Source organism: Tiliqua scincoides, chromosome 5 (assembly GCF_035046505.1).
Source record: "Tiliqua scincoides isolate rTilSci1 chromosome 5, rTilSci1.hap2, whole genome shotgun sequence".
In the NCBI taxonomy this organism is placed as follows: domain Eukaryota; kingdom Metazoa; phylum Chordata; class Lepidosauria; order Squamata; family Scincidae; genus Tiliqua; species Tiliqua scincoides.
The window spans coordinates 45381435-45453523 of record NC_089825.1 but is presented as its reverse complement, the minus strand read 5'-3'; the positions used below and the strand labels follow the sequence as shown (position 1 = coordinate 45453523).

The window sequence follows — 72089 nt, the reverse complement described above, 5'->3', positions numbered from 1 at the left end:
GACTCTGGCATTCTTCTTAAGTGTAGTGTCAAAAGTTTATTGCATTTTTATAACACAATCAAGGTGTATTATTGAATGACTAATGATTAGTTGATCCAATACATTAAAACAATGTGCATGATCCAGCTAAAGGTAAGCTGTAAAATAATGTTGCCTTCAACAGAAGAGTTTAATGTACTTGCCCAAAGATTAGATTTTAAATAGTGGGTTTGTTACATCTCCAGGTTGATGCCTTCTGGGATAAATGTGCTGCACTTCAAAACAAAGCAAGGAAGTGTAGATTATCTTAATTACAGAACAAACAAGAGATTGTATTTTACATTTTATCTATCTTTCATAGATATACTATGCAGGAAATTGCAATATTTAATTATGAAGAATTTCTTCATTTGTAATTCAGTGTTGATCTTGCAGGATAGTTGGAATGCAGAAAAAAAATTAAATTAAAAAAAATAAAGCTAAAAGAAATGAAGATTAGTTTTGAAAACCTGCATGTTAACTCAATGTTTTGTACTTGCCCAGTGGTCACAGGATCTGGTGTTGTGCCTTCTTAGAACAAGCTACTGACTTCTCAGGGTGGAGGATTTTGACTGTATATAACTGATCTCGACTTGTGTGTTCACCACAATAAAAATAAAATGAACACCTGACATTTTGGCCATCTCTGTATCGAGAGCCAAGTTAGCTGTGCTTGTTTTAAGATTCAGGAATCTGGATTTTATTGACTGACAAGCTAAAGGGACAATGTCCTGACTGTGTTCCTTCTTCATACTAGACAAAAGAGAGCAATGAATCCCTGAAATTGTTGAATGAGCAGTTGCAGTCTAAAGAAGTGGAGCTCCTACAGCTAAGAACTGAAGCAGAAACTCAGCAAGGTGCACATTATTTGTCAACAAAGTGTGTAAATGCATACACCTGATTACAGAGCTTCATTAAAGAGTGCAAAATTCTGTGGCCAACTGTGTGCTTTCTGCTAAAGCATTCTATTTGCATAACAGGATATTGTTGCAATACATGATACAGAAGCAAAACAAAGTGTCTTTCCATTTGCTGGTGACATTTTCAATATGATCAGCATCTTTTGTGCAAATTCTTCAGAGCTTGATACTATATTTGGAGGAGGAAAATAGTTTTTCATTTGTTTCCAGTTCAACAAGATAAGGAGGAAGCTATATTGTGAATGTAGATTCTACATTTGTTGGTCTGGGGTGGGAATTATCACAGGATCATTCAGTGTCCCTTTTCTCTAGAAGTGACTTCCCTAAATCACTGGATTGCTTGGCATACCAAGAGTTTTCAAACATGCTCAGGTGTTCTTCCAAACCAGTTGTCATGCCCCTTCCCTGACATGAGTAGTGACTGGTGTCAGAGCAGGATGATCCAGTAGCCCCAAAGCAAATTCTGCTTAAGCAGATTGTGGAGTTGCACATGGGGCAAATAAGAAAAATAAAACGTGTTCAAGAGCCTCAAGTCTGAGATGACTCATATTTTAGAAAGGATAGTCTCAATATTGTATACTGTTTTTAGTTATAAATTGGTAATAAGAATGTAGAAACCAACACCTCCCCATGAAAAGTTTCAGGTGTAATAGGAAGAATTACTTATGTATGTGCTGATGTATGCACAGTCACGCACAAAAATGCATCTTTAAGAGAATTAAAATATCTATGTGTGGTAATAGTAGAAGCCGTCAATCTAAGGTGGATGAGTTGTGGCACAATCCTGTGCTTGCTTCAGAAGTAGGTTCCATTGTGTTATCTACAAGTGTGATTACTAACTGATACTGAAACATATGTTCTGAAAGAGTGAATGAGATAGTTCTCCCTTGATACAGAGAGATGTCCCAGATGTGGTAGGTCCTTTTTGTATGTCAAGGACAAAAACTGGTGACCAAAGTAGAGGATAGAATAAAAGTGGTGACTTCCATTATTCAGATGGAATAAAAGTGGTGATGGTAATGTAATGGCTGAATGTAATGTAATGGAAAGATCCATTACAACATGAGAGAGAAAATCTTTTGGAATAGTAGGTGTGTTGTTTTGTTGGGGAACTGATGCCTTTGAAGAATTAACATGGAATTCATTCCCACAAGATGGTAATATATGCTTGCTGTAGGTCTATAGTTCCGTGTAAGTCTATGATACTTAATGCTGGAATATATTATGATTGAATAATCAGGCAATTCTTATCCCTTTGCAGTGATGAAGACTCTGAATTGTAACCCGTCTAGTTGGGAAATCGAGCGATTGAATAATGCCCTAAAGGTGCATAGTTTGGAGCAGGATTTAGAGAACCTGAGGGAAGAATGTAGTGATCTGAGGGGAGAACTACAAAAATGTATGCAAAAGGTATTGCTTCGTTACAGATTCTCATAGGGAGATTGGGTGGGATGCTGCATTACATTGTAACATTAAACCATTTATGCACAAGATTGCATATATGGAATGGTTGGCAACCTTCAGTCTGGAAAGACTATGGTGTAAGCCTACAGCACCCGGTATTCTGAGGCGGTCTCCCATCCAAGTACTAACCAGGCCTGACCCTGCTTAGCTTCCAAGATTAGATGAGATCGGGCATGTGCAGGGGAACAGTGTGATGCAGGGGAACAGTGTGGTGCAGGGGAACAGTGTGATGAACAGCAGTTCATGGCTGAACACAGTCACGTTCTGGCAACTCCTGCGATGCCGCTGGAACCAACTGTACTGGCTTCTGCCTTTCCATTGGACCATTTCAGCGACGTGGAGAGGGGGGATTTGCTGCATGGGAAACAGTCTATCCTCCATATCTACCTTACCCAGGGTTCGTGCACTGGAGAGGACACTGTTATGGAACCACTATACAGAGTGCGATACTATAGTCTTCCGGAACTGAAGGATGCCAACTGACTGTATGTATGGAACAGGGACCAAATATATACACCTGTGCACTGGGCAGAAATGGGTTAAACAGACTTGAGGAATGTTTGTGTGCTTCATACAGGTTGAGCCTCGTTATTTGAGTGGGTTCCTTTCCAAGCACTCAAAAACTGGTGACAAATTGGATGGCAAAAAACTGGATGGCAAAAAACTCACTATAGCAAATCAATTTAAAAAACAGTTTCTTTGCTCTGGTGATTTAAAAACAGCTTTGCTGACCTTTGTGATGCAAGATAAGAGTCATTAAGAAGACAATCCATCAATCAGTCCTCCTCCAAAAGCTTAGAAAGGCACTTCACTCAGCCCCACCCTTCACCAATGCAAAGTGATTACCTTTCTTTCACGTGCTCAGGGGGAAGGGAGGGATCGCCTGGAGAGAGAAGGATTGGTGGATTGTCAGCCAGCTGCCCCCCCTCTCATTAAGAAGCTATTGTTAAAGGACTGCTCAGTTTTTAAAACTGATTTTAAAGGGATGCATTTTTCCCCTTCTCCAGGGATCAGCACATTCCTTCTCATTTGCAGGGGCCATTTGTGTTGAGTCAAATGCGTGTATAAAAAAAATCCGTGTATAAATAGGCTGGTCCTGTATTCTAATAATATCACTTTGTTTCTGGGATGTTATTCAAATAATATTGGCAAGGATCCAAAGAGCTACTTTAAGCATACTTAAGACTCTGTCACTCTCAGTGAGTTGTTTGACTGCTTTGAACAGCAGACTTTTGTAATAAACTACTCCTGAATGTTCTTTTTCATGTGACATGTCAAGCAACTTCAATTTACTTTGACCAACCAGTAGTATTTTGCATGAGGAGGATTCAGTGGATTTTGTTTTTCCCCCGACTGTTTGAGCCTGATCCTCATAAAATTTTCATAATTGGATTACTGTACATTTTGGAAGGTGTGTGTTTAAGCTGGATTTAAAACAGTTCCACGTCATGGCTTCCTTACAAGGAAGCAGCTTGAACCATTCACTAATGAGGCTACGCTGCATCTCTGAAACTAGACATAATAGAACAAAACATGCTATTTTTGGAATCCGTACCCCAAATTCATATAAAACATCTTAAATTTTGAGGAAAAAATTCTGACCCTGTTTTGCAGGCCTGTGTAATTGGAATGGGTCAGGTTTGTGTTCCTCAGTATTGCAAAGTCTTGGCCATTCAAGATAGTTGAATTGCTTCTCTTAGGAAAAGCAACCTGCATTGGCAATATTTAATGCTACTTTCAACTAATTTGTAAATGAAAGCTTTCTGAAGCTTTAGATCATTTTGTTGCTCTAGGTAGGCCAAACTTCTGATTGCCATCATCGGTTGTTTGGTGTGTTAAATAGACATCGCTTGGTTTGTTTTCAGTTTCTTAGGCAGCAGAAAATAGATGGATTGATTTTGTCCTAGTATGAAGATTTGGATAAGTTCCACTAGGTGGTGCTGAGTGCAAGATGTTGGCTTGATTGGATGTTAGTCCTTTTCCCTGCAAGGAGAGCTGGCATTTTGTCAATCTGCAGCTTAAAATTTGCTGAACAGAGCATATAATTCATAACACTTATTGTGTTGTCCTCTTGATTTCAGTAGGACTACTGACGAATAAGTCTTCTAGTTTTTTTCTCTATAGGAGCATAGAGCATATGGTAAAGCATCATTTCATTACTTCATTCTTTTTGCTCATGCTATTTCATATTGGGAAACTCCCATCTGCAAAATGTGATATGACTTGGGTTAATATATTTAGAATAACTGTGTTTGAGTTTATATTAAGGTTAAGATTTAAATTCTTTGGGCTAGAATACCTGACTTCTAGGAAGTTAAAAAATTCTTACTTAGAAGTTAGAAAAGTCTTAACTCTCTTACAACTAACACATAAAATTTTAAATTGTAGTAGCAAACGATAAATGTTTTTCCTGTTCTGTGAAATGTGGGGTTTACTTTAGACTGTGAATAGCTTTTGTGTATATGTGGAGTGGCAGACCAATCATCATTTATATAGTAGTTCTAAGACACTTAACATGTACAAAGACGTATCAATATATGGGGTAGACCTAAAGAGTCAAGCAGATGTTGTGAGCAATACTAGCCTCACCAAGCTTCTTGCCTGGCGAGATTTGCGCGTCTTGTTTGAACTTATAGGATGTTGTCTGGCTGTGCTTCTTGCAGTCAGTACAAATTGGTTGATTTGCTTAGGTCAATTGGGAATCTTTTTTTGTAGGCTTTTTTTCCCCTGCCCTTGTTAATTTTAAAACATTGGTCCCGTATGATACATCTTTCAGCTTTTCCACATTATTTTATAATGCCTAGTACTGGGATCAGAGAATAGTCAAGGTTTTTTAAATCTTTGATTCATTTGTAATCTTGAAAAACCTTAACTAACTTTGTCTGAGGGGCAACTGGATTTTTCAAAAACCAATAGTAAAATGTTCACAATGTTAAATTATATCTTTTCAGGCTGAGTCCAATAAAGGAACTTTAATAAATGGAGAGCTTGTCCAACATCACAACATTCATAGGTATGGATGAATTTATTTTCACTATGGAATTAATACCCATAAAGAATTAATCCTTATGGATTAATAGGTATGGATACCTTAATAGGTATGGATGAATTTATTTTAACTTCACTATGGAATTAATACCCATAAGGAATTAATCCTTATGACTAATAAGATACCTGCAAGGGTCATTCATGTCCTTGTGGCATCCATATTGGAGCTGCCTTTGGAGGGTGCTTGGAGGCTCCTGAATGTGATTGCCAGGGTGCTGTCATGACAGACTGTGCAGAACATATACTGCAGCTTCACTGGCTTCCATTAGGTTTTTAAGCCCAACTGAAAATGCTGTTTTGCTTCTACATTAGGACTGGTTCAGTGTTCTTAGGGTGATCTATAGAGGCTCTGTTCTGTGTCCCCTGCTGTCAGAGATGTGGTGGATGATCTGATACAGCTTCTTGCTGTGGCAGCTGCAATGCTCCATCTTCAGTGGCAGTTCCAAGGCTAGAGAACTCCTTAGGGAGACCTGTCTTCCTGGTGCTTATAGTCAGTGAAGGAAAACAGTTTTTGTACCTGAAATCTTTAGGAATAAATTGATTTATGGTACTTACTCCTAGGCATTTGGCTTATTTCTCTGCTGTTTGTGTTGGTTTTTCTTTTTTTGCTGCTTCTTCTGCCCAGTGTATGTGAATGTTTCTTTATTGCTTATTACATATTATATTGCGTGGTGTTTCTTTGTTTGTGTCTTGTGAATCCCATGTGGACCGAAAGGCAGAGTAGAACTAACTGTATTGTCTGAATGACAAATTAACTATAGAATGCCATATATGAAATGTTTTCCATGAATTATGGAATTCTGTATGTTCTGTTTTCTGTCCTCAAATATGTCTTTTCCTTGTTTTCCACTTGAGGGAGAAGTAGGACTTGGTTATAAGTGGAGTGGTCATTTGTATTTTTTTTGCTGATGTTACAGAAAGGGAAGGAAGCAGTATAGGAAGCAATACATAAGACATTATTAATAGTCTTAAGAATATTGCAAGGATTACTTTAATTGGCTCTTTTAATTGATTAAATGTACTGAAAAATATTTTTGTGACTTGTCTGTAACATATTTGGATAGCTGTTTGGCAAGTGAATTTATTGTTCCCTCATTCTTAGATAAGGATTATTTTTTTAAAAAGCTGTTCTCTGGTAATCAACTTTTATGTAAATTGGCACATAGAAGTCTGTGTATTGTAAAACACACTATTTTATGGAATTCGCATTGACTGTGAAAAGAAGTCTGCAGCTCTTTTCGCAGCTAGGGAAGATTTTTTTAAATGTATGTTCCAGCAAGTGCTCTTTGGTTCAATATGAATGTCAATATTCACTTACCTAATGCATTTGTGAAATATTTTGCACATGTTCATTGTCACAAGAGATTCTTTGATCAAATATGAATAGTTACTTAACTAAGCTTTCCTGTGGATAGTGTTGTGCAGTTCTGTTGGTAAAAGGAATGTTTCCTGACGATTTCACAAAATAAATGGCAGTGGTTTCATTGGATTTCATCTGTATGAAAGATCAAATCTTTCATACAGCAATAAGTCGCTAAGACAAAGCAGCATTTATACTCCTTTTTTATAGTGAACAACTAAAATACAGCTTCTGAAGAGAGAAAATGTTGATAATAATGGAAAGCAGACTATTCAAAGAAAATACCAATAGATACAACTTTCATGTGTTCACAGCTACAGGTAGTGGCAATCCTGGGCGCTGCTCTGCCCCGCCCCAGAGCAAGCCTGGAAATACCGCCCTACCCATCGCATGACCTCCTGAAGGCCTTAAAATGTAACTTCTGAAAAACCAGAAGTGATGTTTTAAGGGCCTTGGAATGCCTCTGGATGGGGAGGCAGTGGGTGTGGGTAGCTCTTGGGGCAGCACAGCTTGGAGGGGCGCCCAGAAGCACTTGTTTTTGTTGACCCCCCCCCCCAAGGTATGCCAGTGACTACAGAAAAACGTTGTATCTCATCTTGAAACTTCTTTCTAGGTTTAAAGTTCTGTAGATCCTTCAAAATTGTCTTCAAGTCTAAAGACTTTGCTATGCCTTGTTTATAGAAAGAATCTGAGTTTAGTATAGATCTAAAAACAAAATTCTGCTTCTTGGGAAACCAAACTTGTGTGCCTGACAGGCAGAACCAACAATACCAGTTTTGCACATGAAATTTGACTTCAGATGAAATCAGTAAAGCTATCCAATTCTTTTTTGTACTTAAAAAAAATTAACCTAAAATGCAGGCTAAATTCAGCATCAGGAAAAATGATTTGTTCAGGCTTCTGCCACCTGAGGAAATAACTGTCATTGCTAGTGATGGTTTTCTGTTCAAACTGTGTGCAGTAGTTTAGGCAAGAGACTTGTGTGATATGGGCAGATAATAGGTAAGGTTGCAGTAGTATGGGCTGAAATCCAAGGGAGACCTGAATCAACTTCTCAGTCCTCACTCTGTGTGACAGCCCTTTTAAAGAGCTTACATCATCATGTGGCCATGAAGCCAGAAATTGTTCTGTCTATAAATCTGGGATTATCTCAAAGCTGTTGGATGCACTGAATACCACACCTGTAACCAAACGCTGCCACTGAAGATATACTTGCAACTTGGCTATAAAGTAGGGTCCCAGCCTGTTGCCTGATATTTCTTTCTCTGTACTTCCATGGAAGGACAGGGTGGAGGACACCTTTCAGTACCTGAAGCAATGTTTTCAAAAGACTCCAATTTGTAATGAGCTTGAAGTTTTCTTATTTTCTGGTGACTGATAAAGGGAATATTCCTTGGGAGAAAACCTTTCTCATAAAAATTGTGAGAGCGCCTCTGTAAAATGCAGCGCCCAGTGTTGTGTTGGCTGCGTATCTTCAAATATGTGACTGTATAGAAACACATTTGTTTCCTATAATATGTGAAGTGGCGCTGAGTTATTACATAGGGACTGATTTTACATAAGAACATAAGAACAGCCCCACTGGATCAGGCCATAGGCCCATCTAGTCCAGCTTCCTGTATCTCACAGCGGCCCACCAAATGCCCCAGGGAGCACACCAGATAACAAGAGACCTCATCCTGGTGCCCTCCCCTACATCTGGCATTCTGACTTAACCCATTTCTAAAATCAGGAGGTTGCGCATACACATCATGGCTTGTACCCCATAATGGATTTTTCCTCCAGAAACTTGTCCAATCCCCTTTTAAAGGCGTCTAGGCTAGACGCCAGCACCACATCCTGTGGCAAGGAGTTCCACAGACCGACCACACGCCGAGTAAAGAAATATTTTCTTTTGTCTGTCCTAACCCGCCCAACACTCAATTTTAGTGGATGTCCCCTGGTTCTGGTATTATGTGAGAGTGTAAAGAGCATCTCCCTATCCACTCTGTCCATTCCCTGCATAATTTTGTATGTCTCAATCATGTCCCCCCTCAGGCGTCTCTTTTCTAGGCTGAAGAGGCCCAAACGCCGTAGCCTTTCCTCATAAGGAAGGTGCTCCAGCCCCGTAATCATCTTAGTCGCTCTCTTTTGCACCTTTTCCATTTCCACTATGTCTTTTTTGAGTTGCGGCGACCAGAACTGGACACAATACTCCAGGTGTGGCCTTACCATAGATTTGTACAACGGCATTATAATACTAGCTGTTTTGTTCTCAATACCCTTGATATTTTAATCACTCAATTTAATTTCTCAATTTTAATCACTTGAAATTCCCTACTCTGAGTTGTGTTGAAGGCTGTTGGTTAGTATAGCTTTTTTAAAAGCTGAGACAAATATGTGGAGGCCTATCAGTGCTGACTTGGTGGTTAGAGACTCCATGTACAGAAAAACTGTACTTTTGAAAGCTAGATTCTAGGAGCAGGTGGCAGGGGATGGTCACCATCCTGCCCTGTTTGAGACCCTAAAGGTTGGCTGCTGTTGAAAATTGACTACTGGCCTTGGTGGACCTTTGATTTATTAAGGCAGTTAGGATTTCCCAGCTGTCACCAACATCAGCTGTTGATAAAAGTGCTTTATACACATTGCACTGTGTATTCTTTTACTTTAAAAAAAATGCTAAGTGCTTGGAGGGGGCAAAGCTAATGATCTCCTAGCCTAATGCTCTTAATATTTTATATGTAGCAATGTTGGGGATGTTTTTTTTGTGGTGAGCTACAGTAGTAGTAAGCTTTTACTAGCTGTCTAAACTAATTAAGGATAGCAGCAATAGAAATTGAAAAAAAATATAAGGCATCTGAAATTTAACTTTAAAATGTGTTTCAGTGAAAACCTTCAGCAAGCATACTGGGAACTGAGGAGGGAGATGTCTAATTTGCATCTAGTGACTGAGGTGCAAGCCGAAGTGCTAAGGAAACTGAAACTGATTCCATCTGCAACCAAGAAAGGTAAGTTAGGGTTTGCAAGATGAAGCCTTCAGAACATAGAGCATTTGGGAGTGTAGGTGGCTATTGTATCTTTATCAAAACCTCATCAATTGAAGCTGAAAAACCCAATTGGTATTATACAAACCCCATTTTTCTCTCTGAACTTCTATTGCACACTGGTCAGCTTCACATGTCAAGGTGTTGCTGATGGGGGTTTTCATGCTGTATTCTCTTGTGGCTTTTTTCTTCAGTCAAGTGTTGCTTATTTGTACGAGGCTGAGGTGTTAGGTTTACTTGTATTTGACCTTTTACCACAACTAGAAAAAGTACCAGAAGACATGTTGTTTTTCAAATGCATTCTTCTGAGTAGTGTTTTTGTTTTTTACAAAAGTGCACTTAACTACATTTTTCTTAGTCTTGTAATGGGATAAATTTTTTTAGCCTAAGAGCCTCTTCATACCCAATGAAATGCCTACACAGAAGGCATTTCTTTCTGGAATATAATGGATAGGTAATACCTATGTGGAAATAGTGGGGGGAGGTGTGCTTGACTGTGAGTTTCCAGCACATGTACACCAGGTGCACACCCAATGCAGTACATGCCTCTGAAACCCTCAAATATGACTGCCCATCAGGGAGGACAGTTGCATGTAGTGAAGTAGAGGCAATACGTAGATGTATTTTGTTTCCTGTTAGTAAGATAGGATTGTAGCCTAAGTTTTACTGAACACAATGGGTTTGCTTCTCAGTTAAATAACACAATTTTCAAGTACCTCTAGTGATAAACCCTATCAGATCAGCTATGAGAAATAGGCCACCAGGTTCAGATGACATCTGCCTGAGAGTTCTTAAAGAATTCACATTTGAAATTGCTGAGCTTCTACCAAAACTATGCGATTTGACTCTGAAATTGGCACCTGTGCCAAAGGACTTGAAAATGTACCATTGAGATGCCAAGCAATGTCCTGAATGCACAATTTTCTCACCATAAGTTTCCTTGTTCTACTCGTGGTTCTCCTCCTGGCTTCTGGTATTCCCTACCTGCTCCACATCCCATGCCACTGTTCTGTCCCACACACATCCTGCTCCACTGTCCCCTGACCCTCAACAGCAGCTTTTTAGAGGCCAGGAAGGTGGCTTCCATGTATAGTATGTAAGCTAATGGCCATTGCTACATCTGCTTGCAGTCAGTTCTGTAAATTAGTTATGCATTATAGGATGGAAGTGACATTAAGTTAACTGGCCTGTAGTTTTCTGGATACCCCCACAGATCCATTTTTTATACTCTGTGTTATGCTGGCTATTCTATCACATGAATGCGATTTCAGAGGAAGGAAAAGGCTGCCCCAACCTCTAAGCATCAGATGCCCTTATTGTCTTATTTTAAAATGTCCTTCTCGTCAAGCAGTGCCCAGTGTCCTTCTGACTTTTCAATAGCCAGCCTTCACAATGGAGAGGCTGTAGAACAGTGATTTTTCAGCTTTTTTCATCGCATGGCACACTGAGGAGCTAGAATTGTCAAGGCACATCATCGGTTTTTTGAGAATTGACAAGGCCCATTGTACTGCTGGCCAGGGGCTCACATCCCCCAATGACCTGCTAATATATGATCCTCCCACAGACTCCCATGGCACACCTGCAGACCATTCACAGCACACCAGTATGCTGCAGCACAGTGGTTGAAAAGCCTGTTTTCATGCTGTGATTTTTGGAAGAAGTATAAAAACTTGACAATAAGAGATTATTGCTCTTCCCTTTTTTTCCAGAAATCCCAAATCCCTTGTAGGGGAAAGATTGGCTATGTACCTTCTTCTGTAAGTGTGCTCAGGTTCTTGAAAATGAATTGTCACTGAAGCTAAATGAATCACCAGAAGCACAGGCTTTCACTTAGTAATCTGTTCTGCATGTTGTAATATTAAAAGTACATCAGAGTTTTGAACACGTTTTATGTTTAATGTTAACCTGCTGTGCTTTCTGCAGTATCATCCTGTGCACCTATTCAATGTATTGAAGACCTTGAAAGAGACTTCACAAACGAACATCTCACAGCTTCTGGAACAGTGTGCAAAAAGAGGCTGTGTGCACCAAGTGATCAAGTTTTCGGCAACGCTGTGTCTTCCCAGTCGTGTTCTGATGAGAGACTCCCAGTTTGTGACTTGCCATTTCAGGAACACAACTCCTATGGAAAGAGCTCTTTGGAAGATAATTCCTGGGTCTTCCCTAGCCCTCCCAAACCTAGTGAGACAGAGTTTTGGGAAATGAAAAATAAAGTGACTCATTTGGTATTTCCTGAAAATTTGGATCAGTGTAACCAAAACTGCCTGCATAAGAGCTAAGGAATTATAGGAAGCATTTGATATGCCAGCACCTATTCAGAGCTATGTGTAAAAGGACAATAGCTAATGAGAAGGAAGATGAGTGTTGTAACTCAAGCTGGACCTTAAACTGTCTCTGCATTATAAATGTGAAAGCACTCCACTGAAATCAAAAAGGGTGGCATGTGACGGAAGGTGGGTGTACATGAGTCCAAATCTGTCCTCAGTCTCCTGTTGTACACCTGCAAATTACTAGTGTATTAAACCTCACAGTAAAACAAAAGCTGGCTATTGCAGCTAATTGTGTGAATAACTCTGCTTTAAGGTACAGTATCTTCAGATGTTTCTACAAGCTGTAAGAATGGCCTTGTTTGGTATTTTCTTTTTGCTCTTTCCTTCTTGAGCTTCTCAGGTAAAGAACACAATTAGAATGTGATTTAGGTTTTTTGCCTGCTGTTTTGAAGCAGATTGTCATAATGTATGATGTGTGCTGGAAAGAAGGCAAACAAATGAAACAATTGTGTCTGTTTATAATAAGCCAAATTACTAGTTTCCCTTGTCTTGACTGCATGCTCTTGTTTTCCTTATCAAAGATTTTGAGATGGTAGAATGAGGATCTCTTAGATATAATGGCAAAAGCTGTGATCACTATGAATTCAGTACAGACTGCGGCCTGTTCTAGGACTACCCTAACCAAATGCAGTGACCGTTTGGGTGCCTTTCTGCCAGTTACCAAAATCTTTGCTTTATGATTTCTAAATCCACTAACTTTGCTGTGATGTAGCAAATTCCGGGCGCCTTAATATAAGCAGTTAGAATTATAACATTGTAAATGAACTTAAACATTCTTTGACAATGCATAAGTAATATCTTGTGCTCATGGGATGTAAGTATCAAGTGTTTGAAATATTATGTAACAAGGGTAACAAAATACTCTGGGTAACTCAACATGTAAACAGTTAATCTCCTGGCTCCTTAGACTCTACTGCTGATTGGTTAGTGTGTTTTCAAAATTTAGTAGTAAAATTTATTAATCCCTATTAACCTACTTTAAACAGAAGAGTGGATGTCTCTAACAACTTAAATGAACAGATTTCCACCATTACTTCTACTAATTTGGGCCTCTTAAGTTCAGGGAGAAAATAGCAATGATTGTAAATGTTTAAAAAAAAATTCAATGAGACAACACAATCATTCCAGGATTACATATTCATGCCTTCTCTCACTTTCTCCTTGCTTCCCAACTGTACTTTGGGGACATGAATAGGGGAAAATAATATCTGTATCTGGTCTAATAGATGTTTAAATGATATCTTAAAAAAACTAAATTAGAATAAAGGCCTACCATGGTGCTGTGTAAATGGGTTCCTGAGCAGCGCATCCATATCAGTGGTGTACTGTGAAAGGGAAAGAAATCCCATCTTTGCTTCCTTGCATTGCAGTTTAAATCTTTCAGTGCTGACTGCTTTATACGTTTTCAGATACTGGAGAGAATTTTATCTGTGGAGGAGGAAGAAAGGATGCCTACGACTGTATTAGGGAATGGCATACATAATGTACACACCATTCACCAAATATTGTCTTATAACTCTTATCTTGCTCACGCATCCTGACTTGTCCGTGATTAATGGAAATGGTGTCAGATGCTGGAATTTATTCTGACCACTGAACATAGCTGACTCAAGGGAGTACAATCTCCTGCAGAGTAATAGAAGAAAACCCAATATGCATAAAATAAATCCAAGTCACTAGACTACAGTTGATAGAACCAACTACCTGTGTAATAACAAAGCAGGAGGAAGCATTTCTCAGTGTGGCTGCACAGCTCTGATGTGTTTCTCAGGGCTGCTTCTTTAGTTACAGTCTCAGATAAGTGACGCTGTCCCGCATACAGATCCACTTAACGTTTTGAAGAATATACTGGAGAAATTTGTCATATTTTAATAAATTATTTTTGTTTGAAAAAAGGCTTTCTGTACATTAGTGCAAATAAGTGTTTTGTGATTTCCACTTACGCGGTACATATTCCTAGTGAAGACTTTCTGCAGTTGCACCTTGTAAGCCAGGTACTGCTGGCATAAAGCTGCATCCTAGAAATCAAAGCATTTTTTTTTTAAATTTTAACCTCCTGGTGCGAAAACTTTAGAAAGCAGAGGGTGGAGCTGCATGTTCATTGTGCACAGCAGCATAATTATGCAAAAGAAGAGAAGAAGTTGCATAACTTTGTAACGTGAGAGGAGGGTTAACTGCAGATTGTACATTGCCTCTATTAATCTTACACTTTAAAATGGAAATTTTTATTACGCTTATACATCTAAATAAAACTACTGCCATTTCTGACAAGGACAAGAATTTTAACTTTTACAAGTAGTTGTTTTGTACTATAACATTTCTAATTTGGTCAGCCCCTTGAGATGAATTATTGTTTAGTTCAGACAATCTTTTGAGATGGTTATTTCTCTTCCACCTTGCTCTTCCAAACATTTAATCTTGTCTAGGTCAGGGGTATCCAAACTTTTTGGCAGGAGGGTCACATCATCTCTCTGACACTGTGTCAGGGGCAAGGAAAACAAAGAATTTACATTTCAAATTTGAAGAAATTATGTAAATTTACATGAATGAATATATTAGAGATGGAACTTGTATGAATGAATGAAGGTCTTGCAATAGCTCAAGGCCTATAAAAAGCCTTCCACAAAACAAGGCTGGCCTTTCCTTCACTGCCACTGCTGCATCACAGATGTGAAACAACAAGCAGGGAAGGGAGCCCTTGTCCCACAGCTCCCATGAGAGGTTAAACCGTTGCCCTCATGCTGAGAGCAGTTGCATCGGGCCAGTGTGGGCTCCAGCAAGTCTCAGGAGGGCCAAAGGTTCTTTGGAGACCGGGAGCTCCCTGCAGGCCAGATTGGACGTCCCCGAGGGCTGCAAATGGCCCCTGGGCTGGGATTTGGGCACCCCTGGTCTAGGTGATCGGCCGAAGGTGACATATACAGATTTCCAAAATGGCAGTGAAATGACCAATGGAGAAGAGCTAGTGGTTTTAGTTAGGGAAAGAAGTAACATTGCTAATGCAATTCCTTACTGGACTTCTTTTGTGCTTTAAGAAAAAATGAGCCAAATTACTCATTATGTGATGCTAGAGTTCAGATCTACTTCTATAGCAGCCACACAGGGCCATGATGCTGAAGCTGAGGGGATATTTTCAGACCTTTTCTGTCTGAAAACTGCCCCGAAGTAGCTGGTTAACTCCTAAAGTGCCCTTAGCAGTCTTGAATTTTAAATCATTTGAAAAGTGGTGTGTTCATTAAGCAGTCATGAATTTATGAAACTAACTTTAGACTAAATGAGAGAAACATGCCTTTTTTCTGGCCAGATGGCTTCCATTTTTAAAATCAAAGGCTTGCTCTGACTCTTGACTCATGATGCACCATAAAAAGAATGATATCCTGTATACAAAAAGCAAATCCAGCCAGTTTTGATCAATATGAAAGTATGTGTGAAAGCTGGAAATTCCCAGAAGAGCAAAGAGCGATTCTTCTGCAAATGGGGAAGTTGCAATAGTGGAAGAAAGAAAAAAAGACTTTTCAAAGTTTCAGACTAAATTTCATTTGGCTAACGTTGGCTTAGTTGCATGTCAAATATTTACTGTTAGCAGACTGAGCTGAAACTGTTCTGTCAGTTAGGTATACATGGGGCAAGATTTTCATAAATTGCTAAATATTTTTAGTGTTCACCTCTTAATAGTTCCTGGATCAAATGAGCACAACTGGTGTCACATATCTTGTAGGTTAAGAAAGCTACATTGCTGCCCTAACTACAAGGCAGAGAGAGTGTTTGTTACAGCTTTTAACCCTGTCTGTGTTCCGCATCCTCCATGGTAGGTTACTCTAAATCCCTTCACTGTTCTTCCTTATCTCTAGGGATATCTTCTCTCTGTGCAACCAAGCCTGCAATCTAGTCTTATCCTTCCCCTGCAACTCTATAAATCTATTCTCCTCCCTCTCCCCACTTTTTTGTCCTTTAGCACCTTAACCCTTAATGTACTCCTTGCTAGCACACAAGGCTTTCACTCTCCTGGTAACTCATACGGGGAAGTTTCAGATGTAGTTGGCATAGAGGCTGGCTGGCAGGCAATGGAAATATGTCAACTTCACTATGTGCCTTTTGAGCTCCGGAGAGGAAGCAGAAGTGATACAGGCATTCTCCTGTCCCTGGCCTTGTGTGACTTGGGAGCACTTAAGAAGCTCTTATAATAGTGTGAGAAATGACCAGGGGTCTTCTGTTAGGTCAGTGTATAGTAGATAAAGGCCTTTGAATTGCTTATTGTCTTATGTAACAGTTCAACATCCTTCTTGAAGTTTTAGGAAGAGATTGCTTTGAAAAACATGCTACTCTACAACTACCAGCTAGGTTAGAGCAGGGGCTATAGTAAGCCAAGTTATAGTTTATCTTCTGCATACCTCTTTGAAAAACAGGTAAGAGCTATGTTAACAGCTAGTTCAGGAGTGGCCAACTTTTCAGCTTTAGGGTTCCTGGACCTTTGTGTAGAAAAAGCTGAAAAGTTGGTCATTCCTGGGATAATTTTTACTAAAGCTGCTAAATAGAAGACCTAATGAAGTTCCAACACCTATCAGGAAGGAGATTAGGCTAGTACTCCTCTCTGGCACTTTTCTATTTCTTTCCAATGGAAGAATAGTCAGACAATCAAGTAAGCCTTTATGTGAAATGATAGCCCTCTTTACCTCCCCAGTAAACACAATGCTTATGGGATAGGCCCTGTTAAAGGATTGAAAACAATTCTTTGAGCAATACTCTTCAAAGGTAGCACTTGCCAATCAGGATCAAGGTAAGAAAGACGCATTCAGTAATAATGGAGCAGGAGAGTCAAGCCACTCTTATGGACAAGTGGCACTAAATATTTCATTGTAATAAGTACCTTGCTGGACCAATCCAGAATCTTGTACATTGTGGCCTCTTTTGTTTGCATCTTGCTGGGCACTGAAATTTTCTGCCCCCTCGTCTCCAAATGTCCTTCCATTTTTGGCTGCCATGTAATTATTGCTTCCCCTCTGAGCTTTGGTTGAGAACAGGTGGTAGAGAGAAAGTGTAAACTGCCAATTTTTGATGCAAGTAGTGTCAGCATTTAGACTAGAGGTGATGAGAGACAGTGGTAGACTTTAAAATCCTATCCCTGTCAAGGCTTCCTTATAAGTGAAGACAGTTACTGAAGTATACCCTTTTGAGCGGGTCAGGTCATTCAGATTTTATGCAGTATGACACCAGCCATTCCATCTGATACTAGTTAGGGAATCTCCCCACTTGGCCTATGCAGTCACAGTTAACACAAGTCAATTCATTTCTCTTAGAACACTGACTACAGCTGTCACTCCTAACCTGCTATTAAGCTTCATAGCAGGTTTCTCTTAAAGCAACATCTTATTAAAGTAAGTCTCTAAAAGATGCATAAATTGCTAAATTGAGACTGTTCCTGGTAGAGAACTCCTTCAAATTTAGTGCTGCAAATTATACAGCACATCATTACAAGAGAGACCTGGCTGTATTGGGTTGTATCCAGAAAAAGTAAATAATGACCAAGCACCATTAATTTCAACAGAGCTCTGTCAGGATTCACTGTCCTTGGATACAACTAACTGGTTGCACAAATAAGCTATTTTGCAACACACTTCAAGGAAGACATATGTCAACTTTTTAAATGTACATTATCCTGAAAAATTAATCCAAAGCAGCATTGGCTGAGAAAAGTGTTAGATGTTATAATGATGAGCTATTTTTTCTGTACAAATTTCATAACTAATTCAGATGAGACTCCCTTGCTGTCGTCATCGCTGCTTCTGGTGACTCGTTATATAACAATTGTATCTAAATATGAAAAACTACAATGCTTTCAGTGGGTGTAGATTGGAAAAAAACTGCTACAGAATATTTTATTTAATTACACCATCATTTGAAGGGCTATGTAGGTCATGTAAAAAATGTCAGCTTTGTATAACTTGACTACATGCTAGTAGGAAGCCTCTGCTGTTTCTGACTCTGACGAGTGCCTGTTGCTCTGTACTCTTCCCTTTGCTTCAAATATTCAGCCTTGCATTCTTCATAAAATGTTGGATCTGTATAGCTGGAAGACAACCAAAATGTGATCATTACATTACACCCATTGCTAGACAGACCTGGTGATAAATGGGTACAACAGTCCTTGTTCTATGGCACACATTCCATGCAAGCACACAATCTTGTCTGATTTTCCGTTTGGCTAACAGAATTTTATTTCCACTTTAAAGAAGCTTGCTGTTGAAGAGAAGTTTGGAACCAGTGATGAGTGACATTTCAAAAGCCAGTTTTCTGGGCTCAAGCTTCAGTATCTGCACTCCTCCCTCCCACTGAGATTAAGGTACAACAAATATAACAGACATGTACATCTTTGTACTAGCGCCTGCAATTTCATGCAATTCCTCAAATGATGTGCATTTGAATATATTCCTCAAGTCAGAGGAAGTACAAAAGAAAAAATACATAATTTATTTCCAAAATTCTGAAATAGGTGCAAATCAAGCAATAAAACGACGCATTTCACAAAATCTGCACTGGAGAAGAATCAACATACTCTTATTAACAGGTCCATTAATTATTTTAATTCTATCTTTTTGTGCTTTGTTCACAATATTCACACATTAAGTGTACACATGATTGCTGACCTGAACTCTTGTACAATTATTCAAGTCAGTCAACACCTGTTACGTGCAGTGCTATACATAAGCTGCATTTGAGGAGTCCTGTTCCATGTTAACTTAGGAAAAGGAGGTATGACAGTAAGTCACATGAAACCAATATAAGCAGACAACTGTAATTATATGAAAAACCCTAATATTTGAAATCATTAGATACTTTTCAACCTCAGATGTTTATTTTCAGTCTATAATGTTAAGTCTGGAATGGGTTTTATGCATTAGATGCTGAAGGCAAAACCAGCCATCCCGGCCCCTTCAGAGACATCTTGTTGACCCTGTTCAAAATAATCGAAGCTGTACAGTGGCTCCTACTATCCAACATCTTGGTGTGGACTTACAACCAAATCTTGAGCCATCTGGAGCATTGGGCTGCCACAGCGGCGAAAACGGCTGCCACGGCATCCAACACATCCTAGGCAGCTGGACTCCTCAGGAGAAAGGGACATTTGTCCTCTGCCCCCAAGTAAAGGAAGTAGCTCTGCAATAGGGCTACTCGGTTCCACGGCAGCTCTGGTGCTTCCACAGAATTGGAGAGCTCTGTGTCACGCTGTGAGGCTCAACAGAGCTCAGGGTTCAATGGAGATGAGCTCCACCCTCCTCCCGTCCCATTCCCTCCCCCTGGCACACCACCTACTGCCCCAGAACACCTTCCTCCCACGGCCCCACCTACCTCTCCACCACCTTGTGGTTTGGGTGACTGCTGAGTGGCAGAGTGTGGGCTTTCCACCAGTGCTAGCCCAACGCTGGCCAGCACTGGGCTAGCTCTGGCACTGGGCCAGCGCCGAGAACTTGCAAACACGCTTTACAGCACTTTACTACAGTGCACACTGGCAGTGAGCCAGCGTGCACTGTTTAGGATTGGGCTCTTTTCCCCACACGATACTTACTAGCCAGTGAGACATTCTTTCAGTGCTGCATTTTCCTCTCGACATTTGACCACCATCAGAAGGCCTGTATCTTGACAACATTTTGTAAAGGCTGGAACAGAAATTGATAAGATCATTATACAAAAGAAAAGAAAGAAAAGACATTAAGATAATTTGTGGCATTCCCCCCCCCCCCGCTTGTTTGCAGCAAAGAATCTTGTCTAAGCCACTTTGAATGCAGTAGAAGCCTCATCATAATTGTACCACCTCAAAATACCAGGGGAATGTCACTTGTTTTAAATCTCTACGTGGTTTCTGATTTAAGTCATGTACCCGAGTACTGTGCCAGATGTTGAGAACAAACAAAAGGGAATGACAGTTGCGAATAGACTTGCCATAAATTGTTGCTTATTCTTTCAGACTGTACCAAATAGGCGAATATTGACTTTTTATCTTATGCTAGCATCTGCTAGGCTAGGTATGAAAGAATAGAAACATAAGATCCAGTGCAGTGTAACAGAAGTCAAATGCTGACTGAAGAGATCCTATTCAAGTCATTAAACTCACTGGGTGATCCTGGGCTAGTCATGCCCAGCTTAACCCAGCTCAAGTGGTTGTGGTTGTGATAAAGATTAAGTGGAAGTGGCACAAACCATGTGTGCTCCCTCAGAGGAAGGGTGGGATGCAGAGTGTAATGAGAGAAAAAATCCAGACAAAGAATAGTCCTTTGCCAGGGTTAGTTCTGAACATTTTAATTCCAGAGCTGGCTGAGTGAAGCAGCCCCTTCATTCATCTCCCACCCATCCCTTACAACCTCTCAAGTTATCATTTGATCTTCTAGGGTAAGTCCCAGAGAATCCTAATTGATATTCCCTTGACTTTTACTCAGAAAGAAGAAGGTGGTGTTTTGTTTTGTTTTGCTTGCTTGTTTTGTTTTTTTCTGTGCAAAAGAAGGTAGGATAATCTCCCTTGCTATTTTCATACTATTGCTGAGGTAGAAAAGCCATAAAATTGTGCCGAGGGCACACCTTGGTAACCGCATACGATACCCTAATAAAGAAATTCTGACCCTGCACTACTCAAAAGATTGCATACTCAAAAGACTCTCACACTGGTCCAATGAAAAAACACATCACTGTACTTGTTTGTGTGTATCAAGTCTCTTAACACACTACCCTCCAATGACAGCAAAATATTCCAGTTGTAATGCATTAGGAAGCTGTTCAAGTTGCCAGTAATGCATGATTGTATTAGTAGATAATAAAACAACTCTTTCATAGAGAAGTATTTTCTCACTCAGTGACCCAGTCTGATCTTCAAGCTTAGCCCTTCCTGGTCTGCTGCCTCCAGCTGTTTGTAAGGTCTTTCTCACTTGTTTAGCAACAAGGTTGTAATTAGGACTTTTCCTTCACACTGTGTAACAAATTAACACCCCTCATACTTGGAGTTATCTTCAATACTACTAAACTATTTATGAAACTGTATTTATTCTGTAACAAATCCAGAGGTGAAACTCTCCTTTTCATGCTGCTTTTCAGCAAGTTAGAGCCAGCACGAGAACACAGCACATTTTCGATTAACATTCTGTATTGCTGATGCCCAAGGACTGATTCACACAACTATTTTCCTTTGATGTATGAATGCCAAGTGTCACAAGTGCAGTAAATGAGGTCTCAAGCAGCTCTCTCTTGGCTACCACAGAAGATAATTTCCTCTACACCATGAAAGCTGGTCTGGCATACTAAGAGACAAAATTGCAAATTGCAATTTAAACTTCCCCAATTCAAATTTTGTCTCTGTCATGTACTTACTGGTCTTAGGCAGGCCACTTAGTTTCAGCTCCACTGGCTGAAACATGGTGATATTTACTTTGCAGGGTTGTAGGAAGGCGACGTACATTAAGCACTCTGCATGCTCAGGAAGCACTATTTAAGAGTATTATTTATGCCCATTGTGTTCCACATTGTCATACTGCAAGAATCAGATGAAACCCTTCAGGTGGCAGGAGTATTTTGTGAATGGAGGAGCACTGCCCTTTCAGTATAACATTTGTTACTATTCAATAAGCTGAATACAAGCACGTTAACCCTAGAATAAATCTTTAAACTTAAATCAGTGCAGTCTACCAGATACATTGAGTTCAAGGAAGCTTTTTTATGTAGAAAAGGCGAGAGAGAGAAATTGCTCTTCCAGAATTAATACAGTGCTGGGAGTAGAAAATGCAGGAAAACTTGTGTTTCTGTTTCAGTCTCTGAACACAGAGAGTGGGAGCAGGGAGGATTTGACTGACAAACTTTAAAGTTTAAGGACAGTCTTTACTGTTGTGATGACTTATGTCTGTTACAAGTTAATAAAATTTTTAATATCAATTTAGGAGACTCAGGGCCCAATCCTATCCAACTTTCTAGCACCGGTGCAGCCGCAATGCCGTCCCAAGGTAAGAGAACAAATGTTCCCTGCCTCCCCAACACAGGAAGCAGTGCATATACCCCATTGGCACAGCAGCACCGGCACTGGAAAACTGGATAGGATTGGGCCCTCAGTGATCTGGAAATGCGAAGGTGGTTTAGTTTTTTTAAAAATGCATAATATATTTTATACATGAAAAGTACTACTAATATTTTTGCATGTGATTAATATTTCTAAGGAACTGCCGCTTGCTTGACACATATAACCAGCAAAGCTGTCCACTAAGCCATGTTCTGCAACATGTTCTAAAATGAATAAAAATCAAGTTACACAAAGCAGTTATACAAAGCAAGGAAAAAAAACAACACAATTATACAAAGCAGTCCCTGAAATAAATTCTATAAATAACACTTTAGTTGTACATTCACGGGCTTAGTGGTCTATCAGTACCAGTGTTTAGGAAAATAAGCCAAACATAAGAATGGGAAGTTTGATTTAAATCAGCCTATTCTTCTCACTTTCCTTCTTTAAATAAATAAAAAAAATCATTGAATTTTACTACCCTGAATCCTAAGCACCTAATTTCTCAGGTCTTGCTTTCCTTGTTATAATTTTGGTTACCAGAGCAGAAAGCTGGCATTTTCCTTCCCCCAAGTGCAGAGCAACATACAACGTTGTCCTTTTGCATTTTAAAATTGCCTCATTTTAAGTCAAGCCATTTGGTTAGGAGCTTTCAAGCTGTATACATCAAATCTCAATCTTGCTCTTTAATAAACCTAAGATGGTGACCAGCCCACTTAGAGCAACGCAAAAACTGAATTAAAATAGCAAAATACAGTCAGTATTTTTACTTAGTGTATCGTACAGGAACAACATATTTTCCCATTTCATAGAAGCATGATGGCTACAATTAGCTGAAAACAAAATGTGGATGGGGTTTGCAGACTTGGTTCGGAGGGAGCAATTTGATTTCTGCTTCCCACTGACAGACGACTCAGTGCAGCAGTGCTGTACTGCAGAGTCTCCCCCCCTTTTGTAATAATTCCTCCTGAAAACTGTGAAGTAAAACACACACACAAAAATAAAATAAAAGCTGAAGACAACAGGAGGTCCCTCTCACTTGTTAGCTCACCAGCTTCAGTTGGTTAAAGGTGTGATGTCCTAGTGAATGAAGACTGAACATGCTATGGTAAGCCTGCCCCAGCTTTCAACAGGCCATGCCTAAACTATATACAGCCCTGGCCATCCACGGAGGAAGCATCATTATAAAGTGATAAAACTGCTTCCAGCTATAGAGCTTTAATGTTGTTAATGCTAACTAAAAAGGAAAAGGGGAAAAAGGGAAGGGGAGCAAGCTCGAGAATATAAGATCCCCCCACATGAATGTATAACACTGCATAAATTCTCCTGGCTTCTTTTATCTCCAGTCTTTTTAAATCCCTCTGATGCTAGGGAGAAGAGACGAATTCGGACACTCTTCTATTACAAACATTGACTAGAGACTCTCAATCAGCTGGAAAATGCCACACTTCTCATTTTCGCTACACAATTCATGAGATCTCTTTGGTACTTTCACATGGAACATTAAATAACTCCATTATGAAAAAAAAAAATCCACTTTGAAAACAGACTTGCACTGCTTACCTGGAACCAATTCCAATGATTTTCTGATGCCAGATGAAGACCTTTTTATTTGCCCACGTGAAACAGTAGCTGCTTTTAATTGATGGTTATATTGGTTCTACTGGATTAGTTCTACTGTTGTGTTTTTGTTGCAGTTATTTCATTTAATAATAACTGAATCAAGATTTTCAATGTTCTTTCTCTTTACTGGGTTTTTTTTTCTAAAGAGCCCTGGAAGTTTTTTAAGCTGAAGAGCAGTTTAAAACTATTTTAACTAAAAATTAAAATGCCATGGAAGGGATAACAAACATTAAACTGAGTTTTTAACTACTTAATTCATCCCAGTTTCCTGTTTTACTTATTTCTGTATTGTAGACAGCTATGGTAAAGATGGGTAACGAGTTCTGCAAAAGAGAGTAAATACATGGGGGCCAAAAAAGGTGAACAATTCTTCCATTGTTTTCATATTATTTTCCACAAGCTACAAATTGAGATTATAACTGCAGGGCACTACCTTTCCACAATCAGACTGTAGTCTGCTGACATATACTGCGTGCTGAGCGAGGCACAGTTGCCCTTTCTAGTCTCACACTGCAAGGAGAGGCAGGACAATGCCATCCAAGAATCCATAACCCTTGTCATTTTATTTGAGCCTCCTAAAAGGAAATAAAAAAATTAAAAAGGAATCACAAAGCTTGTAGTGAAATTATAAAACTGGTTTCCTGTGGGTAGGAAAAGGGGTGTAAAAAAAAGGTTGCCGTATTGCAGATGTGAAAAAAAACATGCATTTCGTATGGCTGCTCTGTTGTGTGGCTTAAGACCACAGCATAGGAGCTTGAGAAAGTCTGTTTACTTTATGTTTTGAAAATGGCATACCTAACCTTGATAGCCGCAGAAGCAGGCTCATGGTTTTTGTTTTTTGTTTTAAACCATGCAGGGATAGAAAAAACAAAACCTTATTTCCCCTTATGAACCAGTTCATGCAGAACATATCCTTCCAGTTTGGCCAGTTCATACATTATATTTGAAACTCAAGGATGATCATGACTTAGAGATGCAAGGACCCAGAAACTTCTCTGGGGGAAAAAAAGGTTTCTTTCACTGTGTGTGGTGCCACCCCTACCTCAGACATATTTTTTCTCCATTTTTTCCAGTGGCATCTTTGAACATTATGGAAAAGACTGGGAAAAAAATTATAAAATATTTTCTCTTTCAGAAAAATTAGCGAAATTATTTTAAAGGTAAGGTTTCAAACTACTATCATATCTGTTTTTTATTCCTTTCCTGTACAAGACCTGTATAAGACCATCTACACTGTTGCATACTGCAGGCAAGTACAACTCTCAAATCCTCTTGCCTGCTTCAGATTCCTCCATCTTCTGCAGCATGTGAAAGAAACTGGCCTATGTTTCGAAATGTACATTTGGCCCTTAATATCAAGATTTACCAGTAGTCTTCAACACTAAACTCTGCTTAATAGATAATAGGCTCCCCTGTCCCCGAGAGAGCTGGAAGCTGTTTGAAAGAGTCTGTTTCTGTGGTGTGTACACCAGTGGCGTCACTAGGGTTTATGGTGTGGGAGGCCAATGTGACATCCCCCCCCATGATGGACCTCCTCCCATGCAGTGAGTGAGGCAATGCCCCGAGTGGTGGACATGGTGATGCACCATTGACATGATCCACTGGGGGTTTTTTGGCTATAACTGTTGAGAGAATTAAGATACTTCAACATGGTTTGTTTCATTGCATTCTAGATGAAATTACACATTGAATGATATATAACATGATGGTATTTTTTGAAAATATCAAGATTTAAAATTTTTTGGCCAGTAGTGGTGTCACCCCCCTCCATGCATGTCACCCAGTGTAGCCTGCACCCTCCTAGCAATGCCACTGGTGTACACTCATCCCACACTTGCCCTGGTAAATAGGTGTTTTACATAGTTTCTGGATAATGCTCCTACTAACCAGGATGAAGAGACAGGACTCTTTTTAAGAGGGTAAAGCAAAAATGCCTTTTGTTTATCATGATGTTAATGGTTTCTATTTTCAGTTATTTTTTCCTCTTGTTTTACAATGGGCAAATGTTGTGATGTTCAGGCAACTTCAAATGCAGCAGCTTGCTGCTCTGTGTTTAATACTGGCTTACAGCCCAATCCTATGCATGTCTACTCAGAAGTAAGTCCCATTGAGTTCAATGGGGCTTACTCCCAGGAAAGTGTGGATAGGATTGGGCTGTAAATCTGTAACAATGGTCTGAATAAAACTAAGGTATGGATACTTCCCAATTTCAGAAACACATCAATCAGAACAATTTTATGTGCTAGTCAAGTTATACATAATGCACGCTGTGTTTTTAAAGTAGTAATGCAAGTTTAGATTCTATTATACTGTACATATTTCAATTTCCCCCCAAATTTCTATTCCTCCCCCAAGAACCCAATTTTTTCTCCTACACCTTCAAAATTTCTGGAAATTTAACATCTCTTATTGTGAATGCAGTCAGGAGCAAATTCTGCTAGCCATCTGCAGTAATAAGAATAACTTCCAGCTGCATTTGTGATCACCCACGAAACACAATAAACAGACTACACCAGTGCTTTCCAAACTTTTTAGCATCAGAACCCACTTTTTAAAACAACAATCTATTGCGATCCACTAGACAAAAAAAGGAGATCTAGACAGAAATATTTTATTTATTAACAGTAAATAAATAAATTATTAAGAATAATTCGGGTCCTGTATTTCTGAAGCTACTAGAGACCTTATATATAACATGTGTGTGTAGACATTTGATAGACTCTCCCTAGAAGAGAGCAAGATATGCAGTTAGGGATTTCCAGGGTAGACAAAAGGCTGAAACTGGGTTCATACATGATCTAGAGCACTCTAGAGAAGATAAGAAAATGTGACATTTTTATTTGAGGGTCTGAAGATAAACACCCCTCCCTGCCCTTCCCCTCACCCCTGCGCAGCACGGACCAGCTCTTACCTGCTCTGGCAGCTGTAGCTCGAGATTCAGTGCCTGCAGGATGGCACCCTGGCACAGTTTACTCTCCAGGTATTGGGGTTTGTGGAGCTTTTTGGCACTTTTACAACATCTATGTTGGCGCAGCTGCTGCTGCACTGACACCACAAATGAATAGGACTGCGCCATTAGTAACTTTCCTGCTCCTTGAAATGATTCTCTTGCTGCACTTTATGACTTCCTGGAACTGCCTCCCTGAACACTTTGATCCACTTCTCGTACAGTGTCCAATCACAGCGATACTCAAAATCCATGGCTCATACACAAAGGGATTGATTTATGTAAACGCGCTGTTTTAAAGTACCTTAACCATAGATGGCTTTGGAAAGTGCTAGAACAGGAAATGTATTTGAATAAGGACATAGCAGCAAGAGGTTCTTGATACAGGAAAATGTTCAATTTACAAATCTTTCTCGTTATGGTCATATTAGCAACTTCTAAATTAACTCATGTTAACAAAATGCTAATGGTGTGAATGTGGGTGTCTAGCATTTTGACTGTATACAGTATATTTAAAAAATCCTCTGAAGAACTAGCTGAATTACCCATTATTTGAGTTAACGTGGGCCATTATGACTGCTGGCCATTCATTCATTTATTGTAAATTTGAATGTCCAGTCTTCTGTTTTTCCTCAGAAGAACTCTATATAAGATAGGGGGGGAAACTAGAAAATAGGGAACCCCTTAAGCATGTGCTGTTCAGCTGCATGCTTTTATTTTTTTAATTAGCACATGGGGGGATGGAAATCCAGACTGAGACTACAGAGGAAGTGAATTTTAGCACTTTGTCCCACTGTGGCCTCAGACCACTCCCCCCCAACCCCAACGCCCCAGGAATCTGATGAGGGAAGAAAGCTCCCACAGGTGCCAACAGGAACTTTCATTCCTAGTCAAATAGCAGCTGCATGGAACAGGTGAGTTTAAAAATCCAGATCAAGTCTGTAGTGGATGCAAAGAACACCCCCCCCCCATGGTTGTGATCAGATTGCCTCCCACACTTAAAGAAAAAAGCACACCATTGAGTAGCAGGTACTTACAGTAACAACTTGTTTGACCCTAAAACTGCACTTTACAAGTGATAAGCTAAGAGAAGTGGCTTGCCCAAATATCACATGAATAGCTAGGATCTATTAAAAATATGTATCACTTTTTCAAAGGACGAGAAAAGATGGTTCCTTGGTTCAAAGGAGTAACAATCTAAAAAGAAACACAATGAAGACACCAGCAACCAGAAACTATCCTGGGATGAATGAGGACAGTTCCTTTTGCCTAAGAGAGCCACCAAAGAGTCAAAAGGAGATTCTTGGTTCAGTTGCAGTATCCTACCTACATCTCAGCTCACAGACCTCTCAGGGACTGTTACAGATTATTTTGTGCAGCACACTTGTCAAAAGCAGGTTTAGGTACACTATGAAAACATAAGACACTGCATTTTGAAATTTAATTTATAATTTCATGTTACAAAAAAAGAAAAGATTCACAGACCAGGACTATAAGGACTATAATGCCCTTTGAAATTCATCAATGGACTTCAGTAATTGTTTTTTAAGACACAGCTATTCCTATACTGAATATTTTAATAAGTTGTTCACACCTTAAAGAATGAATGGTAGTTGCAGGAAATTGTTTCTGAAACCAAGGAAAGCAAAATATTTGTCTTGCTTCTAATTAACTGACACCATCTAGTACAGTGGATTCTAATGCTTCAAATATATTACCCCCATAACCCTGTGGGTTTCAAACTCTCTGGGAGAGTTTGAAACCCGCAGTAAGTCTTTGCGGGGGCGGGGGGAGGCAGCAGGGGCAGGGGGAAGGCAGCAACGTGATCCCCAGGTTCGCGTTGCTCAGGGGGCTGCAGGGACAGGGATGTGCTCACCAGTCCCTGCAGCAGCCACCCCTGTGTGCGGGGAGGCCTGCGTGAGCACCTGCAGGGCACCCCAGGTCAGGGAAAGGGAGAGTGGAGCAATCAGCTCTGCCTCCGCAAAAGCGGAAGCGGAGTGCGATCGCCCCATTCTCCCTGTCCCTGACCTGGGGAGCCCTGCAGGTGCTCACGCAGGGCTCCCCGCACACAGGGACAGCTGCTGCAGGGACTAGAGGGTGCACCCCAGTCCCTGCAGCCCCATCAGAAGGGGAAGCGGAGCGATCGTGCTCCACTTCCGGTTTTGCAGAGCAGGACGCGATCGCTCCGCGTTCACTTTTCCTGACCTGGGGAGCCCTGCCGAAGGTTGCGCAGGGCTCCCCGCACCCCTGGGTGGCTGCAGGAGGCTTGGGCAAGTGCACCCAAGACCCTGCAGCCCCCCTGAGCGGCGCGATCCACGCTGCCTTCCCCCTGTCTCCTGGCTGCCCCCGCCCCTTAAGGGGGCAGAGGCCAGTTACCACAGGCTGGGGCGTCGCGACACTCCAGTTTGAATACCACTGCTATAACACACGCAATGGCTCTGCAGTGTTGTCAGGAAAATTATATCCAAACTTCTAAAAATGTAGAAAAGCTGAGTGGGGCTTCTAAGTTTTAACCACATAAAATTTGGTGGAAGAACATAGAGCACAATCCTATGCATGTCTACGCAGACATAAGTCACTGGGGCTTACTCCCAGGAAAGTGTATATAGGATTGCAGCCTAAATCTGTCCATTGAATACATTCATTTTCTCGATTTATATCTCAGAATCAAAACCACTCAAAGTAACTGAAATCCATCATAGTGTTGTGTCCCAAGAAAGTGAACCCTGACTAAGCACCACTGAGATCAATGAGATGAGTTAATCTTGATTTCTAACTTTTCAAGTGTCATTCATTTAAAATGGGACTTATGACTCACTTTCTTAGAACACAACCCATAAAATGCTAAGAACCAATTACAAAATGACAAAAGCCTTAAGAACTAGAAACATGCAATGACAACATAAAAAACATTACTCTGCGCTGTTAAAAGCAGTTGGAAATGAAACAAACACACATTTGCAACTTCTGCTTAGAAATTGGAAAAGACAGAGTAAGGGTGATCTGCCTGGGGAGACAGTTCCAAAAGCTGAGGTGCAATCACCAAAATAACCTTGGTCCAGAGATTCACAAATGGAGAATACTATCAAGTAATTTGTCAATAAGTTTTAAATTAGCTTTCACACACACACACAAATAAACAAAAACCTACCACATGTTGAATGGTTCAAAATATGAAACACAGGTTCCTCATATATCACTATTTAATTATATTTTCTTCCTATACACTCAATAAATTCAGCATTGCCCATTACCAGCGTAATACTGATGGTCTTAGGACTGGCTCTGTAGTTTATAGAAAGGGGTGACAATTTTACTACTTAAGCGCTGGTCCTAGGGAGGTGTTATCTCACCATTTATATTTTCCTCAACACTTATGATATTGCTATCACACTCTTAAAATAAGGAAACATCGACCAAGAACCAGAACAAGCTTAAAGCATATCCTTCTTTTGGACCAAAAAAAAAAGAATATATATTCTCCCAAGGTTTATATTATTGTACAAGTCAACAGAGAAAAAAGTGATTAGGAATACAGAGTAATGGATATTTGAAGCCTTTTGTAAAATGTCGATATTTAATGATTTTTTTTTTTAAAAACCCACCCTGTAGTTTTTAAAAAATAACATTATTTTAGTTTTGTATTAAATTGTGATTTATTCGCTTGTTATTTTGAAGACTGCACATTGTGCAAAGAATGGATTTACGGGTGTGTTTAATGAGGCAAGCAGAAGGTACGGCAAACATGAAGACTGTTCCACATTGTAGCACATGAGCTATTTGATATTTCTGACACAGTACAAAAGGTGGCTTCTTTGTAGATTGACCATGGTTCAGTTAACATCACTGAATATCTAATACCTCCAACTCAATTAATTCTCACCTGATTAAGAGCAGACTGATATTCAAACTAAATCATCCCTCCAGTCAAGTAGAAATCAATATTTCTTATTTTACTTTTAAATTATAGCAACAAATAAAATACACACATCGACAGTGTGCCAGGGATGGCTTCCTTAGTCTGGCCCACTATGGCATGCATAACAGAGTTGATTAAAACATTATTCTAATTTGAGCAAGGACATATAGAAAATCCAAGATTAATGTGAATAAGGCACGATGGAATGAAGTAATTATAGGGCAACAAGAAGACTGACATAGCATAAACTATAATTCTTAAAAAATTACCTCACTTTTCTCAGATCTGATCATCCATTTGTGTTTACATCCATGCCTGCTCCTGCTGCCCTTATAAACCCATATCATAGTGACCCTTTCCCCTGAGAGTCAACAGCAAATTCATTAAATCTTCCCTAATACAACCACTGCCAAATTTGGCAGACCAGATTGGATATGGAAAGAATGATCCAAAAGGGAAGGAGACAGAACAAAGCTTACTAAAAGGGACATTATGTAAGAGTCTTTTCCTACTGTTTTCCATTTTATCTTCATCCAACCAAGCATGGGGCTCCTCTAGACATGTTCTCTGAAGTGCAATCCAGTCACTGCCTTTGTGCGATCGGTCACAAGCAGAACTGCAGCACTGCTTTCACACCTTCCATTGTTTGTGCACTTATTCACAGTTTTCTGTTCACATTACTGTTCCTAATTGTTGTTGGCATCCTTCAGTCTCGGAAGACTATGGTGTCACGCTCTGAATGGTGGTTCTGGAACAGAGTGTCCTCTCCAGTGCGCGAAGCCTGGGTAAAGTAGGTATGGAGGATAGGCTGTTACCCATGCAACAAATCCCCCCTCTCCACGTCGCTGAAATGGTCCAATGGAAAGGCAGAGGCCAATACGGTTGGTTCCAGCAGCGTTGCAGGAGTTGCCAGAACGTGACTGTGTTCAGCCATGAACTGCCTGAGGGACTCCAGCTCCAGATTTTGCCCTGAGGTCGACTCCTGAAGCCTTTTCCATAACTGGATGTAGCCACAAGGCAGTGGAGGTTTGCCAGGCAATTTCGGTGTTCCTACCCTGTGCCCCCACAGTCCTCACCCTTCACTATTGTTTCTGTAGGCATGCACGGCTATCCCTGAAATAGCTGTGTATCTCTTATTTTTTAAAAATGTATTTGAATTACAATGACATATCACTATTAGCAGAGGCAGCTATAACAACATGGTGCCAATACAGTACTTACCAAAATTCTGTGTGTTTGTGTGTAAGTAACAATAGACAAAGCACAATTTACCTCTGAAACAAAAAAAGTTTATCTTTACTAATTTCGATGTGCTAAACACAAAAAGGAAAATGAAATCTGGCTCTAGTTTAGAAGAAACTAAACTTATTGCATACATAGGTGACAGTAAAGACTTGGATGTTTACCAGAACATGCCTATGGAACTGTCTCTTGCAGATCTCTCACAAACCATAGCCAATTTTGCATTTTCATTATCATATTCATGTTTAGCACCTCAAAATCTGCAAGAAATGCCTAATTTAATCTTGGAGACATGACTTTTGTAAAAATTTATTGTCCAGTGACAAGAACCTTCCCCTTTTAATCCTTTGCAGTCCTTCTTTCTAGCCATTTACCTGAAAGGGATAACACTGAATTTGCACGCCAAACTATATTTGTACTAATAAAACAGTTTACACTGATACAACACCATGTTGCCTGAAATTTTGTTGTTTTTTTGTTTTAAAGTTGTCCACCTATCAAACACTTCAAAATGGAAGTCAACAGAAAGAAATGAACTGAAAAGGAATTAGAAAGGCATGATGATTCAAGGAATTCTGGAGGTATTGTAAGGATGATTCAAGGAATTCTGGAGGTACTGCCAGGGAGATGGGCAACTCCACAGCCAGTGATTACATCAGAGCTCTTCCTATCAAGAAACCTGAAAAGAGTTCATTCATCCCTTTGGGCATTCATATTTTGCAATTAGTGTGTTCAAAAACTTAGTACTGGATTTTCCCTTGTAGTATACTTGGCAGCTGAGGAATGGGGAAAGTATGGGTATACAACAGACAACGTGACAACCTATAACCTGTGTGAACAACCTGCAAAAATAAGTTGAACAGCGTGTCTTCAATACTAGATAGCCCACCTGAAAGGGCCCATAGAAATCTTAGTTCTGTCTGGTAAAGTGAGAAATTCTTGACTAAAGGCAGTTATGGTTCAATTCTTCATATGCTACAGTGACCAAGCTCCAAAGGCTGGTTGTCTGTGTCTGTTCATGACTGCCTAATAGGATTGTGCTTAATGAATAACAAACAGGACAATCCATTTTTTAAAATCTAAAATGTTCATACACACAACCTTTAAAATGCAATTTGAAATTATTAGGATAGGAGATGAAGCCACTAATGGACTTCATCAGAGGGTTTATTCCACAACAGTATACCTGGTCAAATGTCCAATTTCAACTGGATAGTTCAGAAATGCCCTGTCCTCTCTGCCACATAAGGTATGATTTTGTGAGAAACCACGCAGATGTGAAAACACTGCTGGTCAACCACAACGGATGGTGTTCAAATGTTACCAGAGTACTCTGGTAGAGTCAATGCAGTTGATTCTGTGCAAGTTTTATCCTATTATAGGGCAAATCCAGGCAGGGTCTTTCACCAATAAATACCAGCTTAAGGCGTAGGGAGAGGATTCTATTAGGAGACAGCACTGACCATAATTTCCTGTTCTCCTTTCACTGCAAAGAGGTTTGTGAACAGTAGAGAATCGCATTATACTATAATAGTGAAAAGTCATTAGCTCTAAGCCCCTTGCACTAATCTTACCTTGTTCCAGTCCCCAGTCAAGACTAACACAGCTAGTACCTCTGCATCATTCCAGGGACTGTGGAGTTTGGCTTAGGGCACAATCCTAACTAGGTCTACTCAGAAGTAAGTCCTATTTTGTTCAATGGGGCTTACTCTCAGGAAAGTGTGGTTAGGATTGCAGCCTTAGTTGCATATGAAATTTAGGGACAAGCAAAACTTTTAATATAAAGCTGGTAAAGAAAATAATCTCAATTCAAGAGCAAAACTAAACGGAAATACAGTCCCTAGACCACATTACATACATTCATGCAGGTGACTGTCAACTATCTGACAGCACCAAATAGCTGTTCATCTGGATATGTGTACAGCCCCAACCTACCGTAGCATACATCACTCCATACACAGGTCCAGGTGTGGGATGTAAGATTTTGATCTCCTACACAGCAGCCTTGAGTATGCACAGGATGGAGTACAGAGAGTAATTCATATATGAGAATTACTCATTACTCTACTCATTGTACATGGACGGCCCTCTGCAGTAAGCTGTGAATCTGCTAATGAGCAACAACATACTTTGAAACTAGAGAGCTCTAACTAAATGCGTAAGATATTACTAGGCACTGCAATTTTATCAGAAGATAATATGGTATGAACATGATACTGTTCTGCAACTTTAAGAACCAAACACAGACACACATGCACCAAACAGAAGACAGAAACAGATCAGAACAGAGCAGTGGCAGTTTTCCTGCCAGGGGCCACCCCCTCACTTGCCATCCCCCCAACCCAGAAGTAATTGCAGTGATGTTATCGTTATAGAGTTGATGTTGAACTCTATTGAACATCGTTGTTGAACATCAATAGAGTTGATGTTACCACTTTGCAGTGGTGCAAAGGCTCTTTATGAGCTTGAAGCAGCATGTACCTCCTCCAAAATCGGAGGAGACACGCACTGCTTCTGGCTGGCTACCTGGCCATTCTGAGAGCCACCCTCTTCTTCTCCCCTTTCTTTAAAGGGGAGAAGAGGAGGGCAGCCCTCAGATGCAGTCAGGAACCACAATGACAGTAGCCACAGGAGTGCAGCCACTCTAAGCATGGCTCCCCGCTAATTTGAGGGCCACTCGCCTCTACTTTAAAGAAAGGGGAGGAGAAGAGGGTGGCCCTCAGATCAGTGTGAAACCGCAGCAACAGTTGCTCCTGCAGCCACTGTTGGCATGGTTCTTGATCATGCTGACAAAACCGGTGGCAGGGCGTGCAGGTCACGGCAACAAAATCAGTGGCAGGGGGAGCCACCCCCCAAGTGCCTGGTGCCCAGGGTATTTGCCCCCCTGTGTATGCCACTTGAACTGAGAACACCATAGTAAAAATAAGTGAGGTAGATGAGTGTTGAAACATTTGATCTATCCTCATTATGTTGGTAAAATATAATAATTCTCATATAAATCCTTATGAGCTCACTACAAAGGTTGCTTGGCCAAGTCTACTCAATATATTCTTACAACCTGTGAGTTTAGATTTCTTCCAAAGAAAGAATGGGAGAGGAGATCCAATATTTTGAAGGGTGGAGAAGTTTCTGAATCCTCAAACAGCACTACTGAAGCACTGTTCAAAGATTTTGAAATCCTTCCTAAAAGTGCCTACCTTACTCTTACTCTACGGGTGGTCTTGTTCAGGATTACCAAAACAAATACCTGTATATCTCAAATGCCTTGCATATTCAAAATGGCCGAAATAAAATGCTATTATGAAAGTGTACTTCTGAACTAAATTGTACTAACAGTACATAGTTCTATACTTGTAGTCATTTTTAACCTTAACAAGTCATCTCATCCTGCATTAATCCCTCTCACCATTTTTTTCAGTAGGCAAAACAGGCCCAGTGGGTTCATCATTCCCCACAGTGATCATTTTATAGACTTTTTCTTCTTCATGTCCCAACACCTGTAAAAACGAAGCAGGCTTTGTCAAGATGCAGGTCTAAATTATGTGACAATCATAGACCTTTTTTAGCCTATTGGATTAGTCTCTTCTGGAACAACTGCTTAGCAGTTAGGGAACTGATTAAGATTTAAATTTGCTTCCCTTCTGCACCTTACTTGACATCATGTGTGGCAGCAGAGACTCTCAGAGAGGCAGAACTGGAACACAGGCATAGTTTCCCTACAGCTATCACCCATCAGTGCCTGTTCCTATATTAACCTATACTGAACTCAAGCACTGCAACACAGCTTCAGTCTCACTTTTTTCATATCCTGTAGGATCAATTGTTCCACTTGGAAAATGGTGATTCGACAGTTAAAATACAGACACACTCTTCCTAGCAATAAGACTTCTTGTAATTTTAATTCACATGAAGACTGATTAACTTATGTCAGTAACCTACTTGGTGAAAAGGACAAGACCCTTAGTGGTGAACACCTCTCTTCACCACAAGATGGGGATAAAGCAGACACATTTAACTACTGTCTTGTGATTTTTATAAACGCATGGGTTCTCAAAACCCATGCCAACACCACCAATAAAGTCTGATGCATATCACTGCATGTCTCACTGATTAATATTTGTATTAGTGTCTTCTCACACACTCGCACACACAAAAAATGGAAAACCAAGATGAAAAATTGTTTTCTTGCTCTTTTCCAAAGTTGCAACAGAAGATTCGAGCAGATTCTATACCTACACCTATAAGGCTCTTGAGATTAAAAAGCAAGAAATTTGCAGTCTACTCACTGCTTTTGAGCAAAGATGAAGCACCATATAGAAGAAAAGGGTAAACTTCCATTTCAGAAAGAAGCAAAGAACACAAGAAATGCCAGGCGCATCATTGACCAATCTAAGGGATTTCTCCGTTTTCTTTGTATGTCACCCACAATATTAACCTGATAACTTGGCTAATTATGTTCAAGGCATTCATAAATCTGCCTCCTAATTCACATACTAACTGAATGGTACATGATTGCTTTGCAATGCAAGGGGTTGGCCCACATCTGCGCCTCAATCATAGTGGAAACCTACCTGAGGTTTCCCACTGTGAAGAATATTCCCATTCTAATTCTTAAACTGGGCCCTTAAGTATTTCGGCAGCTCAGAACAGAGAGGGACTCTCTCATTAACAGCCAAGGGAATTTGGACATGTAATCTAGTGAAGTTAACATACCAGGACACCGGGAAATCACAACAGAATCCTATTGGTTCTGTAAAACACTTTTGGAGCAGAAAAGGATAGATAGACGTAAGGGAATCTTTGTGTCAGGTCTGCTTTGTACACAGCAAGGAAGTGTGAATAGAGCATGTTCAAGTGACTGTGTATCTAATTTCCAGACATCAACTGGAAAGCAGACTTTTGGGTTTCCACCTCAATCTCCAGCAAGTGTCCTTGCTGCTAGGCATCACTAGCTCTAGGTGCATACATACATCCTTGTCTACAAGTTGCAGGAGTCCATATCCCAGAAACATGGAAAGTGGCTGTACAAGTAATTCACACATTACTTAGGAGTAATATGTGAAGTGACTTCGAGTCAGAGAAATAACAAATGGTAAGTAAAACTAACATATAGGTCAGGCTGCGAGAGAAAGTTCCCAGCAATTGGTTCAGAATAAGCACCAAAATATGACAAGAGAGGCAGCTACACCTAGGGAAAGGAGGATTCGAGGAAAGGGTAGCCACAAAGATAGACCTAACTACTCACCCAGAAAGAACATATAATAATGCTAAACACAACAGAATAAACCAAAACCAATAATCAAGAATATATATTATTCTTGTCGGGTGCACACTGGGGACAACTGTAAGCCAAACAAATGCTTGAAGACTTTATCATGTGGGAAAAGAAATCTAAAAAGGGGTAGCAAAAACAAACATAAAAGCAGCCCAATACATATGCTCTAATTTCACACCTCAACAAGGGTGCACTGGTGTGACCAAGTTCTTGTTTTATTAGCAAATCTGGATATTAGGGTGTTTAAAAAAATCCAAGACAAGAAGATAAACATCTTTAAAAAAATAAACCTAAGGAGGCTTTGAGTCATACAATCATCACACTACACAGTTCAGAGGAACTATTGACCAAGTTACATGAAGACAGTCTTAAGTATTTCAAGGTTCTCAAAATAGAATGCAGCAAATACTTTCGAGCTCTTAGCTACAGGAGTGTGCCCATTCTGTTAGTTTTTAGGTCGTCTTAAAAAAAAAAGTCAATCAATGAACAGTATCACTCCAATCTACTGCTGTATTAACATAAAACCTCTAGAGGGCAACTAAGTTTCAGAGTATGCTTTCCTATACATAGCCAAGTGCCTTAACTAGTTTGAAATTCTCACAGAAACATTATGCAATTTTTTTTTATTTGCACCAAAGCAAATAAAGCAAAGCAAATAACTCCCTCGCTGTTGTTATTTGTTATGAAGCAACTAAAAATCACTGGTTTAAAAAAACAAGTAGTCTGTACCTGCAGGTTTACAATCTGTGATTCAAGGCACAACATGAGAGGGATAGACAGTTTTGGATGTCTCAAAGTTTCTCCCAAGCTATTGTATGCTTTCAAAATCAATAGGTTCTAATAAGGAACAATTAGGGTGGGCAGAAAGGGAGAGAGAAAGAGCGGGGGGGGGGAGGTCAGACCAGTGTTTTTGGACAAGAGACCTGGGAAATCGTGCAGTGGGTTGGATTTGGCTGATAATCCATATCACAATTAGAAGATTCTTCCTACGGCAAATGCAAAAGCAGGGGTTGGCAACCTATGGCCCATCAGCTGGATCTGGCCTGCAAACCAAAGTAATCCAGCCCATTAGTTGAAATTCAGCCGAAGTGGAGCTTGGTTTGGGGAATCAAAGCCTTCCATCCAAGTCACTGCACACCAGATGGGGAATGGTAAGCAGCCTGCCAGGGCTCGCAAAGTCTTTGTGCTGCTGTAGATCCAAGGAGTTCCATGGAGGTGATCCCATGGAGTCCCATGGAGGTGGTGGAGTCCCCTGTTCATTTACCCTGAGGATAGCTTTCAAATCTCCCCATCCCATGGATACAGCACATGCTTTGTTAGCTTGGCTGCACTGGGAGGAGGGAGAAATCTGGATAAAACTGGGCCATCACAACTAAATTTCACAGGAATTAAGTTAATCACCACTAACTTCTGTACCGCTTAGTTGCAACTAAGCTCTATTAACTTTTAATCTGAATTATTTGTAAGAAGTCTTTCATGGGGCTAAGTAAATCTTTCAGAATCTTTTCAGTTACTGCCAATATTGTATTGACTAACAACTGGAACCAGCATCAACCTGATGATTAGGGAATGGTTAATTAAATTTTGGATGTGGTCAAGATGAAGAAATTGATAAAATATGTTGATCAAATGGGTATTTCAGAGGAACTAACAAGGAAAAAGGGCTTTGTTTATTCTGTACTGGAACTTTCAAGATGAAAGACTAGAAATGGAGATTTTTGTAAAGCTATAATAAGACACTTTCCCTCATAAAAGGACAAAACCTCAGAATAGCAGCGCCCACTGATGGAAAACTATGAAATAAAGTGGGGGGAGGTTAGTTGGGCAACGTCCCCATAGGTTTCTCTAAAATCAATGACTCTAGAAAGAAGTGAATAAAAGCTGATTTAAGCAGGAAGGTTCTATAAATTGGTTTTCAAAATGCTACTGGTTTGCCTAGCATTTTTTCCCCTTTTTTTAAATTAAAGTCTCACTTTTCTCCAAATGGACCAAGGGAGACTAAGAGCCCAATCCTCAGCTCTTTAGCGCCAGCAGTATGAGTGTACTTCCGACGCTGGGTGTCATAAATGTGCCATAAAGCACATTTATGGCACCCTCCGTGTAGGGACCGTTGGTGCTGGCCCAGCACCAGACACTGCCCGGAGCAGTACTAAGGTTTGTTGGTGGGGGGGGGGAGGCATTCCAGGGTGGGAAAAGGACAGGAGGGGTGTGGGATGGGCGAAGTCCTACTCCATCAGAGCAAATGCTCCATATTGGGCTGAAAAGCCTGACACAGAGCTCCTTCAGGTTGCCCCGGCAAAAATAGCCAGCCTCCTGCGGCTCCCATAGGATGCAGCGGTAGCCATTTTGGTGCCGCTACTCCTCTGGGTGCCGGGCAGCTTAGGACTAGGCTGTAATAGCAATAAAACACTGCAACGTTAAAATGATAAATCTAAAGACAGATGCTGCGGAACACACAAAAAATAGTTAAACTGAATTTAGTTCAACAACCTCAAAAACATAAAAATTGAGCTTTTTCAAAGAGTCAGATTTTGGCCTGGCATCTAAAAACTTACAAAGTGGGAGTTGTCTAACCAGCACATGGAGGGTGATTCAAAGGGTCAGGGCCACCCAAGAAAAAATCCCGCTCCTGGTAAGTACCCTCTGTACCTTATTTGATGGTGATACCTGAAGCAGGGTCTCAGATGATAAATGATGCCTATGGGGAAGTACATATGAGATTAGGCAGTCCTCTAGGTATCCAGGTCCCAAGGCTTTGTAAGTCAGCAACTCGAACTGAATTCGGAAACAAACTGTTTGCAGCTTTTGCAACATGCAATCTCAACTCGCAGCTGAAGTTTCTGAATGCTCTTGAAGGCAGCCCCACATACAACGTGTGTGCATAGTTCAGCAGTCTGCAGATAACTAGTGCATGGGCAACTATGACTATTAACTGACCCAAGCAAGCCATCTTTATGTATTCAGCTAAAGTTTCCTTTTGAATCTTCTGTGGGCCATAGCAAAGAGAACGATCTGACCGACCCTGGCTAAGTAATTACTTTTACATTTTTTTGTGGCTGTTGCTTTAATGTAGGAACTGATAATAGACATTGTTATAAACTGCTGCAATTAGATCAACATGGGACTCTGCAGAAAGATTTATGACTCCTACGATGCAACTGCCTTACCTAAATCAGTATGGCTGAGATATTAAACAAAATTAGATCTCGCTAATTTCCTGTTTTTCAAGGTTTGCTCACTTTAGGGGAAATATTTCATGTCTTGTAAACCAATGGTTCCCAAACTGGTGGGTCGCCACCAGGGAAGCACTCAGCTCTGGCCCTTTAAGAGGCAGGGGCACTGCAGTAAAGCAATCCCCAGGATCGCGCTGCTGCCAGAGGTAGTGGAGGCTTCTGGCTTACCTGAAGCCAGTATCAGCTCCCCAGGAGTTCAGGGAGCATGCAAATGTCTAAAAAGGGGCACTTCCGTTTTTTGCGATGGAATAGGAAGTGCCCATTTTTTTCTTTTTAAAAGACTTTTGCCAGCACGGGGAGCCCTGTGGAAGATTCCCCAGACCCTCCAGGACTGCAGTGCTGGCTGCAGGTGAGTAAAAAAAACCCATTCCATTCCCAGCAGCAGCGAGATCCTAGAGATCGCGTTGCTGCCTTTCCCCCGCCTCCTGACACAATGAAACAGGAAGTGCCCTGATGAAAAAGGAAGTGTTTTGCAATGAAACAGGAAGTGCCCATTTTTTAAAAGGACTTTTGCAGGCACGGGGAGCCCTATGGAGCTGTGGAACCCCCAGACCTGCAGTGCTGGCTTCAGGTAAGTAAAAAAAAACTTTCCATCCCCGCCAGCAGCACAATCCTGGAGATCATATTACTGCATTCCCCCCTTTCCTGCACGTACTTACAGTTCTCCCAACTCCCTTGTAGGAGTTTGGGAAGCACTGGGTTAGAGGTTCTACCTGCACAATGATAATCACTTAGACCAGAGGTTCTCAAACTTTGAGGGAGCTTTACTCCCTCATTAACTTCTTGCAGGGGAGGGGCGAGGGCAGCGACGCGATCCCCAGGATTACGTTGCTAAGGGGGCCAAGGGGGGTGCTTGTGACTTACTTTGTACAATGTAGGGCTGCAGCAGGCTGCAGAAGATGTGGGGAGCCCTGCGCAGCCCTCTGCAGCAGTCCCTAACACTTGGAATCTGCAATAGAAGCTGGCACAAAGCACCTCCTGCAAAACAGAAGTGCTTTGTGCCCACTTCTACTGCAGGTTCCAAGTGTCGGGAGCGTTGCGGAGGGCTGCACAGGGCTCCCCACACCTCCTGCAGCCCTACATTGTACAAAGTAGGTCACAAGCACCCCCCTTGCCCCCCTTAGCGAAGCGATCCTGGGGATCGTGTCCCTGCCTCCCTCCCCGTCCCCTTAAAGGGCCCCTTAAAGGGACGGGGAAGTGTTACACGAACTTGTGGGTTGTGACCCACCAGTTTGAGAACCACTGACTTAGACGGATAACTCTTTGACCAGAAGCAGATGCAATTTTCCAGCACTGAAACAAATAAATTTCCATGGAAGACACATTGTATTCAACTGTAGAAAAATAACCTATTTCTAGTGTGAAAGTAACCTAAGGGCAGTGTTTAATAATTTAGAATCTATATAAATATTTACACATATGTATAGAGAATACAGTAAGACCTCCTTGGTGAAATTTATTTACTTACACACAGGCACACTAATTCTGACTGAAGAATGAAAAGTGAAGAACAGTTTCTTTAAAGTATGTATGGTTGCTGCAAATCAATTATTCTGGGGAAGAAAATCTGCATTTTCCTCATTGTCATACAGTATTACTGTTGCAAGCATTCATTAACAATATGTCGTCACGTGGAGCTATCATAGCAACATGTCACAGTTATATATTATTTTTAGAGTGGCAAAGTGGCATATGCCACTGTATTTGCAGATATTTCTGTTCTCACTTAGATGTGTAATATTAATTGCTCCGTTAACAAAACCAAGTAAAGCCCTCAAACAAGCAATGACAACGACAGACTAGCTAACATAAACAAGTCATCAAGCGCTAAATTTCTGCTGGAGAAAACGGGAGAATCAGGATCAGCAGATGCTGCCTCTATTTACCAAATTCTTTGGGTCAGATCTGATGGTTTACATTGACAAGCTTCTTTATACTTTGCCACTATAGAGCTCTGTTACAACTAGGAATGAAGACTGCCTATAATTCAGTGGTAGAGCATATGCTTTGAATATGTAGCAACCCAGGTTCGATCCCTGGCATCATTGGCTAAGGAACGGGAACAAGTGACACGGCTCTGAAAGATTTCCACTAATGAGAAAGGGGAATTTCCATATTCCTTCTTTGGTACTAAGGCTGGATTAAACTTTTCAAGGGAGACGCAGTAGAGAGCCATTCTTCAGTGACATACCAAAGCCAAATCAGGGTGGGAAGAACACAGTATCCTTATATATTATTATTGCTACATACAACTGAAAAGCTTGTCACCTAGTAGTTTTCCTCCCACTCTTCCTTCCCCACACCCTCATGCAATGAATAACTGTACAGAGTTAGGTTAAAATCCCTTCTGTGTCCAGGTTAACCTGCTACAATGGAGGACAAAGTGCCTATCCCGTTAACCATTGTATGGAAGAGGGAATTTTGGCCAGTGCAGCTTTTTAAACCCTTCAAACCCTCTGAGTTGCACCTACCAAAATTCCCTCTTTTCTGCAAGAGTTAAAAGTACAGTCACTCAGTCCTCCATTATATCTGCTCACCCTGACTGTGTCCCCACTGTCAAAAATCCAGACATACTCTACTAGGAGCACAAGCCTATGCTTGTCTACTCAGGCGTACTGATGTCCGTGGGACTTATTCCCAGGTAAATATATAGAATTGCAGCCTAACACCCTAAGAGCTGGTTCTGCATTAGGACAACAAAACTCTTGTGAAAAGTATTATTGCCAGGTGCCACAAAACTTGCAAGTTTTAAAGTGGGGGGCAGAAGGGAGACTTGGAATGCTGGCTGGAAAGAAAGAAAATGGAAAAGAGCAGTTTAGGAGAATTAGAGTTAGTTAAAAAAAAACTGATAGGAAACCCTTGGAAGGATAAAGTCCCTGAGAGAGAGAGAGAGAGACCCATGCATGAACGCATGAAGTAGCAATGCTAGGCAAGGCCCCTCCCCCACAAGGTGAGGCAAGCCTCTGCTGTCACCTCCCCATGATTTTGGGCACCCTCCTGCCACTGCCTATCCTCCCTTCTGCTAAGCTGATTTTAACAAGTAGGAAGAGAAAGCATTTAGAGACAACAAATGGTCTAGAACCGGAGCGTCAAACCTGTTTCATAAACTAGGCCAAACAGCGGCCATGGCACCTGCTAAGGGCCAGAAGTCACATCATTAAACAGGTGATGGCCAGAAACAGGCATTTTGTTCTCCCCTAGTAACGCGTTAGCTGCAAAAGAAAAAAGAGAAAATGCACACCTTGATCACATTTTCAATATACGAGAGAGCCCAATTATTATACGGGCTACCCTTTCAGCAGTGTCACTTCTGCTGAGCCATCACTTTGCTGCTCAGCAGCTGAGAGGTGCTCCACAACGTAGTGCCTGGCAGCAGCAGTGCTTCTGATAGGGAAGCCCTTGTGATAATTGGGCTCTTCCAGGACCTTGGCAGAATTTCCTTTCTCCCACCTTCACCGCTCTTGGTCTATCGCTTTCCCCTGTATTGTTCCTCATCTTTTGAGGCCTCTTTCTGTCTCTTCCTCCCAGGGACTCAGTAGTAGCAGCACTGATGAAAGAATGGTGCTGGGAGAACTTAATAAGTATGTGGGCCACCCTTTCAGCAGTGACATCTCAGTAGAAGCAGCACTGCTGAAAGGGTGGCCAGCATTATATTTGGGGTCCAAGTGCCACCCCTTTAGCTGCACCACTTCTGCTGAGGCATCATTTCACAGTTTAGCAGAGCAACTGATAGCAGTGGTGGGAGAGCCCAGTTATCATAACGGCTGGATAAAGAGCCCCAGGTCTAGAACATATTCCAAGAGTCTCACCATTTGTTCTCCTTACACAAGGAGGTTGGAGGGACTTTCAATCACAAAGAGTATCTCTCCTCATGATCAGCATTTATCACTGCAGGCAAACACTGATCCTGGGGGAAGAGACTTCATGAAGTTGCCAAGGGCACACATGCAGGAACGTGTGGGTGAGGGATACAGAACACTGGGACAGTATGGAATAGCATCAGTAGACAATATGAACCTAAATGGACTCGGTCCATCAAGGCAACTTCATATGTTCAAAACATGACTACTCTAGATGGGGGGGGGGAAAGAGTCATAATAAGAAGGTCAGTCTCAAAGAGATACCTTGCAAGTTAAGGATTTACAGGTTAAAATGCTTCCCAGCAATCCTTATCCTAAAAGAGCCAGCTAGCATCAACATTGCCTCAAAGATGTACATTTTAAACAGATTCACCACTGGCAAGAAAGAAAGATGAGGAGCAACAGCTTTTCAACATTTTCCCACTTCAGGAGCACAGTATGGCCCACTCATAGGATCAACATTTTCCAGCTCCTATTGTCTCAAAAGGTTAAAGTTAAACCCACTGAGCACAATGAAACTTACTTTATGAGTAGACACGCCTAGGATCAGGCCACAGGAGTTTTGGCCCCCAAAATCAATCCTGCTGTTGAAACTAGATACCCATGTTAACACATCACCACACTGCTTGCATATAATCAGAATAGCTAATTGTGAAGATGTACTTAATTAGCAAGCTACTGTTTAAGCCTCAGGAGTTGGCTCTATCAGAGTTCTTGCTGGGGATATTAATGCGAATATATTCAGGGAATGTGTCAGGATTAAAACACCTCTCAGTTAATGGCAGTGTTTAACTCGATGGCTTAACTACCTACATTATAATGATTAAGATAGTAATGGCACACTGACCTCAAATTACTCAAGATATAAGTCTCTGTTAAAGCCCAAGATCAATGTCAATTGTTTAAAGGAAACCAAACAAAAGATAATTGAGAACATATAAGTAAATCTGCCATCATGCTTGTCTTCTTTGGACGTTACACTGGAAATCTCGATAACTAGAGAGACGCAATTAAAACTTTATTGAAGGTAATATAAAAATTTAAGGCCATGCTGGTAGGAATACAGCAACCTGGCTGAAATTGATATTCATTAGGATACTCCTCATATGAATAGGAACATTTGGACCTGGTAGTCTTTATAAGAGCCCCAGCTGGTAATGGTTGAAGGTTAATGCCTTACCCCATTCTGTTCAATTTTCTGTCCTAATTAGTCATCCAAATCTATAGCTGTGAGCACCAAGTGTCTGTGCTCAAAAGAAACTAATTAATGCTAGCAAATTAGATCAAGTCCAAAGATCCAACAGCCAAACTCTTAAACACTCCTTGTTAATAGGAAGTGTAGCTGTCAATAACTGCTGTTGGTGGTTATAATGAGGCCTCTTTCTTTCACTGAAAGTGATTTCATTTCTCTTTGTCCTCACAAAAGCTGTTCCACTCCCTTAAAAGAAGAGGGGGAAAAACACATGTAGTTGCAGCGGCACTGTGAGGTGTCTGACCCATTTCTTGCAATCAGCTGGGTTGAAATGACACGGAAAAACCAAGTCGGAAAAGTCTCCCTGACCCCCACCCCCCACTATCCATATCCTCTCCCAAAATATATGTTTCAAAACAAATTTGTTTGGAAACCCTATTGCTGGCTTGTGAATATCTAGATTTTCTTCAATACTGAACATAAATATGCCAACAGTTCATTTAGATACATCTATTTGGTTAACACATATGGCTAGATCCACAACAGAAGGAATTGGATCTAAATCTCCCCCACCAATCCCCGAACCACACTTTGTATATAGTTTCTTTGGGATTTTTCACACTTTATAGTATATGACAGGGGTCTCCAAACTTTTCAGTATGAGGGCCACATATATTTTACACATTTTTGTGGGCCAAAAAAAAAAATCTGTTTTATGAATGAGTGAATGAAAGAATGAAGTTTAATTGAATTTGTTTTATTTAGATTTTTTTTTGTAATCAGCATGATATGATTCAGGGGAAAAAGAGAAATGTGACAAAAAGAGGGATAGATAAGCTGAAACCACTCTGGCCATATGGAAAGGAGTGCAGCAGACAGAACTTCTCATGTTAACTGTCCAACCATGTGGTTGGGAAGAAAACATTTTAAGTTGCTGTGGGTCAAATAAAATCTTGTGGCAGCTATATGTGGCCCCTGGACTGTAGATTGGAGACCCCTGGAGTAAGAAAGACTTAGCATGCACCCTCATCTGCCTCAAAACACAACATATATCTGTCTGTATCAATTAAATTATTTACTCTGGAAGATGTACACCATGCATTTAATGATGATAAAAGTATGCAGCTATTTCACATGGCATGGAGCAAAAGTGGCAATATACTAAATCTTTAACATACATCTCTTTATCCTGCAATGTGCAAAACAGTGCCAAGTCTGGCTTGCTACAGCCATGTTCAGCATCTTAACAGTCACCCTTGCCAGAGTGTTAGTTCATACAACTACTTAAAGTAGGAACAGAGTAGCATATTTTATTCACTAAAAGATGTAGCAACAATCTAGAACTAGGATGTTTTCTGAATGGACAATATCAATTAAAAAAAGAGAGATTAAAAAATATGGCAAAACCATAAATATTGCCTCAAGTAATATTCATTTCCTGTATGACAAAATTGTATTAAAGGCCCTACCGATGTCTGGGGACGGGATATCCAATCTTTCAGAAACAGGAAACAAAATATCTCATTATTAATGGCAAGAGCTGCAGCAGAGACCACATCATGGCAACTCTGGGGTTGCTGGTCAGCTCAGTCTTCACCACACTACCTTTCTCTGTCAGGTGAAAGTGTGGATATGGTCGACAAAGACATCTTGGGGTTGACTCACTGGTTCTTGCTAGCAGCTTCATTCTTTCCCTTGTGCAGTGTTCATGCAAGTTTGTAAAGGGAAAACGAAGAAGGATAAGCTAAAGAACAAGTACCAGCTTTTCCTTGCTTAAAAGTCTTAAAATAAATTCTTCATCATCATCCATTTACTTGCATGCCTCCGATCATAAATTATGCCTGAATAGGCATAAGGAGAGGAAACTACAATGAAAACATGTGACATCAAAAAATAAACTGGCCGTAATATGCTGTTCTAGTATGCTGACCCACAACATAGGGTCCGCTTTTTAAGCACAACTATCTTTTCCTATACAGAGGGGGAGTTCACCAACATAGTGAAGTCATTCTTTTTCCTGCTATCTTTGCCAGTCTGTCTCACCAACTCTCACACCCAGACAAACTACACTGAGCCAAAGAAAATGGTGATGTCCAACGAGTATGACCCATTTTAGGGTTGGAGCTTGACAACAGAATTGAAGATCAAGGTTGCAATATGAAGTAAGGGAGGGAATCTGAAAACAGGACACGGTATGTTTCTTGGTTCTAAGTATTAGGCAGCATTATATTATATAGCTATACAATTTCTCTCAAATAGGATTAATGGGAGCTTTTTTGGTAGTTAACCGAATATTTTCTGACACTACAGAATAAGAAATTTAGAGGGGAAGTGATGCATTTTAACATTGCTTGCCAGTACAGGTGGTATTCCAAGTCTTAGCACTGTACGCACTTCACAATGAACAATGTTATCTGTAGAACCCTGGACTACTCAAGAGCCTATTTCCTTGCAGGTTGACACAACCTCGGAATGTATTTATTTTATTAGGAAAGAGAAGGAGGAAGTGTCAGAAACTAAACCCAGCACAATACTACCAAGTATTCCACCCATTTCCTTATCTACATTTCTGATGAGAGAGTATAAGACATTTACCAAGTGCTACTTCAGGTGTCCTTGGGCATTTAAATAGTCAGCGCCAACATTTGTCCAGTCTTCGGGATTGCTTTCCTTTTGCGGGTCTTGATGTGTCAGGTGCAAGGGTCATGGTCTGGTGCAGGTGGCCCCTCAGGGGACAGAGACAGTACCAGCTACAGGATTGTTGATTAAGTGTGTATTACTGAAACTATGGTTGACATTGGCCTTACTCTACTGTAGGGAAGCCTGAAGTGGTGTTTCGTCCCATCATCTTCACTAAGTATCAATGCAGTCCCTGGGGAGAGTAAGAATGGTGGCATTTGGAAATGGCATTTGGCAGAAGAACCCTTTCATAATTCTCACTGTACAGCTATACCAAGTGTTTATAATTTTATGGGGCATGCAGCCACGTGTATGAATCTATAACTATCGCAATCACACATTTTTAATAAAAGCAATTGTCTTCAGACCATTTAAAACATATAGCTGTTTGATGATGAAGAATAAAAGGAAAATATTCTATTCTGTTTTTAATTCCTTATCACCCAACAACTACCAACACCAAATTCCTGAAGACAAGACATAAGTAGTAAGTAAAACATAATGTATGTTTTGATTGAGTTAATGGCTTTCCACTATTTACTATTCTACCCAGGTTCACTTAAAGACATTCAGGGATTCACATTTTAGTTATTGTACTATATTCTTTGGGCCATATCCTATCCAATTTTCTAGCACTGGTGCAACTGTGCCAATGAGGTATGTGCTACATCCTACAGTAGGGGAACAGTCATGGAGGCCTCCTCCAGATAAGGGAACATTTGTTCCCTCTCCCCAGCGCTGCATTGTGGTTGCACTGGCACTGAAAAGTTGGGCAAGATTGGGCCCTTAGTCACCAATTGCAGCAGGAATTCATGCACCACATTACTTCCAGAAGATATGGCGTGTTGACTGTGGTGAGTCTTCAGAGAATAAAACTTTAAACTTATAGGACAGCCACTGAGAACTTCCTCTCCCCAACATTTTCATTCTTCCAGACCTGACTTGGCACACAGACAATATACGTAGGAGAAGGTCCCTGACTAATCTTAAAGATTTACAGTGGAATGTGAGTAGAAGAAGTTTCTGGATCTGGATCAGTTCCGTCATTAAGTATGGGCACCTTGAATTCAGCTCAAAAGAGAACAGAGAGCCAGTGCAGTTACAGAAGCATTGAGATAATGATGATCCACCCTCTTTAGAGATTGGCCTAAACATTTTGCATCGGCTCCAATCTTCAAAATGTCATCAAGAGGAGCCCTACAAAAAGTGGATCGCTATAGTCTAGCCCCGAAGTTACAGTGTGTTAGGCCTGCTTCTCCAAGGAATGGCTGCACACTTCTCTACTCAGTAACAGCCCAATCCTAACCAACTTTCGTGCTGATGTAGCTATGCTAATGGGGTGCATATTGCATTTTGCAGTGATGGTGCAGTCATGGAGATCTCTTCAAGGTAAAAGGACCCTTTGACCCTCAGGAAACCAAAGTAGTGTTTTTTTGTTTTGGTTTTTTCATTTTTGTTGTAAGGGCCATTGTGACGCCCGCAGAAAAGGACAGATACCTTCGGAAGGTCCAGGAAACCCGCACTGAACCAGATCTGTGGATAATCAGGCTCCACCTGTAGTTGCAAATTTTCAGTACAATTTGAATGCTTTTGCACTGCAATGCCCAGCTTTTAAACAGAATCAATATATAATAAGTTTTAAAGACAAACCCTATAAGCAACACAGGTTAGTTTTATTAAAGTTTATAACCTAGTAATGAGTTTACTCTGAAGTTAGAAGGGAAAAAAAACCCATTTGCAAGCTGAGCAATCAAGTTAATAAAAATATATGGAAAGGGAATTCTCCCTGTTTGTGTTTTATTCACACCTAGACAACATGACCACAACACATAAGTGGAAGTGTAAACTTGAGCACTGTGGCTTTTACAATGTATCACAATTATTTGAACACCTGTATTCAACATTCCATAGCTTTCTTAACAGATTTCAATGCAATTGGGAATAAGAGCGCATCTTTTCTACGAAGGGGCAAAATCAGTGCATGAGACAGCAGCATACACATTTGAAGGTGATCCTATGTGAAACTAAGAAATGAGATTTGTCAAATAACACAGAATCATTTAGTCAGATTCAGGCAGGTTAACTGGGAGAAAAGAGTGCTTAAAAAATCCATGTTTATTATAAGTGCTCCATACCTTATGATAAGGCAAGTATACATACATAAGGCAAGTATCTTGTCTTATTCCAACTAAGATAATGTTCTGTAATCGGGGAAAAAGTATGCTTCTGATTATTTCGGATATTTCAGGTGTGCCAAAATAATCAATCACAGTACTCGAGTGTCTTGTAGGTAGTGATTATTTATGCCCTTCTGGTCAGGTTCAGAAAAGAGAAACAAGCCCTCAAAGGAAATAGTCGTCCCCCCAATATTCTGAGTCTAAATTAGGTCATCTTGCAATGCTTCCAGAAAATCCAACACCGCTTCCTTTCACCCACCTGCACACCCTCCAACAAGCCCCCTCTCACCTTGCTTGTCTGGCATTGAGAAGTAAGCACTACATTGCCTCTAGACTCTGGACCGCAATCCTATCCAACTTTCTGGTGCTGATGCAGCCACAATGCAGCCTCGAGGTAAGGAAACAAGCATTCCCTTACCTTGAGGAGGCCTCTGTGATTGCCCCCCTCCCACTATAGGATGCAGTGTGTGCCCAGCTGCATTAGCACTGGAAAATTGGATAGGATCAAGCCCTCTATTACTGAGTTATGCCTGTATAACATTTAGTAGGATCACTACAGAACCACCTTTCAGAGCGTGATACCATAGTCTTGCCAATACAATACAATACTTATAGCTCACACCTTTTTGTCCACAAATATGTCTAAGCCTTCTTCTTACAAAGTTATGCTATGGCATTTCTAGATTTGACTTCAACTTGTGGTTGTGGCATTAAACAGCAACAACCTCAAAGGGAAAAAAAAAGACACAGCTCACATTGTGAGGTTGAGAGCCACTGTCATTACTAGTCACCTTTTTTGGCACAACTATAGATTTGCTTCTTGTATTTAGCTTTGTCTAGACTAGCCAGGATTGAAAAAGAGGATAAACTTTATCTACCCCACCTCAAAGCAGGTTACAGGTGACAAGAACTTGGCATGTGAAAATTTCCCTATTGGTACATTTGATGACAACTTGTTACACAGATCAACAGTGTTGTTTTAAAGTCAGACTCTACACTCATTGCTCTTCCAAACCATTCACAATTGTATATATTTCAACTTAGACCCCTTTCTAAACTTTAATACCTTTTTCCTATTTCCTTTCTGCACGCCTTGATTTATTTTTTTCTGTTATCCTCTGTAATTCCTCCAGGTTGTTTTTTTTCCTTTCCTGCATCTACTGTTGGCACAGTTCCAGACCGCATCTGTGGGCTGCCCTTTTTGCTCCCCCTTTAAAGAAAAAAGAAGGTGGAGGAGAAGGTGGCCCTTAGAACTGCTGTTTTAGGAGAAGGCAGGCGTCACTTCCAGTTTCACTAGTGCCTTTCGCACCACGTAGCAGTGGTATGAAAGACTCCATCAGAGCTTTCTGGCACCACTATAAGTGGCATCCAGGAGGCAAGCACTGCTTTTAGTGGCCGCTTCCAGGAGGTTAGAAGCGGCACCTGCCTCCTGGAAGCAGCCACTACAACCAGCTACTTGACTCCTCGACACCGCCTCTAGCAAAGTGAAAAAGCTCTGTTGGAGCCTTTCACGTTACTAGTAGTGATGCAAAAGGCTCCATTGGAGACTGGGCCGCCTAATGCCCCCTTTTTTAAAAAAGGGGGAAAGGAGGAGGAGGCACGGAAGTATTTGCGGTGACATGACGAGGAAAAGCACCAGAACCACCACTGAATAAAAACGCAGTCACTCTGTTCTTTTCTCTTATACTGAACACATTTCTCTCAAAACGTGGTATTGGACTGATTTATCTTCTGAAGAAAGCAAAGCAAGAAACAATAATCATAACTATATTTTTACTTCCTATGCACACACCAAATATCAGGACTTTATAACAAACTCTTTGTACTCTTATGTGCAAATTCTGCAGTGAGTACAAATTCTGCAGTGAACAGTCATCCCAAGTTCCTAAGGCGTCTGACGCTTCCATAATAAATCATACTTTAAACAATTTTAAAGTCTCAGATGCTTCTCTTTGTCCTCTTATGCAGATCTACACACCCAAGGTAAAAGCATAGTGGATGGCAGCAGAGGAACTACCCCCAGCTACCTGACCTACTTCCCCTGAGTGAATGCTTTCAGCCTCTCTATTTCTCTCCTGTTCACAGGACTTAGGTTATTTTGCAATTTTCACAACATCACACCTCTTTCCCCTGTAATTCCAAAACATATGGGGAGTTGCTCCTTACATTGGCAGTTCAGCTGAATGCAGAGGTGAGAGTCTTATGCCATATACTTCAAGGTTCTTGTTCCCTCAATTACCAAGCACCATTATAAATCAAATTTAAATTTTCATTTATTTGGGTCTATAGTGCAACCTATCTAAAAGTTAGGTTTGGTTAGCTATCAGAAGACATAGCAAGTTTAAAGTACAAATGAAGAAAAGCCCTGACCCTGAAGAACTCTGAGCACTAATTAAAGGTAACAAGGAAAAATACAGATTCTTTGTTTTACATCTCTGTTGGTAAATATTATTTATAGCGTCATCAAGGTACGTGCTCTTGACGGAGTTTGAGTGGCAAAATACAATAGGTCCCTGGTGCCAAGGAGCTTCCAGCTAGCATTCTGTAAGCAGTGATATGTTCTCAGCTATCACTGAAAATTCCCCCACCTCCATTCTGAGCATTATAATAAGAAGCAGGAACTGCCTGACATTCCTGATCATTAATATAATACAATCTGCTCTAGTATGCTCAGGGATACTTATACAGAAACCAAGATTATAAGTGGTATAATACTACCACACATCTTTTGCTAATGTACCTATCATGAGCAAGACATCCCTCCCCTGAGAAAATTCCTTGCCTTTCCCTACAAGGCAGCTCTTTATGTACACTGAGGGGGGACCTAGGAAGCAAGCTTCAGATTCTCCATTCCGAATAGGACTCTAGTCACTTAACACACACAGCAATCCTCTTTCAAATGTTAATTGAAGTCCTATGACTCTTATGTATCACAAAAGAACAACAGCCTTGACTGAAATCTAGTTCACACATGGATTGAACCAGTTTTGCTCATTTGACTTGGGAGCGGGAAATTTGAATGTTGAATGAGAAGGGCCACATTCCCCTCTGGGAATACTGAATGGCAGTTAACTTAAAACCAGCCTATCAGAGTTTGGGGTACTACACACCCAAAAGGGATATAAGAGAGAGCTGCCCAGCTGGAAGGTGAAATCTGGCTCCAGAGCAGATAGAAGGCAGAGAGAGCAAGACGCAAGTTGGATTTTACCAGGCAAGCCAAGATGTTAACCAGCTAGGAAAGAATTAACTCCCAGGAACATCTTTCCCTCTGGTGCCAGAAGGACACTACAATTTGTGAGTGGATGCCTGTCAGAGAAGTCTTAGACTGTTTTATACTTTATTTTGCAACTTTGCCTCTTGATCTCAAATATAGAATTTGATTGTCTGTTTTCTTCCTTATTCCATTCTAATCTCTAATGAATCCTTTCATTTAATATCACCTGCCTAGTGCTTTCACCCACAAAGCAACTGAACTCTCATCTCTGAAGTCTTGCAAGCTAACCCGAGAAGGCTTGCATGTGCATATGCTGTTGTACAGGGATGTGTGGAAGAAAGAAGGAGAGAAATGAAATAGGGAGGTTAGTCAAGGAGCTACCCTCGCCATTCTTTCCCCTCTTAGGGAATCCAGCAAGGGCAGGCAGACACACAGTTAGGTGCAGGGATTGAAATATAATGCTTTATCCTATGTTTCTGATGGTAGAGGAACTCCTACTTCCATTTGCAGCAAAGCCATGATGTCCATGTGGTCTTGGTGTGATCTCAATGTGGGGAGAAGCACCAGATTCCCCAGAGGGGAGCATGGTCCTTCTTGGTGCTACCTTGGAGATCATTCACTACACATTTGACTGAATACAAATCCCTTTAATACAACACTAGATTATTGATTCTTGGCAAATTGCTGCTTGTGGCAATGTCAAAAACCATCTTGTGCTCTTTGCTCTTGTGCTATTCTGTAGGGGTAGGAAGATTTGAGTAGTCAAAACATTCTGAAGGAACCTGGGCACATCTATGCCAGGGCGCCTAAGAATCTGTAACCAATTACATAAACCTACAGGTTGCCAGAACACGAAGCAACAAAGAATGAATACAAACACTTCCAGTTCAAAAATGATGCAGATATTTGTCATACACGTCGATCACTGGGTTCAGATGCACTTCTAACAGACAAATCCCAACTAAATCCCTGTGCAGCAATGCAGAGGCACCAGTGCCGGATCACTGGGTTCAGATTGATTTGTGCAGGTGGAACTGGACTTGGAAGGGGGTCTGGATTTGGCCTTCCTGGATTCGGAAGGGGGCCTGTGCCACTCAACCCACACCCCTCCTGGGCCCAATCCACCCACCCCTGCCCCATCTTATTCTTGTTCCACTGTCCCCCTGGCCTATTCAATCCCCTTCCCACCCTCCCCCTGAATTTACCTGTGCTAGCAAGCCTCCATCAGCACATGCAAGAAGATTCTTCCATTTGGTGGGACTGGGGCATTTGGTGGGCCACTGTGAGATACAGGAAGCTGGACTAGATGGGCCTATGGCCTGATCCAGTGGGGCTGTTCCTATGTTCTTATTCCAGTCTTCCCGCCAGCATGCCTGCTCCCTGCACCGATGCAAAATGCTTTATGGCACTTTAGGGGCAGCCTGTGCCAGTGGAACACACATTGGGTCATAAATGTATTACTAGGGTAAATTAAATGTTTGTTTTTCTTAAATCCACTGAATGTAGCTGTGTGTTGATAGTAGTTATTTCTGTATTCTCCTACCATGCCTTCCAAAAGTATTGGGGTTGCAATAAATGAAAGACGGATAGAACACACACATACATTTGAAACTAGACATGGCATTTGGCAACGGATAACATTCAGGTCACATGAGTACTAGATTTTGTATTTCAAAGAATTTCACTCTCACCTTGCACTTTATCAGAACACAGCTCCCTGGCCTTCTCTCTCATCATTTTTGGAATCAAAACATCCTTCTCTACATGCCTGAGCTTTGGGTCCTCTGCAAAAGAGCAATAATATTTCCAGGCAAGACACAGGTGAATTGAAAGAAATGAAAATGCTATTTACAAAAGACATAAAATAGTCCTGAAGCATACTTGCAAGCATCTCATTAGATGTTTTTCCAGCGTTCACATGTCAGTGTAAGTAACCCTGCGGTTGTCAAACTCGCAGGGAGTTTGAATCCTGCAGTAAGCCTTTGCGGGGGTGGGTGGAGGCAGCAGCATGATCCCTAGGACTGCACAGCTCAGGGGGGCTGCAGGGCTTGGTGCACTTGCCCAAGCCCCCTGCAGTACCCTGGGGGTGCGGGGAGCCCAGCGCAACCTTTGGCAGGGTTCCCCGGGTCAGGGAAGGTGACAGTGGAGCGATCACGCCTCGCTCCGCTAAACTGGAAGCGGTGCGCGATCGCTCCACATTCCCTTTTGACCAGGCTGCAGGGACTGGGGTGCACCCTCCAGTCCCTGCAGCAGCCGTCCCTGGCTGTGGAGAGCCGGGCGCGAGCGCCTGCAGGGCTCCCTGGGTCAGGGAAAGTGAGAGTGGGGCAATCGCGCTCCGCTTCCCGTTTTGCGGAAGCCTGAAGCCACCCACAGGTGCAGTAAGTCAACGGGAGAGGCAAGAGGACAGAACAGGAGTGGGTAGGAGGTGAAACCCCCTTTCACCTCTGAAGCCTCCCAATCCATCACCCCACTGGATGCAGTTTCACATTTTTGGCACAGCTGCATCAGCAGGGAGTGGAAAGGACAGGATTGGGCTGTCAGTGTTACTGATGCAGAGGGTTCCAGGTCCAATCCTTGGCACTTCCAGATAAAGGTGAAAAAGATTGAAACCCCTGAGAACCACTTCCTACCTAGCTCAGTGCACAAAGTACTGAGTTGGGAGGATCAATGGTTAACATGATTCAGGGCAACTTCCTGTGTGAGCAAAAACTGCCTCACAATTATGACTTGAGGTTGCTTCTTCTCAATTCTAGAGTGCAAATCTACACACAGTTGCCTGGCCCAAAAGTCCCAATGGACTCAAAAAAATTTCCTACCCGGCAAATGCGAATAGGATTGGGTTGCATGTCATTTATGACACTCCCTGGAATGCTCCTAAGGATAAGTTGACTTCTGAAAATCAGTTTGTGAACAACACTCACATGTGCATTTTCCAAATGCTCCAAATTTTGAGACTTTTCTACCTTACATTCGAATCAATTCAAATTAAGAGAGAGCATAAGGATGACAACACCGGGGAAAAAATTTCAAAGCTTTAACTTCTCACTATTCTATCATCACCTTGAAGTCAATTTTCACCTTTTTCACTGGCTGAATCTGTTATCTTACATTTTGCTTTGGGGCTCATGTGTTCTTGTGATATAGCAGTACAGGATTATGAGAATACTGACAAGCATGTTTGCTAAAAAAAAGTCACAATGCTTGTATCCTTGTAAGTCAGAAATCAGATTCTGCAGTAATTCTGTAATACTTGGTGAGGTCTAAATGTAAACTCTGAACAGAGATAAAGCAGCTATATGGTTGCAATCCTAAGCACACTTTCCTGTGAGTAAGCCAAACTGAACACAATAGAATGTATCTCTGAGTCGGTGGTTCTCACACATTTAGCACTGGGACCCACTTTTTAGAATAAGAATCTGTCAGGATCCACCGGAAGTGATGTCATGGCCGGAAGTGCCATCATCCAGCAGGAAAATTGTTAACAATCCTAGGCTACAATCCTACCCACACTTACCCAGGAGTAAGTCCCATTTACTATCATTGTTAAAAACATATATAAATACTGTATATAGTAGCTTGTTAAAAGTACACGTCTGTAACATTTCCCCAAATGCACATACCATTGTAGCATTAAGTCTAATATATTAAAAATAAAGTATTGAAATGAATGGGGACCCACCTGAAATTGGCTCACGACCCACCTAGTGGATCCCGACCCAGTTTCAGAAACTCTGCTCTGAGTAAATATGCATAGGATTGTGGTGTTAGTTTAGTAATCAAAATCAAAACAGTATAACAAAAACAGGGAGATGAAAAGATGTAACAAAATTTCATAAGATGAAAAAAGTTCATGCTTTTAATACTTTCTAGATTTAATCAACCGCTGTTTAGAACAACTGATGTACAGTGAAATCCTAAGCATGTCGGCTCAGAGTTTGTCTAATTGAGCAGCTAGCGATTCAACTTCCTCATAAGTATACCTAAGACACCTTAGCTGCTAAGAGGTCAGTCATGCCTTTGAATGACTGAGAAGAAAACACAGCTGCACAGAAAAACTACATCTAACACTCACAGTTTCTCTGTGGCCTTTTTCCAAGTTACCAAAAAAAGGGAAAAAAAATCAAGATCCACCTTGGCACACATATTCAGGCCAAGTTCAGGCATCCCACTTTCCACTGCATCCTACTGTAGTCCCTAAAAGAAAGCACTATTATCATCAACCAATTCAGATGTTTCAATTCTAGGTGATTCTTTTCAAAGTGCTAATTGGGACTCATTGGTTAGCACTGCCAGTGACAATAATGCCACCCTTATGAATCTCTAGACTAGGAAGATCGCAGGGTGATCAACACAGTCACTCTCAGGCAGTTGTTTCCACTGGGCTCTCACCAAACTGATCAAGAAGTTGCAGATGATGAGACACAGTTAGGACAATGGCTAGAGCACAGGTGGAGAAAGACTTGGGCCAAAATTTATTCAGGCCCTTAAGGTTTCAGTGTGGTTTTGCAACCCTGCTTGCAACTAATTTCAGTGGCTAGTCGAGTGCTTTTCAAACATGTAAGAGCCAAGGCATGCTGTTTTTCTCAGTTAGACCTGGGGGAAGATATACTTCCACATTTCCAGAGCACTGGTTCACAAAAAGATGCAGCAAGTGACCTTTTCTGGGGAAAATTTATTTGGGGTCTCTCTACACTGGGCATTATTATATCAATCAGTGCAGAGTTTCATGTCCTCACATGATGCTGTCTGGACAGGTGCGGTCCTGGCCCCTGTGCCAGTGTCAGGGTCCATCTAAATATTGTCTACACCAAGGTGATCCTACTTCCAACAACTGGGGGGGGGGGGAGAATGACCCTGGGGTCACCCCCCCCCAACTGCGCAGATGCAGACACAGAAGTAATTAGTGGTAACATGATGATCATCACCGCCAATTATTTCTGGGTTCTGTGCTGCTGAAGTCACTCAGGAGGTTCAGGTGGCAGGAGGCGGAGGAGGTGTGTGTAGTAGGGTTTTTGGATCTCCCTGCTGCACTGTTCCGGCTTGCCTCCAAATGAGAAGCTGCAGTGGGGATATAGAAAAGCCACTGAAGTGAAGGAGGCAGTGGGTGGTGGCTGCTGCAGGTCTTTCAAGGGACACCAAAAAGGGCCTTGCAGGCCATATGTTGAACCACTCTGGCCTACACAGACTGGCAGCAGTTCGCCAGTGTTTCAGGAAGGAGTCTTTCCCAGCCTTAATTAGAAATGTCAGGGACTGACAATAGGACCTCCTATTGCAAAACATGGACTCTACCACTGAGTTATGACCCAATCCTCATACTCACCTTGCTCATCCACATAACTCAGTAATATCACTAATGGAACTAAGCCCATGTTTTCTTTGGTAAAGCTTTATTGTCTCTATTGATTACTATGTTATTGTTCTTAAATGTTTTGAGCTGCCTTCATGTGCCCTCACTGGAAGAAAGGCGGGTTAAAAATTCACTAAATAAATGTATAGTATACTTACCAGTATCATGTATACCTCCAAGGCTGATATTTCATTTAGAGCCCAAGCCTATGCATATCTACTCAGAAGTAAGTTCCATTATAGTCAATAGACCTTACTCACAGGTAAGTGTGGACAGGACTGCAGCCTTAAATAAAGCATTGAAAAGAAAAAGACTGTCTAAGCTTGGTGTACCCAGATGTCAGTCCCACTAGATTCAGTGGAACTTGTTCCCAAGTAAGCATATATAGGATTGCAGCATGAATCTGTTATTAACAATAATTTCTGACTGAGCAAATTACAGGAGATTTTCAGATTGGTGAGTTTGGTCTATAAACTATGGAACATGCTCTGAATTTTTAAGCATGCATCTCTTTCTCTAAGACATCAACTGCCATTTTCACTACTGCCATTGTCACAGCAGTACACCACTGCCATTTTCACTGGAACACTGAAAAGTGACTAAGGGCCCAATCCTATCCAATTTTTCAGTGCCAGTGCAGCTGTGCCAATGGGGCATGCACTGCATCTTGTGGTGGGGCAGCAGTCACAGATGCCACCTCAAGGTATGGGAACATTTGTTCCCTTACCTTGGGGCTGCATTGCAGCTGCACCAGTGCTGGAAAATTGGATAGGATTGGGCCCTAACATAGCAGCACAGAAAATGGCAATGGCTGTCATTTAAGTAGTTTAACATTGCCAAAGCCAAGCACAGCATTTCAGCACATATTGCTGCTATAAAAAAATGGTCCCAGGAGTAACATCAACAACCACCATGTATCAGTCACCCACTTAATAGCACAACACCAACTACAGGTGAGAATGTGCCTTGACACAACCTGGTATGTAGAGCTCCTCAAAAATAAAAACAGTGTTTTGATAGCAAAGAAGAAAACAAGCAAGAAAAGGTTTGCACCCCTCTGTATAACACTGTACTTTAATAGCAGGGGAAAAAACCAACAAGCCAGTTAAGTGATGGACATAAAACACGTATCTAGAATCTGGTTGAGAAAAACAGAAAGAAATATAGTCAATGGTCCAGCAGATACACTGAAAGGTCAGAACCAGATTTTGGTATTATGTGTTTCCTCTCTTCTGTAAAAGAAATATTTTCTAACCAAAACAATAATGGTTAAAATTTTGTTGGCAATGACCTTGGCCATGGTTAGAATTAGCTAGTCAGGGTTTGCTATTTACCAGGATTAGAAAACCAGCTTTAAAATCTGGTTAGTGTAAAATTTTTGTTGATGAATTCAAAGCAATACAACTACTTTAAAATTCTTCTTTAGACACATTGGGCATTTAAGAGATTTTAATTCACCTTCTTTTATAGTCCAATCCTAAGTCTAATTTAATTTCTATGGCTCTCCATTTTTGAGCTCTTCCTGTGTATTAGTTGAATTATTTAGGTTTTTGCTTTTGTACTTTTAATCTCTTATTTTGTTTTGCCAACTTTTGACTATTTATTGATTTTTAGTAACTTGTATTGGTTTGATAATTCCTTTATTATGCTGTAACTCACTTTGGGTACCTTCATTTTAGTTGTGTGAATTCTCTGCAAACTGCTTTGTGGACTTTTTTTGTTGACAAGCGTCATATAATATTATGTATTATTTTAGAGTGAAATAAGTAGGATAGAAATGTTTTCAAAAATACAATAATTCCATAGAAAGGAAATTCCAGCAAGTTTAAAAAAATGGTAAATGTGAAGATGATTATATTAGGATCCAGGAGTGTCTGATAAATTATTTCAGAAATTAAACTGTGATGGAAACTCAGGTGACCATTTGTGGAATATTTCACATTTCCCCTAACTTTTACTTCTACCGTCCTTTCCCCTACCTCCAACCTAATATTGTTCATAGAAGGCAAGTCCACAGGTACCTACTTCTCAGCTTCACAGGATGAAATATGTAATGTATCTAACCATGTTCTTAAACATGTGAGGTAATGTTATTCAGTGTATCTGTAATGGACACAAGCCACCTGTGGGGCTTCTTTGGAGGCTGAAAGGCATAATAAAAACTAAAAAAATAAAGATAATGCAAGGCAATAACTTTATATATAACCAGACAAAAATATACTGGTATACTGTTAATCTAAAAATTGTAATGTTGTGCCAGACAGTTGCAACTAAACATACTGAATATTAGCATAATAGGGAAGTCCATTAAAAAACTGTTTAGCATAATTATAGCAGTCTTGTGCTTTGTTTTCAAGAGAGAACTGTAGCACAATACTCATAAAGGCCTTACTCTTTTCAAAGGGCAGCTATATGAACAGAAGCCAGAGATAAAAGATTCAGTGCCCACGCCTATCCAGTTTACTAGCACCAATGCAGCCATGCCAACAGGGCATGAGCTGCTTCCTGCAGCGGGTGGGGGTGGGTGGGAAGAGTTTACCTCAGAGCTGCATTGTGACTGCATCAGTGTTGGAAAGTTGAATAGGACTGGGCCCTTTGTCACAGAATACAACCAAGTCACCATTGTAACAGTATTCAGCCGAAATCTCTATCCACGGGGGATCTGTTCCTGGACACCCACCCGCAGATACCAAAACTCACAAATAATAAAATCTGCAGGTTCCAACCCACAGAGAATCCAAACGTGACAAGAACCTCATCCCAGTCACACTTAGAGTCTTTCTGAGGCCCGTAGAGGCCATATGCGGCCCTTACGGGCCTCAGAATCGTTCCCAGGTGCCGCCAAACAGCATATCTGGTGGCATCTGGGAGCTCAGGTCTGGCTTCCACCAGGGGTTTGGAATCCATGGTTAGTTAGAACCATGGATTCCAAATCCACGGTTAGGGAATCTGGATTAAAAAAAATAATCATCTTCAATAGCCCTGTTGCTCCATTAGGAAAAAAAAAAAATCCATATGCAGGATATGGATCATCTTTAAGGCAAATGTAATGATATTTTAGTGGTCCTAATAAAGATATTCTCTGTAGCAGCATTGATTTTTGCATTTATGACTGACAAACTATGTCCCACAGTATCAATATTAACATTGCCACAGTCTCTGTAGGAGGAAGTTTTTGCAAAGGCAATAATGGGACTATTCTGACAGATACAATGCCACAGTACAGTGGCACATATGACCATAAATGCATAGTAAATGTCTATTCACCAAAGGTATACAATTAAAAACAAACAAAAAACAACCTCAGCCAGAGAACAAGCTTTGCTCTTTGCTTTTCTAGGTATTGGCCTGAAAGAAAAAACCCAATCAGGCATTTTTGTTCTCTGGGTCAGCTGGCAAATGGAAAGGCCACTCACTGTCATGTGACAAAACTTTGTTTGCCTACCTGTAAAACTACCTTTCCCCCACCTGCTTCCACTAGCAGTGACATTCTTTGCAGAACAAGGCCAAATGTCATAAAATCTGCTTAGGTCCACTGTGCCTTGCCACCAGCCCCCTTTCTGCTTTGTTTAACCTTTTGCCTGATGAAGAGTTTTGGAAAACTCAAAAGCTCGCTGAAGATTTTTGGTTGACGCTAATCAAGGGGTTTCTAGATTGTGTGACTCTGAGAAGGCCCACTGCCAAGGTTCAAAATAAAAATGCCAAAATGTCCAAGCAATAGAAGCCTAAGGAACAAAGTGGAAGAGAAAGAAAGAAAAAACCAAGGAGGAATAAAAGCAGCCTACAGTGTTCCAATGTGAGCCAGCAATTTCACAGAGCGCTTTGAGCACTTCATACGACTTGGGATCATCTGATCGAGTTTAAACAGAGCTGAAACTGTGGCTGATGAATGAGGATCATTTATTTACTCACATTTTTATACCACCCTTCCTCCAAGGAGCTCAGGGTGGTGTACTTAGTTCCTCCCCTCCTTTTGTCCTCACAGCAACCCTGAGGCTGAGACATGGTGACTGGTCCAAGGTCACCCAGGAAGCAGCTATTCCCATTTTTTCAATAGGAAGACTGAGAAGTGGAACTGGGGGCTGGAGCCACTAGCAGCTCTCTATTCCAAATGAACAGAGGTCAAGGGGGTAATTATTCAGCCCCCCTCACTTTAAGTCATACAACAACTATGGTTCCCATCATCATATCAGAGGCAAACACACTTGCCCTCCTGTCAATAGTATCACAACAAAATTGGAAACCTTTCACAGTGAGCCACAACAGCACATGCTGCTGCCAACCCAAACTCTTCCTTGTGATTCCCAGATGTCATTCACTCTCAGTGTTCAGAAGAAGCTGTGGGAACTAACCCCTGGGTAGCTGACTGGGGACCAAATCCTATCCAACTTTCCAGCCCTGGTGTAGCCATGCCAATGGGGTATGTGCTACATCATGTGGTGGTAGGGTAGTTATGGAGGCCTCTACAAGGTAAAGGAACATTTGTTCCCTTGCCTAAGGGCTACATCACTGCTGCACCAGTGCTGGAAAGTTGGATAGGATTGGGCCCTAAGAGGCACTTTTTCATCCTCTTTAATTTAGCAGGGGGAGAATAACTGGCCCTCCTCACCCCAGCAGTGTCTCTTCTAGAGGCTGTCTGCTCGTGTTCTTTTGCTTCTTTTTAGATTGTGAGTCCTTTTGGGACAGGGAGCCATTAGTTATTTGATTTTTCTCTGTAAACTGCTTTGTGAACTTTTTGTTGAAAAGCAGTATAGAAACACTGTTGTTAATAATAATAATAATTACTGAAGAAGATGCAGGAGAAAGAGAAATTTACAGCCCAACATCCTGCACATGTCTACCGGGAAGTCAGTCCTGTTATAGTCAGTAGGGCCTTGCTCCCAGGTAAGTGTGGACAGGATTGCAGCCTGACAGCCCAATCCTATGCATGTCTATTCAGAAGTAAGCCCCATTCTAGTCAATGGGGCTTACTCCCATAGGTAAATGTGGATAGGATTGCAACCGCAGATTCCAATCCTATGCATGTCTACTCGGGAGTAAGTCCCATTCTATTCAAAGGGGCTTACTCCCAGGAAAGTGTACATAGGATTGCAGCCAGATAGCCCCATCTTCTCCACACTTTCCTGGGAGTAAGCTCCACTGATACTAATGGGACTTACTTCTGAGTAGATATACATAGGATTGGGCTGTAAGACAACGACCCAAAAGGTGGAAGAGGAGGAGTAGCGGGTCTTTACCCCACTTGCTACAAGCTACTTGCTACAGGTCCTAACTCTTGCTACAAGCAGCAGCAGCATGAGTCATGCATGTAAACAAGAGTAGGCAGCGACCACCCCTACCTTCTGCGCCTTGGGTAGGTTCCATCTGCAGCTCCCTTGCTTTAAAGGCAGCTGCTACTGTTGCAAAGGCGGCGGCGGCGGCACTGGCAACATGACCAGGACTCTTGCCCCCCGCGTGCACTCACACCCTGGAACGCTCAGCGCACGCGCCCACTGGGCAACTTCAGAGTCCAGCGTGCTACCTCTCCATCACGAGGGGGAAGGTTCTAAGGGACTGCGCATGCGTTCCAAAGCGCCGGAGAGTCGCAGGAGAAAGCATGAGCCTGCAGTGAGGAAGGGCAAGTCAAAGGGAGCGCATGCGCAGTGGTGCTAGTTACTGTTAGCACAGCAAGGGTGGGGAGGAATAGTGGGGTCTTTCCTGAGAGTTCTGGGGTGTTCCGTTCAGAGCTTCTCATAAGAGTTGCCTCAGGAAATTTCCTTTAGGAGAAATTCCTGGAGTTGGAAAGGTGGAGATTTGGGGGGTGGTAAGCCTGTGGGGTGTAACTCAGTGGTTCCCAACGCTGGGGTATGTGTACCCCCAGGGGTACTTGCCAGGACTTTTAGGGGTGGAATGGTGGAAAAAGGCAGGTCTGTATTAGGATGCCTTGTGAGGCTGGCAAGGCAGGAAAGAAGGCAGCTAGCTGGCTGCAAAAGCAAGTTTTTCAGCTACTGATCCATATCTGATCATGCACAAATTGATGACCAGAAACTAGTTTCTGGACTAGCAGTTTCTGGTCATCAATTTGTGTATAATCAGATATGGATCAGTAGCTGAAAAACATAAATTTGAAAGAACAGCAACTATATTAATTACAAACGTTTTGCTAATTTTGGGGGTGGGGTACCATTTATGGAAAAGAACTGCCAAGGGGTACACAAGTGGAACCACTGGTGTAAAACATACGTTTCTCTTGTTACCTCTAGCGGCTGAGAGGGAGCAATGCAAGCCCTTGGATTTTTCAGGCACTTGACACTTGTGCCTGGAAAGCTGCATTCATAAGGGAGTGGGGGAGAACAGCTCCAAGTACTTTACTCAGACAAACAAGCCTAAGTAAGGCCATCAGATAGAAAGGGGGACAGAGTGTCAATATACCTTTAACCGCTGTATAGAAGAGGGAATTTTGTCAGGTGTAACTTTTTAAATCCTTCCATGTTGAGTTGCACCTGCCAAAATTCCCTCTTTTAATGGTTAAAAGTATAGGCATTCTGTCCCACTTTGGTAACCCTTTGCCTAAGGGCCCAATTCTATCCAACTTTCCAGTGCCTATGCAGCCCACAGTAAGGAAACAAGCATTCTCTTACCTTGAGGAAGACTCAATGACTGCTCTCCCCACAGGATGTAGTGCATGCCCCAATGGCATGGCTGTATCAGCATTGGAAAGTTAGATAGGTTCGGGCCCTAAGTCTGCAGTTTCATGCAAGCTTACATAGGCATGAATTTCATACTTTGTGGGACACTCATAGAATTCTGCTGCTGGTTTTGTACTTGAAGTGCACATCTGAAGGAGTAAAACAAAACCTTGTTAAAGGCTGTGTAATGACAAGTATATTTGCCAGTCCTCCAGGAGTCTTCAGGAATCAGCAGCATAGATCTCCAGGTAACCATTGAAAGCAATCCTGGAGATGTTCACAGGGCCTCCATGTCTAAATGACCTCATATCATGTGGGGAAGATGACAGCTGCAGGAGTAGCTTCAGTCAGAGTTGACAATCCTCCCCATGAGGATTACTTCTGTTTTACAATGATCCTACTGTCTGCGATGGACAGAGGGGTCTTGAAGGGTGAATTTTATTCCTGAAGCAGTTCACAAGTTATTACACCTGCTTGAAAAGAAATCCATATGTTTCTGTTTCTTCTTCTCAGTAAATTTATAGAAATTAGTATTAAAAAGTATAGTTGTTGTAAAGAAGTAACTTCATAGGGTGTTGCTTCCTACTGCATCAGATCACTGGTCCATTTAAGTCAATATTGTCTATTCTGACTGACTCCCCAAAGTTTTGGGAAGCTACTTAGAGATGCCAGGGATTGAAGTTGTCTGCAAACAAAGCAATGCAAGGGGCTCTACCACTACACAAGCACATGTGGCCCAAGTTAGCCAAAAGGGGAGGAAAGAGTTTCTACCTTGCAAACCACAATTCACAGGGAGCCAGTCTCTACTGGGCCAAAAAGAGTTGTGCCAACACTTGCACAAAGAATCATGCACAAAGTTTTTTAGGAACAACTCGAGATGACTGAAACAAATGACAAAGAATAAATTTTTTCATGCATAAATGGGCTGCTCATAAATAGCTCCAGCTTGCAGTCATTTCTGTGTTTGTCTACCATTCATATTGTCATTTGATTAGTTAATCACCCATTTTCTAAAGTGCGAATGTGTTTTTACACTTCTACCAAGACAGTGTTAACTATGAAACTATAGATAGCAATAGAGATTAATTATCTATTTCAGAAGTCTCCACACCTTCTACTTCCCAGATAAAGAAGGAGAACTATAACTCTGTTCACACACACACTGTACTCTATAACTCTGGCCAGTGTGTTGAACAGAACATGGTCAAGTGGCTCCTCTTCAAAGCATAAACTGTATTTAGCATCTTCTCCTCAGCCTGTTTCTATAAAATGTTCCTTGTTCTAGTGCTGCATTTCTCAATGCTGCTCTCCCAATGTGCCACTTGTTGGCGTGCTGTCCTCAGAGGTACCACTGGAAGTAACTGGCGGGCTAGCTTTTTCTTGCACTCAAAAACCGCACACTAGAGCTCTACCTGTCAGCTTCAGCTTCCTATTGCCATTGGAAGCTTCTGTTATGTTCTCACTGCTAGACAGTGAGTGCTGCATGTACCACCCAACACTGTCCAATGTATCACTGGTGGTATGCTTACCACTGGTTGAGCACCCCTGTTCTAATGGAAAGTGGAGGAGCTTTAAATATGGAGCAGAACTAAGAGGCATTAAAAGTATGAGAGTTGGAAAGTGAGGTCTGTTGACATATTGTATGGCCAACCATTTTTTCATTACTCTCCCAAATACCCTTTTATAATTGGATTTTCTCTTAAGGTAATACTGATGCTGTAGTCCAGTGTTTCTCAAACTGTGGGTCGGGACCCACTAGGTGGGTTGCCCATTCATTTCAATATTTTATTTTGAATGTGTTAGACTTGATTCTACCCTGGTATGTGACTGCACTGGGCAAATGTTACAGACCTGTACTTTGAACAGGCTACTATGTATATGCTTTTAACAATGATAGTCAATGGGACTTACTCCTGGGTAAGTGTGGGTAGGATTGCAGCCTAGGATGGTTAACAATTTTGCTGCTTGATGATGTCACTTCTGGTCATGACATCACTTCTGGTGGGTTCCAACAGATTCTCATTCTAAAAAGTGGGTCCCGATGCTAAATGTGAGAGAACCTTTGCTGTAGTCTAAGATGGCTTTGCCTCATCATTTGGTCTTGGCAAATGAAGGGCATAGCCAAGAGACCATTCTTGACTGGTTATAGCAACTGTGATAAGATGCAGGAGAGGAAGTGGTTGCCAATTGTAGAGGATTAGCAGCCCAATACCAAACTAATTTAGAAATGCTGGAACAGTTGATATGCAGTTATCAGTCAGTTAGGGCTGTGCACAGAAACTTCTCTAGACTTAGAACTGGTTGTAACTGAACTTAACCCTAGAAAGAACATTATTGATCTATCCAGAATGAGGTGGCTGTTCAAATACTGTTAATGTGCACCCCTTATTTGCTTTCTGACGGCTTCAAACTAATTGCCATGATGTTGTCCAAATTCTTTTTTATCTATTTATTTTTGCAACTTTGAGAACTAGAATTTCTATTTGAAAAATTAAAATGTCTGGAGTGAGCCCAAGTCCTCAGTTTCTGTATCTGTTTTCTCCTCTTGTGATTGATTTAGGAACTCCAGATAGAGCCCAGATTATTAAAAAGGCATTTATGGACCTGTACCAGTGCTAATCTGGGAGAGCTAGCATCAGATCCATGCAGGAAAGTCTGAAGTTTGGGATACTGACCAGCAGAAGGCACTTCCTGACAGTTGAAGATGTCCATCCCATCTTGTTTTCCCCCACCCCCTGACAGATCTTAGATTGAGAACTTATGGTAAGCTAGATAACTCTGAAACTGCCTGAAAAGAGCTATTATCTAGTTTTTTAGGAACATGCAGTGCAGGACTGTCAACAGCAGATTCTTTCTACCTCAGCAGTCACACATGTTGAACAGTCTTTGGGGGTTTAACTTAACTTCGGCACTCATTCTTCTGTCTAAAGACCTCAATACTCCTAACAAGAGTTTCTCTTCTTTCTTGAATAGGGGATAGAGTTGAGTGACAGATATTTACAAGAATGAAACAAGGACTTCCATTATTAAAAAGACACCTGTACATGTTACTATTAAGGCAAGATTTTTGCCATTGATTTCTGATTAATCCACAGGCTTTTTAGGGAGTTTCTTGTTAGATATTCTGTGGCAAAATAATTTGCCCAAATTTAATCATAAACCTTGTGATTCAGGGTAGTCCTGTAAATCACAGTGAGCCTGCACCAGGGAGGGTGGAATGCTGGGTGGATTGGGCCCAGGAGGGGGATTGGACTGGTCATGGCACTGCAGTCCGAATCCTAACTCATTTCCACCAGCGGATCAGAGTAGCCCCATAAGGGTGGCTGGGGTGTGACACATGGTAAGGGGAAAAATATCCCCTTAGTCCAAGTTGTGCCCTATCTGGCACCTGCCTTGCACTGGATACAACTCAGGCCACTTGGCTTGTCTGTTTCTGCACAAGTTAGGATTGGGCTGTTGGATGTTTAAATATAGCCCAGTCACAACCGTTTTTTAAAACCCGAATAGAGGATTCTAGTTTATGTTGTAATTAGAGGCTCCAATTACATCCCTCAGTTGTTACATCATTTCTGGCTTTTATCTTGCTGGACAAATATCAACAAAACTACTTTCAGCATGTGATGACATGAAGGGCATATGTGACCTGTTGACCCCTAGGAAGATCTTTTCTCTTTCACTGTATTCACACTATAGAACATTTTGTCCATTTGAAGTGATTTGTGAGAGCCATTTCAGCCAGTCCAAACTATCATGTTACCATCATTGTATCAAAAACCGAAGGTGTGAATCAGTTCTTATTCTGCCTGCTGCTCCCGTGTCACCTGTGACAATAGCTCATAATTGCCCCACATGATGTAACCTTGGTGAAGCTAAGCAGTTCTTGGTCTGGTCAGTGAATAGTCTGAATGGGTGACTGCCTGCAAAGTCCATGTATCCTATTTTGTGTCCCATGATGGTTGACAGGTAAATAGAAATGTGATGTAACATCTCTGTTCCACCTTTCTATTCCCAATACATATACATAAAGCACACACACAGTATGTGTGTTGGGAGAGCTGGTATAACATAGTGGCTAAAAGAATCAGGATTTCCCCAGTTCAAATCTCACCTCGGCCATGATCTTGCTAGGCAGCCTTAGGTAAGCTGCTTCCTCTCCATCTCAGCTTCTAGCTGTAATATGGGGGTAACAATATATACCTTGCAGCCTTATTGTCAGGGTTATATAAAGATAATGTCAAGCACCTTGCCCACTTGAAAAGCACCATAAAATCCTAATTAATACTACTACTAATAATACATGCAACCTTTTCAGGCTTCATAAAGAATCATAAAGAAGAGACATGTCATTAATAATCCTGTTTTATTGTAAGGGAAAAGTAATGCAGTTCCCTCCAGTAAACACCTCACATAGTTCTTAGTTCATAGTTCTAAGTACTCTCCATCTGTACTCTCTTCTGGTTCAGATTCCACAAATGGTAAGTCTTTGATAGTCTCTTTCATGAGTATTTGTGACTCAACAGAAGGTTGGTTTTATTATGATGGCAGTGTTGTCATAGTGATGAACTTGATCTCTTCTAGATTTTTTCTTTGTCAAACCACAGTGGTGAGGCTGAGGCTGTTGTTTTTTAAAAAAATGTCATCAGTTACAGGATTCCTTGGCAGTTTGAAGGCCTTGTTTAATCTTCAGGCAGTTTCTCACAGGCTGGTGTATATTCCATTCCTTTCTCCTCTTTTGTTCTTTGTCTTAAACCAGCCTTGGTGGAGGAGGAGGAAGAGGAGATAATTCTAACGTGTTTTGCTGTAGGCAATTCGCCTGTTGTATTTCCTTGGCATGACTTGTCTCAAGGCACTTTGCACATCTGAGGTAATGATGGAATTGCGCTGGTCCTTTCTCCTCAGACGTTCAGCTTCCTGAGACACTTTTCTGTAGATGCCATCTACGTAGGAGTGCAGCATGCCCCAAGCATCTCTGGTCATTCGGATTTTTCTGTTAGTCCGCATCCTTGCCATCTTGGCACGAATTCTAGTCGGACGCTTTCTGTGGCGGATCTTCACATGCCTCACTGTTCTCTTTCGGCCTGTTTGTTTTCTCCTCCTGGTCTGGATCCTGTATCGTGGTCTCCTGCGTGCTGGTCTTCTTCGAGTGGTAGCCATCGTTTCACACACCAGGATTATCTGCCTGTCTGCCTTCAAGTGCTTGTGCAATCATCTGAGCTGTACTCTTATATAGTGCCAGGTATTCAAATGAGCAGCCGCTTCCATGCCCAGTGATTGGTCAGTTAGAACAAAGACCAAGTTAAGTACCTCATAATATGATTGTGACCTGTATTGACATGAAGGAGATCATAATAAGGCTCTTGCTGTTGGCAAGACAATTCACTCAACTAAAGTGATTTATTTTTATTTTTATTTTGTACTTGCCTTTGCATTTGGGACTCAAATCCTATACCCAAAAGAGTGTAAAAATATCTAAAACATTCCCCCTTGCTTCACTTCATATTCTCCTAAATAATGGGGTTGACTGTTCAATAGTGTTCCAGCCAACCTTCCCCAATTATATCTGTGGTTTTTAGTTTAGGGTTTGATTAAAAAACAACAGCTAGAACAATAGTGTGTTAGTCAACAGACTAACAGAAAACAAAGAAAAAAAGCTTTTCAGTGCTTTGCAGAAAATGGAGTCACAACAATTATGAAATCCTTATGATACAGAAAAATATAGATAAATACCAGCTGGTCCCGAATAATTATGTATGTTCATTTAGTTTTGGCTCCTAGTGGCTATCAGCAAGAATTTAGCTATAATCTCAATTATGAATTTGTTATCAGAGAAAAGATAAAGACCTTGGGAAATTTGGCTCCCCCCCCCCCATTTTTAACAAGTGTAGTAGTGCAACCTACACTGCATCTGATTGTTCAGTGTGAGTGCAACCCCATCCAGTACAGGGAATCCACCCATTCCAAAGTCTGTCAGTTCTCTCATCTTAAACATCTCCATCTTATCTGAACTGAATTGCAAGTTATTCACCCTTCTCCTGTCCTTCAGAGGCTCCAGATGTCTGTCTTAGGACATCTACCAACTTATGCCCCAATCTTATCCCCCACCACCAGTGCCAATGCAGCCATGCCAAAAGGGCATGTGCTGCATCCAACGGGGAGGGGGGGCATCCTGAGGACATATGGGAAGTAAGTATAAAACATTTGCCTTCATGTAAGCCCTGGAGCCACCTGTGATTCTCCTTGGACATATGCTGCCATTTTTGGTAACATATATTTAAGGAGACAAAAGGAGTGGGGAGATTTAAAACAGAGGAGATATGATCCAGTGTACACCATTGCCACCAGATCCACTCTCTCCCACCTTCTCCTCACCCTGGTTCCTTCCTACTCCCCTCCCAGTTACTCCCCCCAGTTATGCTGGAATGACCTGTGCAGCAATTTAATTGATGTTTTAGAGGAGACAGATTTGTTTGTTCTTCTGTTCTTGCAGCCCAAATTGTATACCTGACAAAGTAACACAATC

General features: G+C 41.3%; 3 protein-coding genes across 4 annotated transcripts in view; 1 reads left to right on the top strand and 2 right to left on the bottom strand.

The window, feature by feature from the left end:
- Positions 1 to 12374, top strand: part of AZI2 (5-azacytidine induced 2) — a 17732-nt gene extending 5358 nt beyond the window's left edge. The window contains exons 4-8 of the mRNA XM_066627350.1: positions 776 to 875; positions 2200 to 2348; positions 5354 to 5415; positions 9676 to 9797; positions 11757 to 12374. Coding sequence (XP_066483447.1) covers positions 776 to 875; positions 2200 to 2348; positions 5354 to 5415; positions 9676 to 9797; positions 11757 to 12112 — 789 coding nt within the window. The 3' untranslated portion in view covers positions 12113 to 12374. The remainder of the gene's footprint in view (positions 1 to 775; positions 876 to 2199; positions 2349 to 5353; positions 5416 to 9675; positions 9798 to 11756) is intronic.
- Positions 12375 to 18006: 5632 nt separating this feature from the next.
- On the bottom strand, positions 18007 to 64445 carry CMC1 (C-X9-C motif containing 1). 2 transcript variants are annotated; one of them, XM_066627351.1, is made up of 5 exons: positions 64241 to 64445; positions 55246 to 55338; positions 24250 to 24391; positions 19725 to 19815; positions 18007 to 18227 (listed from the first exon to the last, which is right to left on the bottom strand). In XM_066627351.1, the coding sequence occupies exons 1-5, from the start codon at positions 64263 to 64265 to the stop codon at positions 18204 to 18206; spliced, it is 375 nt and encodes a 124-aa protein (XP_066483448.1). In that variant the 5' UTR covers positions 64266 to 64445; the 3' UTR covers positions 18007 to 18203. The 2 variants fall into 2 exon arrangements, with proteins under 2 accessions (XP_066483448.1, XP_066483449.1); XM_066627352.1 differs by lacking the exon at positions 24250 to 24391.
- A 5909-nt stretch (positions 64446 to 70354) lies between these two features.
- On the bottom strand, positions 70355 to 70723 carry LOC136652224 (H2B.U histone 2-like). The gene has a single exon (XM_066629154.1). It carries the CDS (start codon positions 70721 to 70723, stop codon positions 70355 to 70357), a length of 369 nt encoding a protein of 122 aa, XP_066485251.1.
- Between the last annotated feature and the right edge of the window lie 1366 nt (positions 70724 to 72089).

Excerpts from the sequence above, each read along its gene's own strand:
- CMC1 (XM_066627351.1), bottom strand. The coding sequence starts at position 64,265 with ATGGAACCTACCCAAGGCGCAGAAG. Across the intron at positions 24,392-55,245 it reads GTGTTCTGATAAAGTGCAAG|GAGGCTCAAATAAAATGACA; the intron begins GTGAGAGTGAAA and ends ATTTCCTTTTAG. Across the intron at positions 18,228-19,724 it reads AAAGAATGTCTCACTGGCTA|CTATACAGATCCAACATTTT; the intron begins GTAAGTATCGTG and ends GTTGTCTTCCAG.
- LOC136652224 (XM_066629154.1), bottom strand. The coding sequence starts at position 70,723 with ATGGCTACCACTCGAAGAAGACCAGCACGCAGGAGACCACGATACAGG.